Genomic DNA, 72,089 nt, shown 5'->3' with positions numbered 1-72,089 from the left:
CTGCAAGTTTGTGGCAAGTTATTCATCAATTTTCCGTCAAAGGACCAGTTGTTCCACTCACTAAATATTGATGGAAATGGCTGCAGTGATCTTCATCAGGTGGGATCATCATCAATGGATGTACAGTACGATTTACTCTGGCTGTGGGTATCATCACCGTACTGAGCTTGATGTCTTCGATTAATGTCAATCAGTTTTAAGCCTTCATTCACAGGAAATGCAATCATAAGTCCCAGTTTGACTTGAACGCAACTTATCTTTTTATTTATTTAATGATGGCACAAAATACTTCAAAAAAATCCATTTACTGTATAGTGTAGCCCGCTACAGGATAGGGTAGGGTCGGTTATGGTAAAATGGAGAAAATGGGCCAATAGCTAGATTCGCAGGAGGGATAAAGTGAGTTGCATGGAGAAGAATGACTGGAGTCACAGATAAAATTGTCTTGAATTGTATTGATATGTATAACAATGAGTAAACAACTCTTTCTACAGGAATGGAAATATAAAATAAAAACAACAGCAATAGTAATTCCCCAACCCTATCTGAGCTCAGATATGTCAGTCTTGCCAGCGTAATAGTCAGTGTTCAGTCAAGTAAAATCCCAAAAGTCAAAAGTCTGTGATTGGTGCGATTTCGTCCTACCGCACTGTTGTGATTGTTCATGAAAGAAGAGCGACCTGCCCTTCTGGGCCAACTCGGAATGGCTCCGGTTCGATTCAAAAAGAAAGGCTCGCCATCTTCCTCGTCAGGAAGAAATCCAGATCTCACGGTCCCACAAAAACCTAGCCTGTAAACAACAGGGCTATTACAATTCGATTCACACACTCTATAGTGATGTATATGGCCATATGTGTAAATAATGCAAGTGCTTTAACTAAACAAGCACAAAACATTCATTTTAATTTCTAACTAATCTAGACAGTGCATGTTAATCATGAATGCAATCTTTAAATCACAATCATCTTATTTTATCATCATAGTGCACATTTCTATCAGAAATCATTAATAAACCATAAACTATGGTAGGTTATCTTTACAGTACCGCTCCTTTAACTGAACGACCAGGAGCATTGCTTTACATTGCATAGTAATGAAGCAATATGTTGATTACACTTAATGTACAAAATAAATTTAAGAAAAATATACAAAGATCCACAGACTGTAGTTTTACAGTTTGTTAAGGCAGCAGCATCATAAAAAATATGCAGAAACATCAATACAGGGCTGCTCAAGCATCATTGTAACAAGAAAATAAAATAGCTTCATAACCCTTAATATCAAAATTAACTTCTTCCCCATCATCTTATTTTAGTGCGTTTAATATTCAACAAGTAATATTAAACTATCAGCAGCACACTAGATGAGTGCTCAAAGTAGTTAACTTCATAAAGAAACTGTGTGTTCTCCCACAGTGAAAACATGGTCGGCTCCAGCTACAACTAGGAGCATTAGGCTAGTTAGCTTTTCCATTAGCCTGATTCGCCCAGTCCCAATCTAACTCACCAGCGCGCTTCAAATGTTCACTCTTAGAGAAGATCCAGTCCGCTTCATCCACACCCGTGCAGATCTACAACATTGAAATTGGCCATTATGTTTCCCGTTAAATTCTTGCTAGCTTTTTAGCTTCAAGTGTAGCTTAACAGCTTCCGACTCACCGCGTTGATTCCGAAGTTCAAAAAGTTCACCCAAGCTCGTCCCTCCGAAATCCTTGCAGATTTCCGGTATGGATATTTGCTCAATTTATCCCGTTTATAGTTGTTTTTTTTTTTTTTCCAGCAATAACTCACAGTTTAAATCAACAGTGGTCTCATGCACATCCGTCTCTGTGTGTGTGTGTGTGTGTGTAAGCACATGCGACGCTACAGAGCAGGTGAGGGCGGGGCTTGCTCCCTCTTAACCAGTAGGAGTCTTACATTTACTTCTCGGGGTTTTATTCTTATATTTATATCATTCATCTTTTATTTTGAATTTACTTTAGCTCCGTTTAGTGATGAACAGGCTAATTGTGAATCACAATTTGACAATAACAATGTTGTAGTGCATTACTGAGACATGCAAAACTAACTGGGGTTACATCCTCCCCTCTTAAATCTCATGTACGTCCCCGTGCATGGCTCTAGTGGGATAGGCTACATCAGGAACAAGGGAGTCAATAAGAGCTTTGTTCAATCCTTGAAAGAGTGATTTAACCACTGTTACTAGTGGGTTACCTAGCTGAGGATAAGTGAGTCTTTGGGACGGTTGGCGAATTCTTTCAGATCGTCTGACCTGTGTTTCTGTTTGGAAAGTTTCAGTTTCGTCCTCATTTTCAACTTGTCTTTCAGGTGAAGGTTGATTAGTTGAGTCCTCTGACAACGGTGAATCTGACAAACTGGTCAACAAAACATTTTTTCCTTTTTGAGTATCTGTTTCAGTCTCAGATGGTATGTTGTTTTGTAGGCTTGGGTCACTTTCCCTTCGTGGTAAGTTTGCTTCACTTTCACGTTCTGTCTGAGGTAAATTGGTGTCAGTTGAACTTCCAGTTTCATCTTCAGGTAAATATGTTTCAATTTCGTTCCCAGTCTCTTGCTCAGGTAAGTACGTTTCAGTTTCGTTCTCGGGTTCCTTTCCAGGTAAGTCTGTCGTTTCCAGTAATGTATTAGGTCGTTCTTTATCATTTACAGAGTCTTTGTCTGGTTTGAACCCTTGTGTTGATGGCATGACACGTACTTGGTAAAATTGTCTGTCTTCCACTTGGGGGGTTTCAGGGTAATAAAGCTCATCCTCCTCTTCAAGTGCTTGGTCGGTGTCAATTTCCAGAGCTGAACTTTGTCTTGTGCGTGGTCTGTTTGGTTTGATGACTTGCTCGGTTTCATGCTCTATTGGTGAAAGAAATCCGCAGGGAAGTAACAGATCTCTGTGGAGTGTTCTGTTGGGTCCATCCCCCTTTTCCGGTTTTACAGTATATACAGGTAAATTTTCCATTTGTTTGGTAACAATATACACTGTTTGCTCCCATTTGTCTGCCAATTTGTGCTTCTCTCTCAAGCGGAGATTTCGACCCAAGACTCGGTCTCCCACGTCTAGTGTGGATTCACGGATGATTTTGTCAAACTGTTTCTTGTTTTTTTCAGCTACTTTCTGGGAGTTTTTTATGGCTATTACATAGCTCTGTTCGAGGTAGCTTTTCAACTGCTTGACGTACTGAGAGTGAGTCAAGTGTGGCTTGTTTGGTTGTGGCAGGCCAAAGGCAATATCAATGGGCAAACGGGGTTGTCTACCAAACATTAATTCGTAAGGAGAATATCCCGTTACGTCATTTCTCGTACAGTTATAGGCATGAGTAAGTGGTTTTACGAAGTCACGCCAGTGATGCTTCTCGGTGTCTTTCAGGGTACCGAGCATACCGAGTAATGTGCGATTGTATCGCTCAACAGGGTTGCCACGAGGATGATACGGACTTGTTCGGACTTTGCGAATACCGAGCAGGGAACATAGTTCTTTGATTGTACGCGATTCAAAGTCTCTCCCTTGGTCGCTATGAAGTCGCTCTGGAAAGCCGTAATGGACTAGAAAGTTATCCCATAAGTTCTTTGCAACGGTGGTGGCTTTCTGATCTCTGGTTGGAATGGACACAGCGTACTTTGTAAAATGATCCGTGATCACTAGGACATCTTTAGTGTTTTTACTATCGGGCTCTATTGAGAGGAAGTCCATGCAGACTAGCTCCATAGGCCTGGAAGTTGTGATATTTACCAGAGGAGCAGCCTTGTCTGGCAGGGCTTTCCTACGGACACATCTCTCGCACCCTTTCACTTTCTTTTCAACATCAATCGCCATTTTTGGCCAGTAGAACCGAGACCGAATGAGTTCCAGCGTGCGCTCGACCCCTAAATGCCCCATGTTGTCATGAAGATTGCACATAACTGTGGGGCGTAAGGACTCAGGAAGGACTAACTGCGACCAGGTCTCTGGCCCCAACTGCCGTTTTCGGTACAGTAAGTCATTTTGAAACTCAAGACGGTTCCACTCCCTTAAAAACAGGAGAACATCACGGGACTGAGACTTAATATTGGCTGGCGGCCTGGAATCAGCTGCCAGCAACTTGATGACTTCACTAATGGCTGGATCTGTTCTTTGCAGGTTGATAAGATCAGCATGGGTGTATCTAGGTAAGGCTAAGAGGTTGTTATCGTGGCCTTCTTCTTGGAACATGTCTGGAATGGCAACTGCAGACATGGCCAGTGACTGGACTAGAGCACAAGAGGGTTCATTCTGATCCAAAGCCATATGTCTTTGACAGGCTGCCATCACAGTATTGGATTGGAGTTGGAGCTCAACATCCTTGACTGAGGACAAGAGATGGGATCTGAACTTATCAATGCGTTGACATTCCTCAGCAAAGACTGGATCGTCCTCTGGTTCGTCATGTGGTTTCCTAGATAGTCCATCTGCATCAAGATTTTGTCTCCCAGCTCTATACTTAATGTCAAAGTTATAGGTGGACAATGCAGCCAACCAGCGATAACTCGTGGCGTCGAGCTTTGCTGTAGTTAGAAGGTAAGTTAATGGGTTATTGTCGGTAATAACTGTAAATGTGGTCCCATATAAATAGTCATGGAACTTGTCGGTTATGGCCCATTTTAAAGCCAGGAATTCTAGCTTGTGGGCAGGGTATCTAGCCTCACTACGGGATAGACCACGACTTGCATAGGCTATAACCTGTGTGGTTCCATTTTGCACTTGATAAAGAGCTGCCCCAAGTCCAGTTGTGCTGGCATCTGTGTGCACCAAATAAGGGTGCTTTGCATCGGCATACCCAAGGACTGGTGAAGTGGTGAGTTTTTCAATAATAGTTTGAAACGATTTCTGGCATTCTTGTCCCCAACGATCACCAAAAGGTTCTTTAGGGTTCAGATACTTTGGATCATTCGGTGGGTTTTTACAATGCTTTCGTTTTGGAGGATAACCAGCTGTCAGGGAGGTCAAGGGCTTGACAATTTTGGAGTAGTCTTTAACAAATCTCCGGTAGTAACCGGTAAAACCTAGAAACGATTGGAGTTCTTTTAAGGTTTGGGGTCTTGGCCAGGTTTTGAGTGCTTCAACTTTTTCGGGGTCGGTCTTTACGCCATCTCTAGATACAATGTGGCCTAGATAACGGACTGCTGTTTGAAAGAACCGACATTTGTCGGGCGAGAGTTTGAGGCCGTACTCTCGAAGTCGCTCAAGCACATGAATGAGTCGGGTCTCGTGATCTTCAAGGGAACTGGAAAAGACTATTAAATCATCTAAAAAGACTAACACTTCTTTCAGGTTGATGTCTTTCATACACTTTTCCATAAGCCTTTGAAAAGTGCTCGGTGCATTTGTTATTCCCTGAGGCATACGATTAAATTCGTAGAACCCAAAGGGGCACACAAAGGCTGTCTTTGACTTATCCTTTTCACACATCTCGATCTGATAGTACCCTGACTTAAGGTCCATCACTGAGAACCACTGAGATCCCGCAAGCGCAGAAAATGACTCCTCTAAGTTCGGCAGGGCATATGCATCGCGGATGGTCTGCAAGTTAAGCTTCCTAAAATCGATGCATAAACGCACATCACCATTCTTTTTCCTGACCACCACAATAGGTGATGAGAATGGAGATTCAAATTCTCTGATTATACCTGCATCTAAGAGGGCTTGTAAGTGTTTTTTAACTGCCTCGTAATCATTAGGATGAATCGGGCGAGATCTTTGTTTGAAGGGGGTTTCGTCTTTTAAGTTGATGTGATGTCTTATATGTGTGGCGTGTCCAAAATCAAGATCATTTTGTGAAAAAACATCGGAGAAAGTGTTTAACTTCTTAATTATCCTCTCCTTCCACTCTTCAGATAGGGGTGATTCACCAAAATCGAAACTGAGAGGAGGCCTTGAGTTTGAGGCCTGTTGCAGAGAGTTACACGTTGCAGACACCTTTGGGTCACCTTTCTCAGGCTCAGGACATGAAATGACACAATCAGGTGCAACTAACTCAGCAATTACACAGTTAGTGGGCAATGTAATGTCATGGTTGGTCTCATTTCTCAGCACCACAGGAACTTTATAAGAACTGTGCTTTGGCAGAGATATAAAGCAACAATCTACAAACACACCACCAGGTAGGGAGCAGGTGGTGGGCTGTTCAGTAATTGCACACTGTTCAGGCTTAGCGTGGCTAGCATGCACAAAACCTTCCAGTAGTAGCTTTTGATTTGCAAGAAGCACTTTTTGGGTTCTACCTCGAAGTTTTACCAAGCCAATCTTTCCACTGTCAGTTTGTCTTTTTCTGGACGCTAATGTCTTCAGCACTTGCTGGTATCCATAAGGGAGTACCTTAAAGTCAGGTAAGGTGCTCTCACAAAGATGCTCATATAAGGGGTCAAGTGTGTTTGTGCCAATGAGTAGAGGTGTGTCTGAGTTTGAGCGAATGTCAGGGACAACTAAGGCGAGAGTAGTTAGTTCAAGCTCTGACTGATCGAGAGCTTTGGGAAACGCGATACTCGTCTCGATGTATCCCAAGTAGGGGACTGTCTGACCATTCGCACATTCGACCTCTAGGAGATCACTGATGGGTTTTATAGGATGATCAGGTAAGTGTTTTTGATAGAAAGACTGGGCAATAGTGGTTACTTGAGAGCCTGAGTCAAGCAAGCAACTACATTCAACACCACTGATAACAATTCGGGCTGTGCATTTTTCACCCACAAGTTTTTTGGGAAGTTTAGGCACTGAGTGAATATTAACTGTTTTACATTGAGCTTTTGTTGTCCTTGTCTTAGTGGGACTTGGTTCAATTTTAGCACCCATCTGTCCCGCGACAGGGGCTCCTTCTAGTTTAAATTAAAAGACTCACCGACTGGTCTTGATAGTTCCCATTCCCGCTGCTTGTGTCTGAGGGCATTCCTTTTAGCGGCTACTAATGCTGGGTTCGCCTCATTACTACAGTTAGAGGCGATATGACCGTCCTCCCCACACTTGAAACAATATCCAGGTTTGGGTTTGGCTGACACGGCAGCGATTTGTGGTATTCGTTCTAGCTTGTCATGAGTTTTGGTACTCAAGTTCGGTTTTGCTTCCTTCTGGGGTTTCTTTGATCTTTTCTCTGTCTTGTCAGCTCTGAGCTGTGCGATTTGAGTCCTGAGGTCAGCAATTTGCTTCTGGAGATCGGCAGAATTGTGATCCATCTCATGCTCATAATCATTCCTACCTTGAGGGCACGTAGTTTGCATGCTGGAATACACACGAGTCTTTTGTACCCCCAAATGTTGTTTCATGCGGTTTGCTTTACTCGCCTGTTTGTCCTCTTCTGTGCGTAATTGGAGAAGTAGCTCCGCAAAATGAGGTGGATCGTCTTTCTTTTGTTCGAGCTGAAGGTTTGCAATCAATGAGCTGTCCCAACACCCTCTGCAAAATTGTCTCAAGAGCTGCTTATTAACATCACTAGACGCAATTCCGTCTCTCTTTATTACTAGGTTTAACACGGTGTGCAATCTTTGCAGGTAATATGAGGGTTTTTCGCCTCCGTTTTGGTTGGTGTTTAAGAAGCGAGCAAAGAGTTCATCACCGTCCTCTACAGTTGCATAAGCAGAATCAAGATGTTCGAGGTAAGTTTTGGGGTTTGCTTTTGGACCAAGAGCTTTCACCAGGTCTGCTGCAGGGGGTGAAAGACTTTCAACAATTTTTCGCACAACTTGAGTTTCGGTGAATGAGGGATCGGTCAAGCAAAACTCTACGCTGCTGCGCCAAGTGTCATAATCAGTTTCGAAATGAGGATGTGGAACTCTCCCTGAAAAAGGTTTTAGTCTGTATTGCGAGTTTGGTGAGGGAACAACGTCGCTGCTTTTAACAATGTGCTCTACAATAACTCGCTGCACTTCAGGGGTGCTTAAGAGGTTGGTGGGAATCTGAGGGGTTGGTTTCTCAGCCTCTACAGGTGGGTGAGCATCATCCCAGGCGCTTACATGGTCACTATTGGCTGTTAAAGGGGGAGAAGGTAGGGCCTCATCACTGCGGAACACTGGCTCTTGTTCTGTGGAAGGCTCAGCTGTGTGGACCTCCCCTCCCAACGACTCTCCAATTTTAGCTAGCTCATCCATCAAAAGGTCTTTAAATGATCGGTTGCTTCGTGCTGCCACGTCTTTAAGCTGTGACAGGTAAGTTACAGTAGCTGATGCGCTGGTTTCAATGCTATATGCACTGGCTAGGTCTCGTATGCGATAGATGACTTCTGGTTTTACTGTGCAAGGTCTGTCACAAGGCAAATACCTTTTCTCTAGTTCCTTAACAGTAGCCTCATGTTGAAACTCCACAATAATCTGACCCCCCGTTGGTAATTTAATGTGCCTACTGACAGGACCGAAAGCTTCTAAGAACTCAATTATTTCGTTATCAATGTCTGTGTTAGTTAAACCACTGACCAAAACAGCATTTTGAACTTTAACATTCTCTGTTTTCACAACTTCCATTGTTAGGGCATGTGAAAGCACCAGTAGTTGGAAAAAAAAACAAGTAACTGTGAAGCTCCAGGCACTCTTAAAGGTTTTATTAAATCTTGGGTGGGCTAACAACTCTGCAACCCTCCTGGCTGGCTCGCCAATTTCTGTAGCCCGCTACAGGATAGGGTAGGGTCGGTTATGGTAAAATGGAGAAAATGGGCCAATAGCTAGATTCGCAGGAGGGATAAAGTGAGTTGCATGGAGAAGAATGACTGGAGTCACAGATAAAATTGTCTTGAATTGTATTGATATGTATAACAATGAGTAAACAACTCTTTCTACAGGAATGGAAATATAAAATAAAAACAACAGCAATAGTAATTCCCCAACCCTATCTGAGCTCAGATATGTCAGTCTTGCCAGCGTAATAGTCAGTGTTCAGTCAAGTAAAATCCCAAAAGTCAAAAGTCTGTGATTGGTGCGATTTCGTCCTACCGCACTGTTGTGATTGTTCATGAAAGAAGAGCGACCTGCCCTTCTGGGCCAACTCGGAATGGCTCCGGTTCGATTCAAAAAGAAAGGCTCGCCATCTTCCTCGTCAGGAAGAAATCCAGATCTCACGGTCCCACAAAAACCTAGCCTGTAAACAACAGGGCTATTACAATTCGATTCACACACTCTATAGTGATGTATATGGCCATATGTGTAAATAATGCAAGTGCTTTAACTAAACAAGCACAAAACATTCATTTTAATTTCTAACTAATCTAGACAGTGCATGTTAATCATGAATGCAATCTTTAAATCACAATCATCTTATTTTATCATCATAGTGCACATTTCTATCAGAAATCATTAATAAACCATAAACTATGGTAGGTTATCTTTACAGTACCGCTCCTTTAACTGAACGACCAGGAGCATTGCTTTACATTGCATAGTAATGAAGCAATATGTTGATTACACTTAATGTACAAAATAAATTTAAGAAAAATATACAAAGATCCACAGACTGTAGTTTTACAGTTTGTTAAGGCAGCAGCATCATAAAAAATATGCAGAAACATCAATACAGGGCTGCTCAAGCATCATTGTAACAAGAAAATAAAATAGCTTCATAACCCTTAATATCAAAATTAACTTCTTCCCCATCATCTTATTTTAGTGCGTTTAATATTCAACAAGTAATATTAAACTATCAGCAGCACACTAGATGAGTGCTCAAAGTAGTTAACTTCATAAAGAAACTGTGTGTTCTCCCACAGTGAAAACATGGTCGGCTCCAGCTACAACTAGGAGCATTAGGCTAGTTAGCTTTTCCATTAGCCTGATTCGCCCAGTCCCAATCTAACTCACCAGCGCGCTTCAAATGTTCACTCTTAGAGAAGATCCAGTCCGCTTCATCCACACCCGTGCAGATCTACAACATTGAAATTGGCCATTATGTTTCCCGTTAAATTCTTGCTAGCTTTTTAGCTTCAAGTGTAGCTTAACAGCTTCCGACTCACCGCGTTGATTCCGAAGTTCAAAAAGTTCACCCAAGCTCGTCCCTCCGAAATCCTTGCAGATTTCCGGTATGGATATTTGCTCAATTTATCCCGTTTATAGTTGTTTTTTTTTTTTTTCCAGCAATAACTCACAGTTTAAATCAACAGTGGTCTCATGCACATCCGTCTCTGTGTGTGTGTGTGTGTGTGTAAGCACATGCGACGCTACAGAGCAGGTGAGGGCGGGGCTTGCTCCCTCTTAACCAGTAGGAGTCTTACATTTACTTCTCGGGGTTTTATTCTTATATTTATATCATTCATCTTTTATTTTGAATTTACTTTAGCTCCGTTTAGTGATGAACAGGCTAATTGTGAATCACAATTTGACAATAACAATGTTGTAGTGCATTACTGAGACATGCAAAACTAACTGGGGTTACAATAGGTACATTTAACATTGAGGAACATCCATGATTTAGTTAAGAATTAGATGATAATTAATTTTCCATAACAGCAGGTACATGGATATGTTGTCGTTTCTATAGTAATGCCTTACAAATAACATTTAAAAGATGTGTTGTATTAATTGTTGATACAGTGAAGTTTTCTGCAAAAAAGGATTATTTAAGATTCAACATGTTGTAACAATCAAAAATGCAAAAAGCAGTCACTTTAAAGGTCCCTATTACAGATGGAAACAGTTCCCAGTGTCAACCCGAAGTGTTATTTCCAGTTGAAACATCCCTCAGATGATGCATTTTTTCATACCTCAAACTCACTTTGTTTTCCTCCTCCCGAACACGCCAATTCAGTGTTTATGTAAATGAGCTAATGCTAAGCCACGCCCACTGGAGAAACACGCTGGGGGAGGGTGTGTCCTTATATGAGGTCACAATAAGAGGCAAAATCTAATGGCTTGTTTAAGTAAGTGTTTTTGTGTAAAAGTAAAACCCTTTTAATTATAATGAATAAACAGCCACATTAAAGTGTTTTTATATAAAAAAGTCCCTACAGATAAGAAAACATTTAACATTAAAGATAATCATATTCTTTCATGTAGAGGGAAATTTAAATATGTGAGAGAGGTTTGGGTGTTATTTCTGGTTCATGAATATTTTAGTCACCTTGTAAAATAAACCCAAATAATACATAATTATCTCTATAATTTGCAGGAAAATATGTTCATCCACCTTTCACCTGATGTTCCTGGTCCTATTTATTCTCCGACTCCTCGAGTCCCTCACCAGCAGGTAACCAGATTGTTAGCCAGCGCTGCCTCTGTGTTTGCGCATACGACTGTCTAATCTGAGCCCGGACGCGGAGCAGGAACAGCCGCTCCATAAATATTCATCACCTTTAGCCAACATCAGTAAATATTCATAATCAGTTAGCGTGTGGCTGGGGAGAGACCCGAAAGGTTAACACGGTTATAATGCTGAAGTCTTCTCATACGTCTCATTGCTTACTGCTCAAGAGATTTCCAAGAAAGAATCAATGAATTAATTAAATAAATACATAAATAAATAAAGGAACACTAAATGAAAAACTATACCAAACTATATAATACTATACTATGTTGTAACTGTAATGAGTACTACAAGAGTACTGGCAGCCTTTAGGAGAATGAACAAAACTGAACACATTCATACAGTATAAACACTTTGCACATTGAGTCACCTCGAGAAAGTACTTGTTGTTTGTCTAAAATAAAAAAAAAGCCCAAAATGCACACAAATTGTCCTGAATTAAAAAAAACAAAAACATCATTTTCAAATTGCCTTCATCCTCCATTTAATCTATTATTGCCTTTGACCAGATATACAGTACAGCTGAATTCATCTGGGGAGAAATGAAGACTGCATACAAGTCCCCAACCCCTCTAAGTTATAGTGGTGGGTCGTTGATGCATACGGCTGTTTTGTGGCTGGTGGTTCAGGGACACTTGCGAAGATTGATGGCATCACCAGGCTCCCTCTGCCATGAGGCTTGAACATAATTGGATCTTTCAACAGGATAATGACCAAAACATATATCCAAATGTGAGGACACAAAATCAATGTCTGGCCTATATCTCGGTCTCGGGATTTGAAAACTACTCGTCTGGAAAACTCCACATGCACGCATCGCACACAGAGCAAGGAATAAAAAATCTGGATGAAGGTATGATGCAGGAAATTTTTTACACGTCTCCAACCTTAAACATTACAGTTACAAGAAATGGGAAGCTTTACCTAATCTTAATCCAACACATTCTCAGGGATTACTATGTAATGAACATTTTCTTGTTGTGGCGCATACAGTATACAGTACTATCCAGTTAAAGCTAAATAATAACTTCTTGTTCGTTTAATTATTTTGTAAAGCTACATTATATTTGTATTTCAAGATAAAAGAGAAAGATTAAAGGTACAAAATAATCATACAAGTCCAGCGAAAAGAAACAGACAATTTGCTTATCCTCTTGTTCACGACTGCCAGTGAAAGGTGCCAATACTTTTGAAACAGACACCACATATACTGTAATCATATTATTTATTTTTAGGTCCTTATCATGAACGGTGCTAATACACTTTATTTAAAGTCAGTTTTTCTCTCTTGACTCGTAGCTGTGGCACCACTGGGATTCAAACTCGCATCCTCCTGGTGAGAAACCATGCACTAGACAATAGAAAAAGGATTATGTATTGACTATTGTCCAGACACAGACCTTCTTGTACATTTTCATTCGTGCAGTACGGTCGGGAGCACACTCTCTGAGTCAGAACAGGGACAGTCTTGACCTAAATATCAAAACCGCTAAAAGCACAATAACCTTCTGTATGTCCTTCTTCTGTTTTGTCAAAAGAGAGAAAGAGGACAATGATTACAGTGATTAAAGTCTGTGTCATGCTTTGGGAATACCCTGAACTGACGGGACATTTCTCCCACACCGCCCGGCCTCTCCCGCACAAGGTCAGAACAGAGGATGCACTGTGTTCCACAAAGCAGGAGGTTTATCGGAGCCATTTAAAGTCATTTTTATGTCGACACCAGCAATGAGGATCAAACCAAATCTGGAAATCTTGTCCAAAATGACTTAAAAATAAAATTTTTATTCCTTTAAAGGAATATTTAATCCATATAAAGGAATGCATATGTGCTTAAATCTCTATTCACCACTAGCTCAGTACTGTATGTGTGATTACAACAGATAAGAAGTTCACCATGCTCCCTTATGCTGAGAAAACAACAAAATTTTCACTTAGTATATGTTTAATGCCTGTTGTTTGGTATCTGATATTTATTAACACATTATACATATTTAAACTTACAATCATCATACAATAGCAACGATTCATTTCCAAGATTAATTGACATGATGTAATGCACACGCCTACCTTGTTTCATGAGGACCAATCAGGGCTCATACAGGGATCTTATCTTATAGGACCCAGAACAAATCCGCAACTAAAAATATAACAATCTGTAAAATAAATATTAACGTGAAGTTTCTGTTAACAGTTAATAATAATGTTTTTTTTTTCATTCCATTTAACCCACTTCACTACATTATTTAAGCCTTCTTTCTTACCATGTATGGTGGAAATGTACTGTATTTTAGAGCAAATTCCAAACAGTTCTCTGCTTCACCAACAAGGAGGGAAGATGCACTGCCTGACCAGAAAAAATAAATCACACGCTCTTGCAAGCTTTGATTACTGTGCAAAATGTGATGGCCAAGATTGTTCCTCATGCTCCCAGAACCACCCTTTCACAAAATACTCTAAAATATGGCCGTGCATATCAGGGAGGAAAAACTCTATAGATGTGATAATCTGGTCATTCAGTACATTCAGGTCATCAGCTGACTTCATTTTATTGCCCCATAACGTTGCTGAGTCTAGACCTGAGCGACTGAAGCAACACCAGATCATAACACTGTCTTCAGAGGCTTGTACAGTGGACACTATGCATGATGGGTGCATCGCTTCATGTGCTTCCCTTCTTACCCTGACACGCCCATTACTATGGAATAGGGTCAGTCTGGACTCATTAGACCACATGACCTTTTCCTTTGCTCCAAAGTCCAATCTTTATGCTCCTTAGATTGATTTTTGATTTTTAATTAGTCTCACTAATAAGTTGTTTCCAACAACCTTTTCATCACATCTTACTTTCACATAGTGCTGATGTCTACTGTTGATTTTTTATTTTTTTACATTGTAATCTTTCCCAGGTTTTGCAATTGTCTTTTTTGCTTGACGCCAACCAATAATTTCTCCCTTTTAAAATAGTATATATATATATATATAGTTTTTTTGGCCAGACAATGTGGTGTTCAGTTAGAAGTTGAAGCACTGTTTTACAGAACAGTTTCTGGCTCCTCAATTTTCATAAGCAATTTTCAGCTGATTCCCTTTGAATACAAAAATTTCAATCTATCTACTTCAAGAGCTGGATGTTTGCTAATTAATCTCGCCTTCTGCTTTACAGCCACTTTGCTTTTAATAAAAGCTTCTTATTATGCTATGGATCACTTCACAATATATGAACCAGTAATGAAGGGTAGGGGAGTTGAGGGCCAAAGTACTTCAGAGTTCAATCTCATTTAGAACTTCAGCTAATTAGTAAAACCTTCATGGACTGAATATGGCATGCTAAAAAGCCTGTGACCCTGTGGGACTGCGGTCTGACACTCCCAACCTACATTTATAATCCTTAAGCCTGGGATATTAAAAAGAAGAACATGAAAAAGAAGAAGGTCCGGTTACTAAAAATAAAAAATCTGTGCCTACATAAAGGTCAAGATAAGTGACTAACATGCCTGAATACTCATAATACTGACCATTAATGAGAGCTTATAGATATAAATAATTATTAAATTTATTTTATTTTATTTTTTTTACAGTATGTGGCTTAGTGGTTAGCCCTGTCGCCTTGCACCTCCAGGGGCTGGATTCGGTTCCTGTCTGTGTGTATGGAGTTTACTTGTTCTCCCAGTGCTTACATTTACATTTACATTTAGGCATTTGGCAGACGCTCTTATCCAGAGCGACTTACATTTTTATCTCATTATACATCTGAGCAGTTGAGGGTTAAGGGCCTTGCTCAAGAGCCCAACAGTGGCAACTTGGTGGTTGTGGGGTTTGAACCTGCGATCTTCCGAACCATAGTCCAATGCCTTAACCACTAAGCTACCTCCGGCCCCTTGGTGCTTGGTGGGTTTCCTCCATGTACTCCGGTTTCCATTAGTGTTCCCGAATTTCCCATAGTGTGTTAATAAGCATGTGAGCGGCATTGGCACCCCATTCAGGGTGTACACTGTCTCGTGCCACAAGTCTCCTTGGATAGGCTCCAGGCCCACACTATCCTGTACAGAATAAACGTGGTAGAAGATAAATTAATTAATGAATTGAAATGTTTTTTTTGTTTTTACTTTTGCAATTTTGACTAAAACTTTGGACTTTTCGAAACACTTATAAGATGTTTCAAGTGGAGCCATTTTAACAAGATTAGAACATGAAATTATCCAAAGAACCTTCAAGCACAATACCTTGCATATTCATTATTTTTTAAGATGATTGATTGACAAATATGAGGTCTGGATTTGTTTTTCCAACTCTAATCAAGGTTTAAAGATCATAACAAGCTTAGGACGATTCAGCAGATGCTGGAAGAACAGTACAGATGCAGGCAGGAGAATTTCATTACATTTCATAAGCATTCAAAACAGACATGCTAATGAAATCGAAACCCAGCTGTTTCCTGATTGCTGCACATTAGACAGCAGTATTTCCCTATAAACAAGTGTTTTGTCATGTTTGTCGGTGCATGAAAGGGGGGAAAAAACTGCACCTCTAACCTGCTGTCCATTTGAATAAAACCAAACTCGCTGTGGGACTAGGAGGAGGAGCTCGAATAGGATGACGACAGTGGAGGCTTGATATGGGAAAGTGATTTCGCGTGCTTTTTAGTCATATCTTGGTGAATGGAAAGAGCTAAATTTGCTTCCATCTCCTACCACTGTATGATGACAGTCCTTTAAACAAAAAACGCCTCCTTTTCTAATCAACCGAGGGGAAACTTGGCTTAATCCTTCATGGAACAGTCAATAAGAAAGATCTTAAAGGAATACTCACACACACACACACACACACACACACACACACACATTTCAATGAGTCATCGACATACCTTTTTGTCCTTTCCTTCGTGCTGTTGTTTCTATGACGACCACCCAGGAGGCTGCAGTTGGTGGTCTACTGACCGTGAAGAAACTCAATGCTCATCCAGTCACACACGTACACACACACACACACACACACACACACACAGCTGAATACAGGAATAATAAGCTGGGACAAGCATTCAAGCTATTTACAGTTTCTAACCTGTGCTGTTTTCAGTTTATTCTCACACCAGGAGAGAATGTGACTACACAAGTCTGAACTTACACCGACATTACACTGTGCCAGTGGCTCCAGGGATCACAGTTGGGTGGCTTGGATGAATACAAATAACTTTTGCAATTGTAACAAAAAAAAACAACGTAATGTATAGTTTGACTGTTGGCGAGACCACAGAGGCGGAGCCTCAACCGATATAATTATATGTACCAAAAATGGTCGGTTTTAGATGTCGTGCGGAAACCACCACAATTTCTGCAGCACATATTTCGCAGCCCATTTAAGAAAATGATACATTCATGTCTGTCCAAAGGGTAAAAAAAAAAAGGAAAGGCATGCCAAAAACAGGAGTATTTCACCCCACGACTACTCATGTTTACTGTTTGTCAGCAAAAAAGCGATAGATTTCCATGAAACCAGAAATCACCTTATGACTGTCTAAATTTGGAGTTTCTCTCAGGAACTGCCAAGGCATCTTCTGGGCTGTTAGCCAAAAAATGAATGAGAAGCATAAGCCAAGTATGTGTTATTCCCAGGAAACACAAAGTTAATTAACTTTCAAATTCTCGTTGGAAAAAAAAGGCGGCTCTGTTTGTTGTTGCAATTAATGATCATCAGTCACTGGGCTTTTTCAGTAAACCATATTTTTTTGATTACGAAGAACAACATGAAAACATACTTCAAACCATGCGCACCATAATTATAATATGGCTACTTCGGGTTTTGTATCATTTGAAGTATTACATAGCCGTTAACAAAAGAACCACAGTAAAACCACAGTGATGTCATGAGGTCAGAAATAGAAAAACATTTCTTGCCATGTGATACCCCAGGGGAACCCTGTGACCATGTTATACAAGGTATTCGTTCAAGTCAAACCTGGGTTTTGCGAAAATTGATTGACTTTTACAAGTGACCTCAAGCACAGTACAGTGATGAGACTCTTACCTCCAACTAACTTGTCAACAACTTGTGGAAGGGACGGATCTGTCTGTGGGAACTGTACACACAATCATTCACAAACACCACTCACACATTAAAGGAATCCCATACAGTCCTGACCTTGCTCCAAGCCATTTCCACATGTTTGGGCCATAAAAGAATTTTCAAGACATGAAGCAGGAAGTTTGATCTCGGCTCCAGCGTACTGAGAAAACTTTCTACCCTGATGGTATCCAAGCACCAGTTTACATTTCCATTTACGTAGGCATAGGCAGATGCTTTGATCCAGAGCGGCTTACAAAAAGTGCTTTGAAGTTTTTGTCGTTTGGATAGATACTTCCACTGGGTTGCTAGGTTACTAACTGTAAGTGCTGTCAGTCAAACTCATTTTCTTTTAATAGGGGTTGGGGGAGGGAGGCTAGTCCATAAGAACATGGTCCAATAAATCAGAACATGAAATGACTTTGCAGTAATGTTATAGTAAATCGAACTATAGTTCAGTGTTTAAAATCAGTTGTTTTATTTAACACTGATATACTGTAAGTGCATTAGTGTAGCAGGTTTTTACTCTCATAATGGTGTTCTGTTTTTCAGTGCAACGCAATGTCCTAGTTTGACCTGGACACCCCTACTTCTAATTTAATTGGTAAAAATATAAGAAACCTTCTGAGGTGAAATCATCACTCAATGAATGATGCAATGTAACATGACACAAAGCATTGTTCATAGTTTTGCTATAACAGCAAATTTTGAAGGGTCTTATTCTACAAACCAAAAAGTAAACCTAAAAACTCTGTATTTTTTTTTGTTTTTAAGAATAGCATGCATTGACTAATAACTAATGTTATACTGTAGAAGATAGAACTTTAGTTCAGTGTTTGAAATCAGTTGATTTATTTACTTGTCTTTATAATTGAGTGCAGAATGAAACCAGTTATAGGTTATAAGGCACTTCCTCATCATGTTTTGCTACCCTGCTCTGTATAGCCTTCTGTCAAACCAGAATCAAAAATAATCCCATTTTTGGAAGTGGTAAACTAATAATGCTAGCGACCAACAAAAACGAGGAAGTGTAAAAGCTGAAGTGGAGATAAGTGGACTTAGTATGTTGTTCTCCTTTTGAAAGTAAATATAACTGTGGTAATGCTGCTGACTGAAATTGCTATACCCATAGTTACATTACCAGTAGGAATGATAAACAGGCATCTCGGTATGAATACATGTATTCACCAAGTCAATTCATATGCATGCATATTTTTATCTAGGAGATTTGGTTTGAACATAGCTTGTGGCAGTTCTTCCTTTCTTTTTAATGAACACAAGGAACACACCGAGCAGCTCACTCGGGCAGTGATTGTGGTTTTTTTTTTTTTCCATCTCAAATTAATTAACATGAATTTGTAGGCTGATAGAAAACAACAGGACAGTTATGTCCACTGTGTGCTACTTCACATTATCCCACAAGATTTATTTCTGACCTAAATTCTATATTGCTCCACATTGCCTATAGTGCAAACAGAGAAAGTGTGTATGTTTAATTGCAATACCTAAAATACAGATACATTACATAGTTTTTAATGTATGGTTCTTAAAAAGTCTAATCCTATTGTACTAAAAACGCCATTTTGAAGTCCAGGTTTAACACAACTACTGTATGATTACTTATAGAACAGGTGTGATGGAGCACCGTCCCGTTATTACAGGTCCAGGGTTGAGAACCACTAATCTCTTTTATTAAAAAAAAAAAAAACAAACAAAAAAAAAACTTTGGCCAACTACATGCTCAAATCCTTACTGAATATTCTGCCAGAAAAAAACTAAACCCAGTCTAAATCCATGTATGTCTCCCACTTGTGATGATTAATTACAGATTCACTGTATAAACTGATAGGGACAGAGCTCTGCTGAAGTCATGAACTTACATGGGCATAGCTGAACATACTGTAATTTCAACAGCACTTAGACAACAAACGAAAGCTTAGCAATATAAAAAGATTTTAATGCAACAGTAAAATTATGCATATTTAAAAAAAAAATATATATATATATATATATATATTTTAAAAACACCTCTCTTTAACATACACTATGTAATTCCTAGAGAAATACCAACCAAAAGTAAAGGAGTGACGACAACCCAGTATTACCAAAATTTGCAATATACAATGTACATACTTATGCTGCCAACCTTTGTCCACACGTGCGCTACTTTTCCATATGTCCTACCTATAATTAGCAAGAGAGCTGTATACAGTACCACATCAGCTGCATAAACAGTTAAGAAGTGCTGTCCTATACCCTAAAGTTTTTTTTTTCCTTCTGTGCATCATTAAGCCCCCACTGCTGTCCATAAGGCTCAGCATGGGGCCATTACCTTAAAGCAATTTCTCATACACCTGCAGCCTTGAGGGGAATGAAGGTTTAATAACTAAAGCGTCTGGACCACCCAGAGCCACCATAAATCAGTTAAAAGCCAGAACTGTGAAAGATTTCTAAACAAACGTGCTGAAAGGGTTGTTGTGTTAGGCATTATTCAGCATTCTAGAAGAGAGATTACCAACACATGATGCCATTGCCTTAATCCATCGAAGAAACCTTGTAGTCCAGTTAAGGTCTTTGGTGACCATTCCTATTTGTACAACCCTGGTAGGACCTCCGGTCAACGTTCACACACTACAGGCAATTTGGAAGCCTAGAAACCGGTAGAAACCCACCAAGCACAGGGAGAACATGCAAACTCCATGCACACAAACCCCGAGGCGGGGTTTGAACTATAGCTAACCACTAAGCCACCGTGCGGCCATGATGCCTTTAGCATTTACAATATAAATATGGCCGATCCCACGCAAGTTAGATGCTAAGTGTAATAACTTTAAGTGTCACCATGTTTAATACAGTAGTTTAACAACATATCTGAGGTAAATGTTACGAATTTGTAATATGTTGACATTCTGTCTCAAATCTCCATTCTTACAGATTATCTAGTTTAAACGCTAAATTCAAAAAATTTATTTTCTTGTTGCCTAGTAACACTGTTTAGTCCACTTGAGGTAAATTTTGGCCTTATTCAACATTTTGCCTCACTTCTACCGACATTCTTTAAAATAAAAAAATAAAAAAGGCTTGATTGTGGTGTGCTAACTAATAAAAGCCTGAAAGCTTACTTAGTGTTTTCACCTAGTGTTTTGAAAATATTGTTCAGTTTGTAATATACATGTCATTTTTTTGTGAGTGAAGGTCTCTGCTTGTATTTTAACAACATATCTGAGGTAAATAAATTTCATTTTATCTGTAATTTCTTTCATTCATTAAAAAAAAAAAAATTATATTAAATAAAAAAAAGGCTTCAGTTTGGGTTTGATGCCAAGTGTAATAAGTGTTACTGTACATATAGGGAACATATCTGGAGTAAATGTTGGTACTCCTTACAGTTTTGTGTTATATCCGCTCTCATTTTATCTTTATATTGATTCCAGCCTTTGAGATAAGCTAGCTTATATGCAGCTTCCAGTTGCCTAGCAACAATGTTTTCAAAAACAGTTAGTTTTGCGTTCAAGGCTAACTGAAATAAGAATGCGAATTCAATCATACAACGTCTTTTCTTAGTATTTTAACAACATATCTGAGGTAAATGTTGGTATTTATTAGTGTTTTACCCATTTCTGCAGACATTTTATATCTTTATATTTACATTATATACACCTTCCTCCATAAAATATTTTAACATCTGATGTAACTTTTGGCACTCCTGACAGATCGATTGCGATATAAATATATATATAAAAATATATAAATATAGCTGGCTGTGTTCGCACAAGTTGTTCCATCACATAACCACTAGGCTTGCTGCCTCTCTACTATACATATAAATGAAATGTGTGCTAGTTAGCTAAATGTGCAGGCTCATAGATTAGCTAGTTTATGCTCAGGGTAAAAAGGTTTCCAGTTGCTTAGCAACAGTTTTTTTTTTTTTTTTGGTATTCCATTAAAACTTTTAAATTCTTGATTTTCTCCTTTTAATGAATTTTATGTCAAAGCTAAGCATTATCTGTACTTTGCCCCAGGTCAACAGGATTGACCTTTATTTTGAACAAAGGGGAAATCCATTCCACCTCATTTTTTAAATTCTCTTTTCCTCTTGCTGTACAGTATAAATACAGCAGTTTATTTATCATTGAAATTTTAAATAAGGCCCAGTGTCACCCTGTTATTCAGAGATGAGTCGAAAACCAATGAAAGGAAGATAAATGATCTATTAGCGACAGCGGAATAAGAAATGACTGCCTGGTCACCGCACAAAGGCTTCATACTGTATGTGTTTTATAAGTAGAATGCGCACAATGACACAGACAGACAGGAAATTAGAGACAGCATGTAAATGTGCAAGGCAAGCAGGCCTGACAGAAAACAGTATGCATATAAAGGTAAAGTCTAAGAGACTGAATGACCTACGCCATGATGGGGCGACTGAGCCAAACTGCAGCATCTTCAGAAATGACGAGCTTTTGGCATGCTCAGGAAAAACTTTCACACACAGATACAGCAGAAATAATACAGTAAGCAGTTTCCCAAAATGGAGAAAACAGTAGCACATCTATCACTGCAGAATCACACAGCTCTGAAAAAAATAGGAAAACAGACTGCCTCAGACTTGTCATGGTGAGTCATGCTAAGACACTTATTTTTAGCATTGCCCCTGTTTTTCATCACAGAATCAAACAGATGTAGTTCAAAAGCTGTTCAATAAGACAAAATCTAAAGGCCATCTTCTAGTTATCGCAACAGGTTTTTTGTTCCCCTGAAAACCTGTCGTCTGGACTGCGCCCTGTGGAGTTTGGCTGTGTTTTCATTACGCTCAGAGTCATTATAGGCCGAAAGATTTCCGCCCGTGATGGATTACTCATGTGACCTTTAGGATGTAAACAGCTCTTGTCTATATTAATGGTTATGGTAAACTTTTGACTCTTCCATTCATCAAGCTGAGTGGAGCAAATGTGATTTAAGGATCAAGATGTCTTAGTCCTCCCTGCAGAGAAGGATGGATGGAGCTACAGTATGAACATGGTGGAGAGAGAGAGAAAAGAAAATTAAGAATAAAATGGAAATCAGGTGAAAGAAAAGGTAAAGACAGAAAAAAGAAAATGAAGGAAATAAAAAGAAAATAAAGAAATTGTAAAGGATGCGGATAAAAAAGGAACAATTTTATAAAACTAAGGAAGAATTAAAATAAAAGAAATCATTTAAAATGCAAAGGAAAAAGGAAGTAGCAAAAAAAAAAAGAATGGAAAAAAAATTAAGAAATAGAAAAAAAGAGAAAAAAGAATGAACGATAATGGAAATATGGAATTAAAGGAAGATTAAAAAAGAAATAATGTAAACATTTATAAAAGAAAAGCGAATACAAATAAAAAGATTATCAAATAAACATATAAAAAAGTTTTGGACGAAAAAATTTAGGACGAATGAAAAAGAAATAATTTAGATTAGATTAGAAGTAAAAAAAAATTAAGTTAAAGAAATAATAATAAAGAAGGAAAGATTATGCAAACAAAAAAAAACAATATATAGGGGAATAAAAAGGATAAAAGATAGCAAGAAAATAAAGCAAATCAATTTAGGAGTACCTAAAGAAAGACCAGAAAGGAGGAATTGAAAGGAAAAAAATGAAAGGGAAACAAAATGTGAATAATAAAAAAAGAAAAAAAAGAAAAACAGGAAGCAAAGAAGAAACACACACATAATTTGACCTGGAATGGACTGTGTGTGTGTGTGTGTGTTTTTTTTTTTTTACATGTTCATTGGGTCACAGTCGGTGTGAACGCTTCCTTCTTTTTCAGTATCCACCCACCAGCTCTTATCTCTGTCATCCTGTCGTCTTCCTTCACCATCTCTCTTCCTCCTCCTTCTCTTCCTCTGGCTGCTTCACGTCCAGTAAAAATCTGACAACTCTAAACTGAGACACAACCTGAGTTGTCCCAGAGGCGTTGTCCTGCTGATAAACCGTCTTAATTTAGAGCCTGTTCCTGAACATAAACCCAAACTAGAATTCTGCTTTCAACCAATCAGCGAGCCAAACCTGCACACACCTAGAAACAAGGAGCAATAAACCACAATGTTCGACCTACGCACTCTTAATTCCTCAGTGTTTCCACATTTCTCGCTCGTCTGGGGACGCGGTTTTCCGTTTGTCTGCTCAGATCTTTTGCCACAGGGCGGTGTTTATTGGCAAAACATTTGAGGCCAGCGATGTTCCTGAGCTCCTGCTCAATTATGCATACAGTCATTTATTAAGTCGAATAAAAGCGTAATAACACAATAAATCACCATATATTTAAATACATTTCCAAAGAACGACCTCTTTGACATTTAGCATTCCTGATCTGCATATCAACAGAAGAGCACTTGGAGAGCTCAGATGCTATCAGCGTTCACAATAAGAAAGCCCCAAGGAGGAAAAGGAAGAGCAAGTGAGAGGTTGAGTGGGACAATGTTTCTCTTTTTGGATATAATGAACCACCTGCTGAGAGAAAAAGAAGTGGCCCAAAGTGACTCAAAGTCATAAACACACTCTTACTTTCTCTCTTAAATGTACACACACACACATAGAATTATATGGTTACACTGATAAAAGCTTGTCATGACTGTCGTTAAACGTGGATGACGCTGGGAGATATGGATCCTATTAATGGATTTTTGTCTCCTCCGTTGCTTTTCTCGGAACAGACCGTCTAGACGAAGCCGGTAAATCTTTTGCTTAATAGCTCGTTTTATAGTACGTCATTATACAATTGTCCCATAATGTGCCACTAGAAGAGCTTCAGAGGTCTTCCTTTATAACGGTCAATCGCTTGAACTGGTTTTGTACGGGTTTAATTCCTGTGTGTATGGAGTTTGCAAGTTCACCCCATGCTTGGTGGGTTTCCTCCAAGTCCCCCTGACAGTCCAGACTTGCAGAGTAGGCTAACTGGTGTTTCCAATTATTATTTACTATACAGACAGCTGTTCGTGGACACCTGACCAATTATTTATACTGCATATGCTTGTTGAATATCAGATACCAGATTTCACCCTTCTTTGCTGTTTTAATGACCTCCATTCTTCTGGGAAGACCGTCCACTATATTTTAGAGCGTGGCTGTAAGGACTAATGCTCATTCAGCTACAAGAGCGTTGTTGAAGTCAGACACTGTCGACAAGGCGAGGAGGTACAACACAACGCTGCACATATTATTAGTAACAAAGATTGCTTTAACACCTTCATATTATCTTGGAGGTACACATAAGACTAATATTTCTCCCGCACACTGTCCTTCATGTTGATGTTTTTTTTTGAGAATAGCAATTAACGTCACTCTGCGCCTGCCTTGGGGATGGTCCACATATGGTTACATGTTGGATGTCCATTGTCGGTTGAAAAAGAAATAGAAGCCCCGTAGAGACTAAAGCCCATCATCTTTTGTGCTAATCATACTCTAGCGTTTATCACTGCCCACAACACTGCTGCTGATTTTTAGTTGGTGGACATTTCTAAATCCAGCCATGACATTGATGTTTTGGATAAAGTATCCCATCCAATACATTTTTCCTTTCCTGTAATGATTTAGTCATGAGCGTTGGTCTATTTGATCACCAGAAGATCAAAACCTGCCCAAAGTGCTAACTTTCCTTGGCTTTCTACTTCTTACAAAACATCTTCTCCTGTGGGAAATCCACAAATGTGTTTATCTTCGTCTTAACATCCTAAGCACTTTGTGTTTACATCTTATTACCAGAAGATATAAACCTCCCGGAATAGATTTAGTAAGTCCACTTAGAAGAGAGGAAACTCTCTTGACGAATGAGCTTTAACGTTTCATCGACATAAGGAAACCATTTCACTAATCTGTGTGGATTATAACTGCATGAGGACCAATGTTTCCACTAGAGGAAAGATGAAGAGATCTTATCTGTAACTACAGAGATTCAGAAGCAGTCCAGTATAGCTTATATGCATATCCCAAATGTACAGTAATAATCATTCTCATAGCCGGCCCTTTCCCAAGGATGTCGTCTTCTGCTAGAGATTAGCCCAGCGTGCGCACAAGGGACTCGTGAGGAAAGGACTAGATTCCTGGTATGGGGGGGACAGAATGGGTCAAAAAAGAAAAAAGGAGAAAAAAAAAAAAGACCGCTAAGTGACCTAAATGTTGTGATCTGGTATTCCTGTGTAGCAGCAGGATTCTGCTGCTCTGCTCTTAGGAAAGGGCACTGAATTTGCCTTGAAGATGCAGCACACACACACACACACAAAAACAACATATAAATGGATGAAGCAAGGCCTAGATAAGAAAGAGACTAAATGCCAAGGGGGAAAAAAACAAAAGATGAAAAGGGTATTGGGTTAGAATTTCAGACATCTGGCAGTTACGGAAAAATTGCAGGTGGCACACATGGGCACATGTGGAAAACTGGCCTTGATTCAATTTGACTGCTTTATATAATTTTTTTTTTTCTTCACATGGAATTCTAATCCAAAACCAATTGCTTTTTTGAATTCCACCTCTGTTGGGTTTGCATAGCACACTTATACTTCCTGAAAGTTTGTGTGGAAACATGACCCTACAGTACAGCTACAAGGAAACGTGATTGGGTTGAGCAAGTACAGTAGTTAACCTGAATGCTCACTTCCTTTACATCAACTTTACACTGAGGAACTGAAGGCAAGACTAAGGATATAAAAGAGAAAACAAGAAAGACAGAAACCAGACAGCAGAATTAAGGCCTCCATTGGCAACAGGCCAGGTTTAGAAAAATCATCATTTGAGCAAGTAAGGAAAATGTCAGTTATCATTTCAATAGCTATAAAACGGTTATTACCAAACTAGAAAAAAAAAAAAAAACAACAAAGTAAAACATTTTCTGTCCTGAAGCCTTTCCCCATAGGAAAAGTGCTAGAAATAGCTGACACTGGAGACTCCTTTCATAAATATTAAAACATCTTACAAAAATGTCACCATATCAAAGATGAGATTGTACTCGTATTTTAAATTTAATTTCTTTGAACTTTTTTTTATTTTATTTGCCCCTAAAAAACTCCCTGTACATTTTATAGAAACAATAGGTGTTCCAAATGAAATCGCCTTCACCAGATGCTACTGTAGGTGTATCTTTACTGGACCATCACCAAAGAGAGACAATTTGAATTGTCGAAGACCAAATCTAATTGTTTGGCCACATCTGCAAAATGAATATTAATAGGCTACCATGATAAAGATCATGTCAAGAGAGCAGCCACACCATTGGAGGGTCCAACCAGCAGCACCAAAGAAAACTTGGATCAAACAAATCAAAGAAGGTCTGCGGCGCCAAAGACTGACCACTGATAGGGCCAAGTGCAATTCTGCAGACTGACAAGAGTGGAAGAGGATCGTGAATGTTGGTCGGTATCGACAGGCTCGCACAGCAAGGTATTGGCTGAGAGGACGACCCAATCTACCAATCAATAGCGAGGGATCAAAGAAGAGAAAGAAGGATACTACTTCTACAATAATATTTGATAAAGCTGTGATTTGCCTTGCAAGCAGGACTTCTCCACCATACATGAGTACACAAACACCCACAGATGGAGGATAAAAATGTATACAACAAAATGTGACATTCTTGAGAAAGTAAGATGACCCTTTAGTGGCTTCCGTTAAGAGCAACAACTCGCCTAGACATTGTAAGACAGGGCACAAATATGTCCTTCAGAAGGCAGATTCAGACTAGTTTAGGACTCCATTGAGGGTTTTCCCCTTCTCTTTAAATTGAGCTATAATTTTGTTTATACTGTAGTAGAAAGCCAGGTTTCACGATTTCCTAGCTGTCTCTGGGACAGTCCACTGTCAGACTGACCAACAACATGGTGTCTAAGAAAATCAGAAGTTTTGTTGGAAATGGTCACTTCTAGGAATGCTTCAATATGGGTATCTTCCAATCTGAAAAGAAGAAAACAGTGGTAAAAGGCCCACCATCATCTGGAGATGGCGGGTTCAGAAAGTGCATATGGTCCACACTCTCCCATGTTCATAGAAGCACTAGGCAGTCATGGGAGTCCAAGAGCTCATGCAAGTAAAAGGGTTCAGACAGAGATGTTCTCAGAATTTGTCAAGCTGCTCCCTAATGGTGTTTGAGCAACAGTTGACAAAGATGTGTTAGATGGCTTCACAAGTATCGGAGGAATCATGGAGGAAACAGGAATATTAGTAACACTGCTCTTTAAGTTTCAGACCTCTGTTTGCATTTCTTCTTGCAAGCAGGAGCCACTGTTCTCCCATAATTCGATTCCGTAGTCAGTTCATGCATGGATCATGCATGTCCTACTGAATGGAGACCAAGGCAGAGTTTGTTCGGGCTTTATGTTGTGTTTAATAGAGGTCATGTGCTCAGTGTTTATGAGCAGAATCCACATGAACAACCCTCTCTTGGGATATTCACCACGACCCTGAAATTTTCTCTGAAGCACAGAGTTCATGAGTTGTACTGCAAAGCAGTTTCTCAGTACAACATACCGTATCCCTAGGAAGTTCGGTTAGCAGTTAAGTGCAAGCAAAGTGCATATAATGCAACTCTCTATTGGCTTTTCTTTTCTTAGCAAGCTACCAAGACATCTGATATTCCCATGGTTTCGTCTAGGCTCTGATGTATAAAATGCTGCAACGTTGGTCTTAAAACAAAATAATAATAAAAAAATGCTGCCTTTTAGGGCTGAGACTAAAAAGCATTGTCACGTCTAAAACAAAACGCTTCCAAGGAAATGTTGCTTTCTGTTATCCGATTAGTTGTAGAAGACAGCATACATCTTACACTGTCCTAAACATCCTATAATTATGTGCACCTGCCACGAAAGAAATGGTGGGAGAAACCACCATGGAGAAAAGCAGACAAGTTATTTTTATGTAGCAGGGAATGTATTTTTCACTTATTGTTGATTTGGTTTGTTTTTGCATAATCAGGGCGATTTAAGATTTCTAGTCATCCAGGTACATCAATTATTAAAGGTAATCTTCATGTTTGTAATAAAGTTAGTTTGTTCCATTATTTATGACCACCAAAATGGAAGGAGAGGGGGGGGATGCTTAATAACGGCTATAATTCCCAAATGGTCAATGCCACATTTTTGTCAAATTCATTAAATTAAAACTGAAAGGACTTGACTTCGCTCACATCTTCAGTGTGAATGTTGATGTTTTTTAAATTCAATGTGGTGGTGTATAGAGACTAAATGCCCCAAAAAACAAACAAAAACTTAGTTTTGTTCTAAAATCTGTAAAGGACTGGACATTCAATTTTACGAATTTTTGTTATGGGGAAAAAAAAAAAAAAAAAAAAAACCCACAAATGTATAAAATTTTGATAAAAACAAACATTCTAGATTTGCAGGAATGCACCACTCACTCACTGTCTATACCGTTTTATCCTATGTACAGAGTCGCGGGGGGCCTGGATCCTATCCCAGGAGACTTGGGGCATGAGGTGGGGTACACCCTGGACAGGGTGCCAAACCATCGCAGGGCACACACACATACTACAAGCAATTTGGCAACACCTAATCTGCACGTGCTGTGGGAGGAAACCGGAGTATGCGAAACCCACCAAGTACAGAGGGAACATACAACCTCCATGCACACACAGGCAGGAAACAAACCTGGCCGTGAATTGATCATGGATCCTGGTGGTCCACTAAGCTCCCATTATGACTCACTGTGAGACAGCACACTGATCTGAGGACATACCTGTAAGAAAAGAAACTTCTTTTTAAGCTTCCAGTCATCTGCTAAAAATCGCTGAAAAGATTAGATAAGGAAAACTGAAATTACAGGAACAATACCCAGGTCATCCAGGTACGATGCCATACCTTCCTGCCTTTGTTAAAGCTCTGGATAAATAAATCCAACCACGGAAATGTCGAATATTTTAAAATTCAGCAGAATCACTACCTGGTGATTCACACTGGTGAATTTTGTAGAGGTTTTTCCAACAGATCTGGCAATCTTGCTATTCAGTAACACTTAAGAAAGACAAAAATGGTCACTGACAGCACCATCTAGTGGCTCACCAGGTTAAAATATATATATTTTTTAAATCATATCAACACAAGCATGGCAAAAAACATTGAAATAAAATGCATAGTATATCCTTTTATTTACAAACTTTAGGAAATATCATTGCAATTTCTCCTTCAACACAGACTTGCCCAACCCCCCCGCCCCCGAAAAAACACCAAAAATAAAATCAACCATGTGCATTACACGACCAAGAACAAGAAAGTGCTGACAGCATGTGCCGAAATATCTAATGAGGTTGTACACGCAAATGCATGCACGCGTTATATTTCACATCTGTGTGAGGAAAAATAGCTGGTGCTGCTGCAAGCCCTAATGCAGAGAAGTCAGGATACAAGAACGTTTGGAATTTAAAAAGTAAGAGGAAAAACAAAAAAGAAAACTGTAAAAAAAAAAAAAAAAAAAAGTGTCAACTTTGTGTTTCAGCTCTGTAGCCTGCATAAGCAGGACAAGGATGAAGTCTACTTACTCCAGTGTTTGTTTATTCAGTTTAGCAATCTAACTTTATTCAGGAACAAATAAAAAAAAAATCATAATCTACATACTGGACAACTTGCACAAATATGCATATTAACATTAAGTTATTAAATCTGCAACACGAGTGGAAGGGTAAGCGGTACTGTACAGTAGGTAATCTCCATCTGAATTTATGCAGAGTGTGTGGCCTGCGTGTTCGAGCCGTCCTCAGGGAATGTCTTTTCCATGATCAGCTGCCCCGGTGCATTGTGGTCGCTTGGGAATGCCGGGACGGACTGGAAAAAAAACAGATACTTGTTAAAAGAAAAAATCCTTGAAATCCATTTTTCACACACACTGTTCCATGCTTTAGAAATTTTACTATAGTCTACATTTCAACTTCGGGTCATTTTTTAAGCATATGTTTTAATTCCTAGCCTTAGCTAACTAACTATTCCAGGTTGAATCCCACATAGATTTAAATGAAAGGCAAGTAGGGTGCAACATCCCTTGTTCCACACACCAAGTAGTGCCCTTGATCAGGAGTTTACAATAGTTAGAACAACTGTGACGCTAAGTGATGCATAGGGTTATGCTCTTCACCAATGCTGATGGAATGCCGCTTGTCCAATCAGATTAGTCTGAAACACCCTCTATATAATAATAAGTCTAAGGGCAGCTGCTGGATTCCATTAAGATGAGGGGAAAGCATGCGACTGTAAAACATTTTATAAATTCTTCACATACTTAATGAGAAATCATCTCTAAATCTAACTAGTGCTAGCGAGAGATCAAAGGGTACAGCTGTCCCTGGACCAGGTCGGCGGGGGCAGGCGAAGGCCCATGACTAAGCCTTAAACGGGAGAAGCAACAATTTACTTAATAACTTTTATAACTAACACAAGTTATATATGTATTAAAAAAAATTAATTCAGTTAAATTTTTTAATCAGGATTCTTTTCTCAATATTTGAACCCAAAAATAGACTTTAACATGTATAATGGAGATGAACTGGTCGATCACCCAGTGACCAGAATTGGCTGGTGTCCAGTTCGACTGGCCGTGACTGATGATCGGCAGAATCAGTCTTAGATATAAATGATCCGGTAGCGAGCGCAGAAGCTTCTCAGTGGCGCAACAGAAATGCATTTTTATGGCATTGCATTACAATCATTACACGCATTTATGCCAGACTAACAGTCAAAACACCACGAGCACGACACTTTGGAGGCATTTGCAGTGGTAAAACGTCACAGGTTCCTTATAATCCTACAGGGAGCGGTCTCTGAACTTTTTGTACATTTTCATCCTGTGCAGTAGGAGTGAATTATTTGCCAAGTTTGCGGATGACAGATACAGTACGTGCTTGCTCAGTAAAAATATAGATTTTTTTTTGCTTAACTTATTTAAATGTTTGTATTGTTTAAATGCTGCCCTTTATTTTTAAGCGGCAAAAACTCTTAATGCGGGCTTCATTTAATTAGTTGTTAAAACTAAAACTGTAACAAAATAGATTTTTTTTTTATATCGGGTTACCTATAAAATCATGATATTTTATTGAAATCACATGATATTTATAGATTTTAATCGAATCAGCACCTAGGAATCATGACATCTCATCATGGAGTGACTGGTGATTTCCATCACTACTGACCATTAAACATTGACAAAGTCCTCGTGATTGAATTGTTGAATGAGTAAATGTATTTCATTACTTAATGCTTTACAATATTTTTTACTCCTTGGTTTAAGGTTTACTGGAATACTGTTGTCAGACAGATTTGAAAGGAGACCTCTTTTTTTTTTTATTTAAATAACTGATTTTACCTTTCTACTTTTCTAATCTAAATAAAAAACTCATTAAATAAATTTAAAAAATATATATTTATTTTTGCATAAATTTCACAGGAGGGGGGAGACAGAGTTGGCAAAGTACACAAATCCTGTACTTTAGTAAAAGTAAAGACTCCTTTAAATATTACTCAAGTAAAAGTAGAAGTCCTTAATTTACTTGTGTACCCGAGTAAAAGTACAGAAGTGCAGTACCTTTAAATTGACATACGTAGGTATTAGCTCACCCCAAATTGTTTAATTATCTATTAAATTAAAAGATATATAAAAATAATAAACAAACAAGTATATTTTTCTGTACTGCTGGAATCCTTTCATATTCACACTTTAAACATTAATTGTTGAACTTCATTACTCAACCTCAGGCTTTAAATATAACCCAGTCTGTGTGTATTTGCTTTTTGTAAGGGGAAATCGGGTAATGCATTCGTTTCTGTCATAGTCACACAAACAGTACAGATTTACAGTAGTGCACAAGGGTAAGGTTTAAACATGGAGTATTAAATAAATTAAATGATCTTCTTAATCTAACCAAACTCTCCAAGCATGTTGCTATTGTATACACACTACAACATGTTTAATATTTATCTTCTGACTTCATTGCTAAGGGCTTAGGCAGATGTTACACTGCAGATCGTCTCTACTCAAGCAGTCCAGCAGACTTTAGAGAATATCGGGTGTGAAGACGTGCGGCTCACCTCGGAGTCGGTTGTAACAGGTGTCGCAGAAGAGCTGTCCGTGTCTGATTCGCACCTGAGCGCCAGACTCCGCGTCTCTCCTGAGCTCGGTCCTGCAGCTGACACACTGGGAAATAGAGAATATTTATATAAAAATAAAAAAAACACAAGGATCATGGATCAGTGTTTCAGGTGAGCACAAAACAGAATCTCTCATCTTACAAGTGAAAAACCCAGCGTGTTGCCCAGTGCAGTGTGACAGAAGCGACAGTGGTGCTGAGTAGTACTGTAGGAAATGAAACAATGAGGTGTGCTCGGATTCCTGAATAATCAACAATGAGGTAGAGTTAGTCAATGCCAAAAATCGATTATTTATTTATTAAAAGAATGGCACCACAGTGGCTTAGTGGTTAGCACTGTCGCCTTGCACCTCCAGGGTCCGAGTTTGCATGTTCTCCCCATGATCGGTGGGTTTCATCCAGGTAACTCTGGTACCTTCACACAGACCTAAGACATGCAGATCAGGCTACCTGGCCTGGTTCCCAAATTGCCCGTAGTGTGTGAATGTTTCCTGGAGGTTTTACCACAGTCGTGAAAATTGGAATACGTAAATACAAAATGGTCCATTTGCCTCTTAGTTGGACTAGAGGTTCCTACTGTAGACGGATTTAAAAATTTAAGAATGCCACAGCAGGCTTTTTAGTCTACAGTACATCTAGTTACTTTACACATTGTGCAACAGACATGGAAAAGGCAACTGAAATTAAGACAAAGTGCACTTTATCATGGTATCATGCACTATCAAGATGTCCTGAAAGTACAGTTTCCCCATTTTGGAAAAATTTCATTCACTTTGAAATCTCTCTTGTAAATGTAAAATAATTTTCATGCCGTTTATGTTGCAACTTCAGCAGTAAGATTGCGACACTTGTTTACGAGTGATTTCCTGCCCAGGTTACTAACACTTACTGTAATGATCAGATTATACACCGTGTACTGTATAATGGCCAGTAATCACAATTGTATGTAATAATATAATCCTGGGTACGGAGAAGCACATCAGAAGAATTGATGAGGATTTCACTTCACATTCTTGTAAAAGCAATAGCAGGTGGATTTGATGATGTGCTTCAGACGTGGGGCGTTCCGAAAAAGTTCTGTTAACACATCAGCGAGTACCTAATGGAAGTAGTTGTACTCAGTCTGACATGAGTGGCATCGGGACGTCCCGGACGTCTTTACAAGCCGTGTTGATGGTGATGGAGGCGTATATTGGAGCAGCTCTACACTGCATGGTACTCGATTTCGCCTAGTAGTAGGATTTAAAGAAGTACAGATGGTTTTCTAACCAACGTTCGGTTCTCCTTCTCTGGTCCAAAGAATTAACATCTCCAGGGTACATGATTACTGGATCAAACCAAGGCTGAGTTTTAATCAGCCAGAGAGACCACCATGCCTTGAAGCGGTCGTACCGATTCGTAATCAGTAAAGGGACGAAGAGGACATTTGAAATTGGACAAAAACAGATCAGATCCAAGTACTCCTGATGATCTTACGGGGACCTGTCTCCACCGAGAGACATCCACAACAGTGAAGCTGTTAATATAAACAGTATGGTGAAAGACGACGCAGTCAACCCCTAAAACCTTTTTTGTCCAGAACGTCCTGCTCTCCATAGACAGCCTGAAGCTGTTATGACGAGATTCAGTAATGTTTGTGCAGTGTGATGGGTTCCTTGCTGATTTGCTTGGAATCTCAAAAAAAATAAATAATAATAAACGAATAAATAAAGTCTTTACCCGATTAGCAGACTTCCTTCAGAAACTGAAAGCAGAGATGACCCATTACTCTGTGCAAGTCCATACACACACACGCAAACCAGACCACATGCACATCCCGAGACTTAAAAATATTTCCTTTTTTTTTTATATATATATATATATATATATATATACACACTGTGAATCACTGGCTTCAACATGACATCGACAAATTATGTCAGATCAACTGTTTGAGGAAGTAGGGATGAACAATTCAGGGAAATTTCGACATCTAAGAAGTGTTGACGTTCTTGGTGTGAACTTCAGAAGAATTTACGCTACGGTTGTCAAACATAAAATCGCTCTGAAGTTTTATTTATTAACTGAAAATATGAAACGTTCAAATGCATGAGTTTCAATTAGTTTCAATTAGCATTCACTATACTGTACTGAGTGCAAGTCTTTATCTTCTGTAATTTGTGCGATGCAACAATTAAGTAAAGCGAAAAAAAACCGCATCAGATCAGACTGACGTTATCTGAAACATTTGACTGATTTTAGGTTAAAGTTAGCCACGCGAGAACCACATGAGTGTATCACATGCTCAAATCTCACCGAGAATACCAGAAATGTCGAGTCTGAGGCTCAACTGGGGTCTTTAAGTCTTACAATATACTGTACAAGCAGCTTTTGGGGGTCAAACTGGGACTTTTGATTGTACAGAACAATATGCTTATGAAACTTAAATTTCCCTTTATTTCTCTACATAATTTCCTGCAACACTAATGTACTGATTCCAGTTTCACCAAAGCTTGAGTACCATCAAGGTAGAAAGTTCAGTACGCCAGAGCCATGCTAAACCATTAAAATGAAACACTGACCTCCCAGGAACTCCTTTACAGGTGGAAACAGCTTGGAGAGAGGTCAGGACTCTACAGGGGACACGGACAGATGCTTCTCTGCCGCAAGTTTGTGACAAGTTATACACACTAGTTGAATGGTCACGTGAATGTAGTGGGCTCTGAGCTACAGTACGTACAGAATGTAGTGGGCTTTGAGCCTCAGCAAGCTCAGTAAAACCCAACAGCTGTTTTATTTATAGTACTGAGCAAAAGTTTTGGGCAAATACGAAAATATGGCATAAGCAAAAGATGCTTTTGAAAACATTTTTAAACAATAGAGTAAAAGAAACTTCTATAAAAGAGCAATAAAATAAACAGTCAATATTTGGAGTGAAAACTCGTTGCTTAAAATCAGGAGTTTTAGACACAGATTTATGCAGTTTTATAAGTAAAACACTTGTTAGGTTTTACTGAGCTTGCTGGTATCGGAGTTCTTCTAGTAACTTTGTCATACTCGCTCCTTCCTAATTTTATGCAAATCCCAAAAGCGTACATTAGGTTTTTTGTTTCCATCTGAAAACTGGTCTGTCTTTTCTTTACGGCCATGCATATATTCTCCTGTAATGTTATATATTTATTAACTTTTAAGTTATACAGTATATGGAAATACTGAATGATTTTGTATATAATTATGCAGACATGATAAAACATGTATAACAAAACTGGTACAGCATATAATATGGTGCCTAAGACTTTTGCACAGTACTGTACCTCGGCATGAGTCATCATTGATGGACGTGTATACGTCTTTAAACTGTTTGAACCACTGAAATATTTGATTGTGGCTATTCATCACTGTACTATTTGAATTCTTCTTTAAACGTTAATCACTTTTACAGCTTCATTCAAATTTCATTACAAGTCCCAGTTTGACTTGAACAATCATATTGCAACAATAATATGGATCAAGGGAGAATGTTTACACTGAAGTGTAAGTAAAATGTTACTACATTTTAAATTGGTATTGAAGTTTTGTGCTTTGATGTCATGAATGGAACAAGTGATGGTTGTCTGGCTCTATGAATCGAAATCAAGTTGAATTATGATTCGTCTTGACATTTCCCACTCTATCATCATAGCGTCCTAATTCCATAAAAGTCAGCATGTGATCTGATTCCCAACACCAGCACCATTATGATGTTCTGTTAGTGAGGTTTCAGGATAAACAACCAGCCCAGGTGCAGGTCAGCTGATGTCTCAGGCGACCTCTAGGCTCACCTTAAAGCACGCCACATGAAAGCACAGATCCAGAGACTCGACGACCATGGCCGGGCCTTTGACTAGTGGCCGATCACAGCGGGAACACGGTCGCCTGAGGCTCTCCTGCCTACAGGACATGGTAAAGCCTGAGTGATGCTTGTTTTCCCATTTGCCTTGATTTACCTTCACACTTCAGGGTGCACAAGGCTGACATTTCTTTAAAAACCAATTGTGTTCCTTAAGGTTTGCATTTAAACATTAATCTTCATATTGAAACAGCTGGATTATATATTAAGGACTCTCTGATGTGTATATTAACCTCAAGAGGCGTCCTAGTTTCAACCTGCCGTTTACTGTATAAATATACACCTTCCAGCCCATCACTGTACAGTACCTGTCACGCGGCTGTGCGCTGTTACACGCCTCCTCAGCATCAGACACGGGAGAGATGGGGGCGATCTGAGACCAGGAGCTCTGCTTTAAAGCCGTGGCGAAGATGGCAGCGCCGGGTCCCAAGCTGCAGCGGCCCGAGTACCCTCGGTAGGGAACGATGCCGCTCAGGCCGGAGAGAGGCTGCGATGCACTGGAGAACTGCTTGGGTGCGGAGTTGCTGCTGTGGATGTTGTCCAGAGACTCGTGTCTGAAATTGACCAGTGGAAAACAAAATCAGGTGCAGTTCACTGCTTTTACTTTGGAGCTTTTTGAAAACGCACTATGGTGAGAACGCAAACACGGAGTGTTCAAGTCAAACCGAGACTTTTGACTGTGCTAAATAACAGCGTTATGAGTGCAAGTGTGGCACTGTGAGTCCGAGTCTCAACTGGGTTCTAATACTTTTACAACATATAAGAGGCGTTCAAGTCAAACTGGGACTTATAGATAGTGCAAAATAACAACACAGTAATTATAGATACTTTTTTAATTTAATTTCCTTAAATAATCCCCCAATCCAAGCGTGCTTGGACACCATCAAGGTAAAAAAGTTTCTCAGTACATGATTGGACTGCCTGCTTCACTGAAATCCTGGCCTCCCAGGAACTCCTTTAAAAAGACCCAAACATGTGGACATGCTTCTAGTAAGGTCAGGACTGTACGGGGGGTGTGGCGATCACGTCCAGCCAAGTTACAGTAATGTATCAGTAATGATCGTGTATACAGTTTTCCTGAGCCTCCAGGACACCTGACCTGGGATTCCTGAACATAAGGCCTTCTTTATAACGTTTGCACCTTTAAATGTTTCACTGTGGCCAAGTCTGATCACTGTCCTGTGCTTGAAGTCTTTCATAAATATCAAATTTTAAGCCCTCTTTTCAAGAGTCCCGGTTTGATTTGAACGCCCTTGCAGTTACACCGAGGCTAAATACGAGACTCAAACAAAATTCGTTCTGATGAGTCAACTGAATAATTAGTTAATTCGATTTGCATCCCATGAGTGCTGACATCACAATCCTAACCACTCATCATCATAAATATAATATAATACATTTCTAAAAGATAATGTTGATTTTGACATGTGTTTAGACCGTTTAAGCGGCGACATGGTGACGGGCTCTTTGTGGATGGTGCAGGTGCTGCGCTGGCGGATCCAGCTGCTGTCAGTGAGGACCGGAGTCTTCTTCCTCATCTCCGCCAGGATCTGGAGGCGCTCCTGCTCGGCCTGAGACGGACGACTCTTCTTCTTAACGCCCACTTCAGCGTATTCACGCGGACAGGAAGTAAAGAAACCGAACAAAAAATTAATTTAATAAAGTGAGCGAGCAAAAGTAAGTAGTTAATTAGGGTACAAATACAGCAGACAGACCTTTGGAGTCTTGCTTGTGGCTGCCATCAAGCGACGGAGTGGATTTGGATTTCTTCCTATTAATAAAACAAATTGATTAAAGCAAGACGTCTACATTATGTAAAGCCAAGTCACTAGAATTTAACTAATGTGTCATTTAGGAGGACATCGAAGCATTTCCGAATTCTCATATAAACCCTCCTTACAGACGTGGACATCGGTACTAATGTTCCTTGACATTTTATTCGTTCCCTTTTCATTAGATATATACATTTCGTTTCACACATGCATTTAGAGTGCTGCATTAAAGCGTGAAGCAGACTGACCTGTCCGAAGCTGTTAGCTTGGTAAATCCGTAAGACTCGCCCGGCCTGACGCACAACAAAAGCAGCGGAGATGTACGACAGAGCAGTGAAATTTGCAGCAAACACACAGCAAAATATACACAGCCTTATAACAAATTCTAGTCTGCATTAGCAATATTAAGGGAGTGACAAAAGACACGATTTTTTTGTGCGCCCAAAAAAAAAAAAAAAAAAAAAAAAGCTATATTACAAGGTGGCATCAAAAAGTTTCGAGACTAGTTTTGTAACACACCAGCAGGTGGCAGCATAGGGCTGCACACGCAGTCACCGGGAGCTCCGACCTTCATAAGTCGGTCCCAAAAGACATCGTCCTGTGCACATCGCTGTGCAACTGGTGCTATTCTGATCACGTGCATTATCGTGTCTGCCATTTCATTATGTACAGCAAGTTAGAACAAAGAGCAAACGTGAAATTTTGCTTGAAACTTGGCAAAACTGCCACATAAATGTAAGTGTGCTTCGAGAGTGGAAGATCACTGAAAGATTAAGAAGATCTTCAATGCACTCAACCCCCATAAATGTCAAACTATTCGGCAACTTGTGCATGATAATCAATGAAGCTCAGCGTTGTACAGAACAGTACAGGCGATCTGTACATGCGCGGCGTTACTGCACAGTTCATCCCCAGGCTCCTGATACAAGAGCAGAAAGAACATCACGCCGAAGTCTGACCATCTCCTTCATGACGAGGATCATTACCGTGACGGAACTTGGGTGTACGGGTACGACCCTGAGACGAAGCAACAATCTTTACAGTGGAAGAGATCATCTTCACAATGGAAAAAGGCTCAGAGTCTCAGAGTGCATGCTCATCGTCTTTCAACATTTGTGGCACTGTGCATTGGGAATTCGTCCACAGGGGCCAGACCATCAACAGCAAATTCTGCTGCCAGGTTTTAAGGTGTCAGAGGGAGGACGGACAAAGTGACCAGATGAATCTTGAAACTTTTTGATACCACCTCGTACTGTATGTAGGAAATAAATCTGGGCAAATGGCAGAAATAGACATGGCCCTGATTTAGTCATAGTTTATATAAATATATAAATGAAGAGCAAAAACTTTAAAGAATTTCAGTCATGGACTTGCAAAAAAAAAAAAAGAAAGAAAGAATCGATAACTATATTATTACCACTATTAGTAGCAGTAATAGTCGTATTAGTCCTGATGCATTTAGATCCTTTATCATTTTTTTTTTATTATTATTATTATTATGATCTTTAACAGCCCACCAGAAGGAGCTAGATCAGACCAGTTCACTAATGGTTTTCTTACTGATAAACTATCACATGTAATGTCCTTTAATCATCAGCTCGCCCCCCGAACGTGATCATATTTGCTCTATGGTTGGTGTTCGTGTGTGTAGAACAGAAATGTACATCGAACACATTTTATCCTCACATCCCTCACCATTGACTCGCCCTTGAGGATGAATCCAGTTCCTCCTTGTTTGGATGGGCTGCGGCTATCTGGACCTGTTTGTTCTGGATGAGCGGCGGCTCCCGCGCTTGCTGAGTCGGCGCTACGGAAGTTGGGGAATTTGCGCGGTTCAGGAAAGGGGGTGGAGTGTAACACATACTGTTTCCACTGGGCAAAGAGGGCACTTCCTGCTTCTGCAGAATAAAAAGAAAAGAAAATAATATAGAATAATTCTACATATTCTCCAAGTTATTCATTTAAGTTTAGAATAATATCGTGCTACAAGACTCGAGGTGAAGCCCCTAGTGGACTGAAATGAGAAATCATTCATAACAAATAAAGTTTAACTTTTAATTTTGTAATTGAGTTTAAAACTCCCATGAAATATTTCTGATTAAGCGTTTACATTTTAAAATAACCAGGATTAATAAAACAAAGCCAAGCGATTCAAACCGTATGGTGCTCATTTATCTCAGCCAGATGCGTTGTGAGTAAAGGTTTGGGTGGGAGCGAGGCCCACCGATTTCAAGTTGGGCCGCAACAACTGCTTTGACATTTTTCAACCTCATCTTTATGTACTGAACATTTAAGCGTGATTAACACGAGCAAAGAGCTTCAACATGTTCAACAAAAACGTTGAATTACGATCCAAGAGCAGCAGATAACTTCAAGTCATATATATTTAAAATGTACCTTAATTTAACATGAATTAAAAGCAAGTCCAAATCCAAGAGAGATTACAGTAGAGGACAAACTACACCAATAGTGAGGTACTGCTGCCACCTAGAGGCAGCTCACAGAAATAACATTTATGTGCAGAAAAGTCCAGTTATAATAATTTCCTCATTATACTGTGACAAAGACAGGAACTTGGAGAGTCAGGCTAGTGTGTGTGCGAGCGCGCGCGTGTTAAAAAAAAATGACTCAGTCGGCTCAGGGACACACCGGCACCAATTAGCCAACTGCAGAGCACCACTCTGTCAAAGCCTTTTTTTTTTCCTTTCTGATTTTAGTGACCACTTTTGATCAGATTAAGACTTTTGGAAGTGACCGTGTTGCCATGGTGCTGTATTCCTTTCACTCCAGTAAGCGGTAACGTCAGAGCATTCCGAGTTCAAGTGAAAATACATCAGCTAACCCAGAAATTCCTTGGCAGACAAACATGGTCATCAATCTCACTCGATTATTTGTTCCACCCCGGTTTTTCATTCTATTCCACACACACACACACACACACACACACACACGTTTCCAAACCTCAGGGTCACGGTTTTCTTCCAACGCCGCTTCCTGCTGATCTCGTCTCCATGCTTCTTCTAGTCTCTCCTGATCACGCCTGTACTTCTCCTGACACACACACACACACACACGTAAACATTCTGCAGTCTTGTTTTCTCCATGTTACTTTAACATTCATTCACACTTAAGTGTAACAAACATGCTATCCGTCTCTCCTCCTACAGTACCTGCAGATGTTGTTCTTGCTCTAGCTGCCATTTCTCCTGTCTCCTCCTTTCCTCCTCGACGTTCCAGGACCCGCGTGTGGACGACGCACCGATAGAGGGAACCTGCAGCTAAAAAAAATAAATAATCCCAAAATAATTAGGACGAGATCACCTCTTGTACCTCTTGATAAATAAAATCAACCTGCAATAAACCAGTGAGGACTCACATCCGGTATCGGCGACGCTGAGCCTCCTGAGGTGAAGTTAAGGAAGAAAACACACAGGAAAACAATTAATATAAGATTTAACAAATACGATGCATTTTTGTTTGCACACTGCACAGCAGGTTCACACACACACGTACAGCCATGCAGAGACCGATTAAAGGAATACTCCAATATTTTTTCCCACCAAATCCACATTTCTGTACTGTATTTGTGTCAAAGACAAGGGTTAACAGATTGCGTTTACACTGTTGTAGTGGTGGCAAAGGCCAAACAAAGAGCTTATGAGGACTTGTATGCTAGGCTGGACAGTAAGGAGAGAGAGGTGGATCTGTACAGTTTGGCGAGGCAGAAAGAGCCGCGAGGGATGTGCAGCAGGTTAGAGTGATTAAAGATGGAGATAGAAATGTACTGACAGATGCCAGGAGGGTGATGGGAAGAGGTACTTTAAAGAGTTGAAGAATAAGGAAAATGAAAGAACAAAAAAGGCAATTACAGAGGCATAAAGCTGATGAGCCATACAATGAAGCCGTGGGAAAGAGTAGTGGAAGCTAGGTTAAGGGCAGAGGTGAGCATTTGCGAGCAGCAGTATGGTTTCATGCCTAGAAAGAGTACATCAGATGCAGTATTTGCTTTGAGGATGTTGGCGGAGAAGTACAGAGAAGGAGTTGCATTGTGTCTTTGTAGATTTAGAGAAGGCGTACAACGGGTGCCGAGAGAGGAGCTGTGGTGTTGTATGAGGAAGAAGTATGTTAGAGTGGTGCAGGATATGTATGAGAGCTGTAAGACCATGGTAAGATGTGCTGTAAATGTGGCAGAAGAGTTAAAGGTGGAGGTGGGTCTGCATCAAGGATCGGCTCTGAGCCCCTTTTTGTTTGCTCTGGTAATGGACAAGATAGAGGACAGATGAGGTTATACAGGAGTCTCCATGGACTATGGTGTTTGCAGATGACATTGTGCTTTGTAGCGAGAGCAGGGAACAGGTGAAGGAAAATTTGAAGAGGTGGAGGTATGCTCTGGAAAGCAGAGGAATGAAGGTTAGCCGCAGTAAGATGGAATACATGTGTGTGAATGAGAGGAACTGTGAGGATACAGGGAGCAGAGATAAAGAAGGTGCAGGACTTTAAGTACTTAGGGTCAACAGTCCAGAGCAACAGAGTGTGGAAAAGAGGTAAAGAGGAGGGTACAGACAGGTTGGAATGGGTAGAGAAAAGTGTCAGGTGTGTTGTGCGATAAAAGTATCAGCAAGAATGAAAGGAAAGGTGTACAGGACAGTGCAGGATGTTGAGGTTCTCCTTGGGAGTGACAAGGATGGATAGAATCAAGAATGAGTTCATCAGAGGGACAACCCATGTTAGATGTTTTGGAGATAAAGTCAGAGAGGCCAGATTGAGGCGGTTTGGACATGTAGAGAGGAGAGATTGTGAATATGTCGGTAGAAGGATGCTGAGGTTGGAACTGCCAGAGGAGGAGGTCTAGAGGACGACCAAAGAGGAGATTTATGGATGCAGTGAGAGAGGACATGAAGTTAGTTGGTGTGAGGGAAGAGGATGCAGAGGATAGGGTTAGATGGAGGCAGATGATTCGCTGTGGCGACCCCTGAAAGGGAACAGCCGAAAGACAAAGAAGATTGTGCTTTGTAGCCAGAGCAGGGAACATGTGGAGGAAAATTTGGAGAGGTGGAGGTATGCTCTGGAAAGTAGAGGAATGAAAATTAGTGGCAGCAAGACGGAATATATGTGTGTGAATGAGAGGAACACAAGAGGAACGGTGAGGCTACAGGGAGCAGAGTTAAAGAAGGTGCAAGATTTTAAGTACTTATGGTCAACGGTCCAGAGCAACGGAGAGTGTGGAAAGGAGGTGAACAGGTGGGTACAGGCAGGTTGGAATGGGTGAAAAATGTCAGGTGTATGACAAGAATGAATGGGAAGGTGTACAGGATAGTGGTGAGACCAGCGATGCTCTACAGCTTAGAGGCAGTGGCACTGAAGAAAAGACAGGAGGAAGAGCTAGAGGTAGTAGAGCTGAAGATGTTGAGGTTCTCTTTGGGAGTGACAAGGATGGATAGGATCGAGAATGAGTTGAACAACCCATATTAGATGGTCTGGAAATAAATCAGATGCCAGATTGAGGAGGTTTGGACATGTTCAGAGGTGAGATTGTGAATATATCAGTAGAAATAGGCCGAGTTTACACTGTTGTAATAGTAGTCTAAGGGCAGCTGTTATATTCAACAAAATTTTAAATATATGAAATTCAGAAATGTAAAATATAGTCTCATCTATGACAGGACCAAGTTCAATTTACACTTCCTATTTGTTCAGCCCTCGAGTTGCGCGGCGGTAATGATCTCGCCCTATCATCCGGAGTTCGAATCCTGGATGATGGAGACTCCCGCAGCCTGGGGCCTAAAGAGAGATGATTGGACGAGCTCTCTCATCACGAGAGGGACTTATGAATCGCGCCTCTACGGCCAGTCACGGGTGTCCGTGAGCTCACGCAAGCCCGGGGAGCAGGTAGCGCTGTCTTCTGAGTGCGTTACGCCGCTCCCAAAGGTAGGTGAGCTCACAGTTTAAAAAGATGCGGCTTCACGTGGCTCAAAGGAAACACGTGCTGGCCTTCGCCCTCCCTGGTTGATGTCGCCTTGATGTGGGAGTGTGGTTGGGAATTGGTTTTACATATAAATGTTTAATGAGTACAACGACTGCCCATGAACATCTAGAACAAGTCATCCTTCTAAGCTAATGATTTCTGTTCATGTCTCAATAGAGCTAAACTGATCATGTCTAGCAGTTCATCATACACTACATAGAAACAAATATCGAAAACCAAAAAAATAGGAGCATTTCTTTAAAAGGCCACATCCCGAGTACCCTCTGTACTGTACATTTTGGGTTCCAGAAAGAGCACACGGAGGCAAAGACACAGCAGACATTTACCACAAAGGTAGACAGACGAGTCGACGGTGGAACCAGAGGAACCTGAGGAACCTAAGGGGGCGTACGTCACATATAAATAACAACCCTGTCGGTAGGACGTTCCTCTGTTTCATTAGGCTTCGTTATAAAGCAGAGTTATTTTAAAAAGAGGACATGAGCGAAGCCTGGGAAGCAGCTGAAAGCCTGTGTTTACCTTTCTGCTTAAAAAACTCTAATCTCCTGTTTTGGTTTTGCGTTAGTACGTGTTCATTTTCTACAAGTGGAAAGAGAAGAGTTGGACGAAAGTTATTTTAAAAAAAAAGAAGACGTATTGTAAACCATTTACACTGAAAACCAAATTAACCACAAATTCATCGCTTACCTTTGTGTTTTGTCAAAACTGGATTGTGACTGAAGCTTCTGTTCGTCGTTTTTGCTGGCAAACCCTACAGTCAGGATCAAGATGAGAAAAAAACAAATCATCTGTTATTAGTATGCCTTTACAAACTATCCTGATGGCTAAACAGCAATACCGTGCTGATTTAAAGCAGGACATACTGCAACAAGGCTCTCCTGCGCTTCACAATGTACTCACGTTAACATGGTGGCCGTTGAGCTGCTCTTTAGTCTCTTCCTCCACGGGCATCCCGGAAGTGTCGTCATCTGGATGACCTACACAAACACACACACACACGTTAAAGACCTTTAAACACTGGTCAGACTGTTCTTAGCATTTATACAGAAGTCCAAATGCAAAATGGCATCAACATAATTGGAAAACACAGAAAACTGACTTATTGTACTACGTCACTAGACTGAACATGGACAAAAGTGGCTGTTGGCAAGAAAGCAACATGGACAAATCCATTTGACCTTCCCACTTTATGAACAACATTTATAAAAACATTTAACTTGCCTTCATGCTTAATATTAAAAAAAAAAATCATAAATAAAAATTCAGCTATAACTTTTAAACCATTAGTATTAATGGAATGGGTCTACAGGGACATGGGTCTACCAGGATGCTGGCAGCGGATCAGACTTGTTTGTCCACTTCATCCGATGGATGCACAATCGTTCTGGGATCTGGAGAGTTTGGAAAGCTGTTGGTCTCGTGTGCCGTTCTGGTGCGTTTTCCTCCATGACCAGAACACCCAGTCCACCACAGCTCACCACAAATGGGCCCTGACCCAAGGGATGTGGGAGTTCTGGTGCATTTCCATCGTGACCAGCATTGACGTTTTCCACCAATTTGTGCTGCATTGACTTTTAAGGGATCTGATCAGACAATCTGGTGTTTAGTCCTCAAGGGGCATGAGTGGTGGGCCTTGGATACCCATGATCCATCACCAGTATACTGGTGTGTACAGTAGTTGATTGTTGTTTAGGTCATAATGCTTTGGCTGATCAATGTATGTAATTGAAATTTTCAATATTTTCCCGGAAGACATACTTGGTCATGGGACTATAGCTCATTATAATATCTAAGGCAGAGTTAAAAAAAAAAATTAAGGAAACGGTAACAAATTCCACACAACATGCTTTTTAATCAGAATAAAAGTTCATACCGTATAGCAGTTAAAAAGATAAAAGTATAAAAGCCTTACAGTTTGTGCATTTCATTTCCCTGGTGTGATTTTTGCTCTGCTACAAAATTCATTTATTTCGGATTCTGGACACAAAATGAATAATCATTACCGTTTAGGCTGAGGCGCCGGATGTCCATCAGCAGTTTGCCCTCCCGGAGCGCGGCGTCCATATTGGCCTTCCACTGTTCGTAGCTCATTTCGGCCACTCGCCTTCCACCCAAAGCCACAATCTCATCACCCGCCTGCAGGTGGCACAGCTGAGCCGGGCTGCCTGTGAAGCGGAGCCAATCACAGCTAAATCACACAAACTGGGGCTCATACCTGTCGCAACATTTTTCTACTGGCCTGGTCCGAAATTACAAGAAAGAGTTAAATAACCGAGATCATACACAACACATTGACTACGTCTTGTTCGAATGTTTGGACGTGTTGCAAGAAATCACCCGTTGTCGGATTTTCCTAGCAACATATAATAAAAAAAATAATAATAATGATGGGAGGCTCTAGACATTTAAAGAGCACTGTATACACGTAAACAAGAAACATATTCCAACAACGAAATGTGCTTACTCAGGCACAAGGAGCAGTTCTACCACTAGGAGGTTAATGAACACGGCGGGATGAGAACGGAGGGGGATCGTCCCGAGTGCAACAGCGTGTCTAACTAATCAGACTGATGCACAGTAAGCAACACCTTCACTGTTCGCCATCAATCATTCATGCGCGAAAACACACTCGCGCGCACACACGGAGCGATATTCAAGGTCGTTTTGTAGAGCGATCCTGCAGAAGGATACACACTATGCAGTAAATACACCAGTTCAGCGATTAACATGCTGCATTTACTCTACCCTGACGCCGCGTTAAAAAGCTCGCCTATTACATTCCAACACACTTACACACAAAAAAAAATAAAATTGCCAAACTGAGCAATTCAATTTTAGTTAAAAATAAATTAGAATAATCTTTGCTTTTCGATCATTGATCACATGGACATTGTAGCTAAATCAGCGGAAATCAGACATTAGCATAATATAAGCATAATTTATAATGTTGGATTTTATTTTAATTGTACAAGTTTTTTTTTTTTTTTTTTTTTTAGTCTTTGTATTTTTCCTTTCACCTCCTATTAATTAGTTCTTAACTTAAAGTTCATCGTTTTCTGCTTTCGATTTGTTGCTGTTTAAATGCGCAATATTTTCATTTTTTTAATATAAATTTAGAAAACAAAAATAATTTCCATGTAAACCAATTCCCCACCGTCCCTGGGAAAGAAACGCTGCAGTGGTACGACATGTAATGAAATAAAATAAGTTTTAATGCACCAGACTCATAGCCCGTCTCAAAATATACAACCTTCTGCGTACTGTTGCGCCTGGTTTCTTGTACTTTAGAGTCTAATTGACGTTAAAACAGCGCCCCAGCTATACAGGAGTGTGCGACGTTAACCGACAAATTAAAATTGTTTCAGTATTTGACGATGACGATTCACTCCAGACGTAACCTGGCTTACCTGGCTGGACGGATTTGACGCGAGCGCCGGTCGAGTCCCACCGAGCCTGGAAGCCGAAGTCGGCGCCGCCGTTGGGCGTCTGATTCAGACTGACTCGCATGTCACGGTGATCCGCCTGATGGGGAGACAGAGGGACGAGGGGAAACGTTACCTGTGGCATGTGATCGCATCCTGTAGGGAAACCTGAGAAACTGTGCCTTTTTTTCACTCGAATCCCGGCCTGCTGTATTACATTACACACACCTCATGGTAAACATGCATGCCTGGACAGTACGTGTGTGTTAAACAGATGCTCACAACAACAGAGCGACAGATTCATTCTCTGGTGAATTATTAATAAAATTATAGTAATTTTGGGAGTGAAAGAAAAAGACACCTTGTCCTCCTGGCTCGTGCACACGGCTTTGTCCGGCATCAGGACACTAGCGGAGATGAAGGAGTGAATGCTGGGAGCCGAGTCTACCCGGTGTCCCCTCTCTTCGTCCTCCTTCTTCCGCCCCTGGACGGCTGCATGTGTACTAGTGCGGGCGTCGTCTTTGTAATCGGGAAGTGGATCGACACCTTGGTGGGGGAAGGACGCAGGACGCTGGTGCTGCTCTTGTTGGCTGCTATCCGAATCGTCCATCTGTGAAGGATGGACAAAGATTTAATCTTTTTTTTGTTTTGTTTTTTACTTTTTTGGAGAAAATGTTAATGAAGCACACACAAAAAAGGGAGAGGAAGAAAAAAAACTTACCTGGTTGAAATAGGGCACTTTCTTTTATCCTAGTGCCCTATTTCAACCAGGCAGTTATTTCTAAAGCTTAGGTTTCGCTATCTATCAGGAGCATTAAGTGGCATGGCAGCCTTGTGTTTCATTATTTATAGGGGCTGCAAAAAGATCGTAGCGAGACGGGTAACACTAAACTTCCCACACATACAGTACACAGATGGACAAACAAAGGCACACGCCCACCCTGAAAACGTGCACCAAACAAGATGCGTGTTTTAAACAATAAAAAAAAAAAAAAAACATTACAGCCTTAACAGAACGATCACAAAAGGCCGAAATGCGCTCACCGAGTAGAATCTAGCATGAGTGGACTTCCTGGAGATCTTGGAGCGGAAAGGTCTTGGTGTGACGCCTGTGGAGAGCCGCGAGGTCCCCTCAGACCTGCGAAAACCTCTGGGCAGCGCGGCGGACATCTGTGGCGTACCTGAAAACACACCCTCTACAGACTTGGCACGCTGGACGGGCACGGCAGACGGGTCCGTGTCCGGGCTGTGCACGTGATCAGTGGGGGTGCGATGACTCGCTTCGGTTGTACTGTTAGCGCGGGGATAGTCCCTGTGGTCAGGAGCGGGGTCGCTCGAGCTCACGGGGGCAGGCATGCTGCTGGAGCTGGGGGTCAGGGGAGAAGGAACAGGAGTCTCATCTGTAGCCGAATCAGACTCCTCCCTCTGTAGGCTCCTCCTAGAAGAACTGCAAAAAGGCACATTAATTATGCAACTTTTGAAAAAAAAAAAAAAAAAAAAAAAAGTTGTGTGTAATGTTTCAAAACAAACTCAAACCTCTCGAAAATGTATTACTGCTAATAATTTCATACAAGGGACCTGGGTTTTGATCTACCTTCCTTGCTCCTCCTCCCCAGTTTGAACAGTTCCACTGGGATCGAGCTCAAGTTGGTCTCGCTCCTCTTTCTTCTTGTAAAGGTCAGAGGTCAGACTCTGCCTGCGAGTCTTCCACTTGTTCAGGTCCTAAAGGAGTCACACAAAATGAACATTCCCGACTTCATCCAGGTTTACACAGTCACAGGTGCAGTGATGCAACACAACAAAGCAGCTGGAGGGAATTAAATATAAATGCGAGGCAGTGATGCAGAGCGACGGCCCAAAAGTAGGATTCTCTACAGCGAATAACAGCAGGAATATGATGAGGCTTGGTGGTATGGTAGTGCTCAGTAAGGTGGAGTTTGATAAAAAGGTAAAACTGCTCATTTATAGATTGGCTTTAGATTTGCATAAGAGTTGAGAAATTGATTCTCAAACAAACAGCTTGTAAGAGTCCCTAAAGAAAGAAAATAACCTGAGAAATGTCAGAGCCGTTCAAAGCTCGTTTGCGTAAGTGGAAAGCCAAGCGAAGCAGAGTTTTTACGTATTTTTTGTGCTTTTTTTTTTTTTTTTGCAAGATTTAGTAAAGATGTAGCACCATGGGTCCCAAGAATGTTATCAAGGACGAGAGCAAAAAGAAGGGAAGAAAGCAAAAAAAAAAAAAAAAAAAAAGGAGCCACTTTCAGTTTGGTTTTTAAAGCAGCTGGTGCTAAAAGGAATCATAAATTAAGGGTTAAGTGAGATTTAATGTCCATTTATTTCACATTTTACTTCGTTTACATGTCTTTTCTAAAGGTTTTGGATTGCTTGTTTATACAAAAATATGATTATAGTGTTGAAAATTAGTAATATTTGTAATATTTTTGGGCGGCTGGAACAGATTACCTGCATTTACATTATTTCCTATGGGAAAATGCGTTTTACAAAATGAAATCTCGCCTGAGGAACTCGCCTCCGGAACGGATGATTATTTTTTCAGCACTGAGAGTCACCTGCATTACTTTAACGAAATTTATCACACAGCTCGGATTCTTTGCCTTCCTTCTTGGCTTAAAAAAATAAACAAACAAACTGCCTTCAGCCTAGGTGCTTTATAACGCCCATGAGCACAGAACTCACCTCCTGCCACTTGCTCTCGCTCTCCCTCACCCGGGCCTGATATTGTCGGATTCGCTCCTGCCGCAGAGAAACAGACGCAGCATTACTGCCGTGACTCTTCAAAGGATGAATAGAAGTGCTTTCAGGCGTCCGCACTACACGCTCCAGGGTGATATCGCTCATGGACTTGCTCCTGCCGGGTTAAGAAAGGGTGAGCAAAATTCTATTACCAGCATTTGCATGTTAAGTGTTTAATATTCAACAATTTTTTTTTCCTTTTAGCTAAACTATATAAAAAGATTTAGATTAAGGGCATCTAAAAATTAAGCAGTGCCTGCCAAAAGTTTGGACACGCCTAACTCTATGATCTTTCCTGATTTTTCTTTCTACGCTGTAAAACGATTGGGGTTTGGGGTTCCCTGCTGGAACTGCTACCCCCGCGACCCGACTTTGGATAAGAGGTTGAAGATGAATGGGTGAATTAAAATAACTGACTCTTGGTGGTGTAATGAGCGTTGGAGTGTGTGTGTGCCCTGCAATGAATTGGCACCCTGTCCAGGGTGTACCCCGCCTCGTGCCCCAAGCCTCCTGGGATAGGCTCCAGATCCCTACGACCCTGAATACAGGATAAAGCGGTACAGGAGACAAGCGAGTGAGCGTGCTGCTTAATTACCTAATGCCATGCGTGTTATTTCATAGTTTTGAAACCTTCAGTATTGTTCAAGAATGTAGAAAATAAAATACTAAACAAAATATTCTGAAACCACTGATTTCGTAGGCGTGTTCAAACTGCTGGTAGATCTACTCCAACATACAGATGCTAGACTACAAGCAGACACTGAAGCAGAACAGGTTTGAGATGTACTAATATTTCAATATGCAGTTGAGTGTGAATGCAACAGCAGAACACAAAGACGTAGCGGCAACACAGTTTTCAAGCCAACCTCAAACCTGTAGACGAGGACATCAGACATGACAAACCCAACTATAGAGTAGCTCTCATCAGCACGTACAAAGCCAAAGCATAGAAAGCCGAAACAGATGGCACTCACCCGACCCTAGGGGAATGTCCCATGGGCACTCTAGGAAATGAAGATAATGACAAACCGACAATTTTTATAGTTGAGAAGTAGTTTTAGAGCGAGTGATTTTAGAGCCATGACTTTCAAATGCAGCAAATATACAACATAAACCAATTATGTGCATTCTTTAATGACCATACATATATTTAAGTTAGTGGGATTTAAAGACCCCACCTCCCCCTTGACCATCACTTTTGTTCCACTTAGCAACATTTTTTTTTCAGTCTTACAATAAACATGTAACAGTAAGTGTGTAATTTACTTTGCAATTGAACATTTTCTAACTGGAACATCAACTCCCAATGCACAACGCATGTTAGAGTTTAATGCAAAGAGACGCAACGCTGCGTGTAAAATTATTCAAGCAAAGATAACTTGACTTCAACGTAAACCCTTTATTTATTAAATACTACAGCCATAAACACACAGTAAACATTGCATCTATAGCTACATTCATATGGACAATATTTCTTCAATCCGAGTTAAATTATTCTGATCAGAGATTCCAGCTTAAACCTTTACACGTATGCCGATCTGATGAGATGCGCGTTTACACGCTCAAAGCAAAAAATTTTATCAGGATTTTAAAAACTGACATGTGCAAAGTGGCTATGATCGCTGTGCAGTGTTTACTCTCCCGCCACAAAGGGGAGAAAAGTCCAGACAGATTTCCACTGATGCGCTCTACTTGTCCATTGCAAATTAAGGAAGCAGGAAATAGTTAAGGAGTCCAATTTTTACCAAGCATATTCCTCCCACTTTGATGCCTCATTCATGGCACCACATTGGTGCATCTTCACTGTAAAAGTAAATACAGCTACTGGTGATACTGCAACATAATGCACGTAAAAAGTTTTTTTTTTTTTTAAGTTAAATTGGTACAACTAACTGAAAACTTATGTATTCAACATATATGCTCATATTAAACCATACAAGGGGACCAATAGGACTTGTGGCTTTAAGGAGTGAAATAAAAGTTTCATTCTTTTAAATACAACCGAGTGATCCCTAAAGATATGAAAAGATCTTTGAAAGGGACCACACCCATCAAAACAAATGTATAAATCAGGTGTCTGGACCCAAAAAAAGAAGAAAAATGAATCCAAAAAAATAAATAAACAAACTCCAAAACATAAGAAGGTCTTTACGTTCAACAATAAAGTTCTGGTATTGGCTCTAAACAAGCTTTAGCTCTAGTGTACATGGTTTAAATATGGTATTGGTTCCCAAATCAGGTGCCGTCAAGTCCAACGATATGCCTGAGCCTGGCTCATGTTGAAGCAGAAGAAATCCAAGCCTTTGGCATGATAAAAAAAAGAGGACAATAGTGATGGAAGGTAATTCTTGGTGTTCTTAAAACATTTCTTGGGATCTGGATGTGGGTGCAGAGGTGCAAGCAGCTCCCAACCAGGGCGTGACATCAAAGTCGGAGTCCTCCTCGGATGAGCCAGATGGCTTTTGACTGAAAGTGAGGACGCCGGAAGAGAGAGAGAGAAAGAAAGAAATCAAAGGAGGAGAGTAAATCATTTACTGACTCCTAAGCGAAAGAGTAGATTTAAGTAAAGGAAAGAAAACTTAAAAACTAAACTCATTCCATCACTCTGCCCGTCAGACCAACCTGAAGCCCTGCATCTTCTTGTACCAGGGTCGGCGCTGTGACCCCTGTCTGATCCTCTCCACATGGGCGTCCTCCTGCGGAGTCCAGTACCTGGGCAGGAACCTGTCCGAATCAGTGTTGACGGAGGTCTGATGGGTGGCCTGAAGCACCCTGCGAGCGTAGAGGTCATCTTGAACAGGGTCGGCGCTGCCTCGGCCCTCGTCCGATTCGCTCGAGTCTTCGTTCCAAGCCTGCAGAAGGAGCTCGTCCGGCAGAGAGGACTTTTTCAGGTCGGACGTGCTGCGGTTCGGTTAAGACGTGAATATTGCATTTAAGAATGCAGCAAGACTAGAATATGCTTCCACATGCATGTGAAAAAATGCTTGCAGATGGGTGTGCTATCTCGCACGAAACTGGTTAAAGACGGAAACGTTAGTAAGTTAAAAAAAAAAAAAAAAAAAGCAGAATTAACACTGATTAACAAGATTAACTCTGCCAGCTCACGTCAACGACGAGATGCAGATTAGTAAAAAAAAAAAAAAAAAAATCCACCACATTTAGAGTCAACCAAAACAACTCCTCACGATAGGGAGTTAATCAAGCAGCCAGTAAATAAAACCACACAAACAACGCACGAGTGTTAGCAGGCCACGGCAATGTTAAGACGCCATGCAACTTCAAACTCTAACCTCTGGCTCGAGCATTCACGAGGAACAGAAGGCAACCGAGAGGCATCAGACATTGTGACCCATGACCTTCTTGCACTCGGGGTCACGGCGGGAAACGGCCTCATGACTTCGGGGTTCAGAGGAACGGCGAAGTTCGCAGGTGCAGTCTGGTTTGCCGGGCGGAATCGACGGCTCGCAAGGTCGTCCTGAACGAGGTCCGGTTCGGGCCGGTCAGAGTCAGACTCCGAGTCGCTCTGGTAATCGTGTGCCCATTGGTGGAAAGCGGAAACGGGGGGGAGGTCAAGGCGGGGACTGACTAAGCCCCTCTCATTTCCACTACAACCAACAGATGGTGAGGAAATCAGACTTAGGACTTGTGTCGAATGTTAGAAAGACTACTTGGATCGTACAAATAAATAATGCAAATGCGTCCCAGGCTGGATGAGACTCCAGGCCACAATACCTCGTGACATTTTTAGAAAACCTGAACCTAAGCACGAACAAAATATAGGATGTACCTGTGAAGAGGACTGACGTGACCCCTGGCACCTTCATGCTGCTCGGATCTTTTCCTCCTTAGCACGGCTGGGAGGGTTTGTCTCTCTCTCCCGGGTGCAGACGGAGTTTCAGTCATCCTAAAGCAGTGTTCTGCCTCTGCGTCACTCCCAAACGCTGAAAGAAGAACCAGAAAAGGTCAAACTACTACAGTCGATTGCACCGTGTGGGATGACCAAGCTCTACACACACACACACACACACACACACACACACACACACACACTCCAATGCCTGTATTACACCTCAGTGGTGAGGAATGGTCCAGTATGTCACACTTACTTGAACGCTGAGAAAGTACGAATGTAACGCAACCAACTTTCATTACCATGCACTTGACAATCCCGGCATAATGGAAGGAACGTAAACATGGGCTTAAAGTTTTTGCTTTCTCTGGTGTTATCATACTGATGATGCATCTCCATGATATCATGATGTATAACATTGGCATGTCACGATACACTGTTCAATCTGCTGTCATTGTTGGCAGGTATTACTTTCAACTCAACTGATTTCCCTCGATTTGCAATGGACAATCGTTGTGTAGATTCTCAGAATGTTCAGGCTCCCAGGTTTGTGGACACCATCTGTCTTCGAATAAACCCCAAAGCCACACTCAATTTCCTTTTGATTGAAACTCTGGCAGCAGTAAAGCAAACATCAGACCCGATCGAGAACGTGCCAAGAACACGTCAAATTCACTAAACCTTTAAACATTTTCTACATTGAAACAGCATGTGATCAAATGGTGCAAGTCTGACAAGCATCTTAAAAAAAATTATAAAAAAAAAAACATTAGGACTCGTACCTTCACTTCCTGCTATTAATGTACAATCCGACGCTGCACTCAGAGTGTGTGACTCCACTGAGTCCAGGCTCTCCACTGAATCCTCCCTCCTGTAGCTCGGCACCTCCCTGTCAGGGTACCAGGTCTCGGAGAAGCCGCTGTCCCTTACGCTGGACCTGGAGCATGACGCCTCCTCTAGAGCCTACAAGCAAGGTAAAAAAAGAAAGAAAGAAAGAAAAAAAAAAAAAAGATACAACTCATTGCAACATGCGGTGAGCCGTGCAGACGAGATCAGGAAGCAAACGATCCTTAGGTGTAATGCGACTTCCTTGATACACAAGCGATTTGTCAAACTTCTACCGATACAGGACATCCCCTACATACTAAAACGTTTTTCTTTTTACGAATCTTCGAAGATAAAAAAAAAAAAATGTGTTTGCACATGTTCAGTCGCGGATGTTAGATCATGCGGCAGACATTCAGTTCTTTTTTAATTAAATCGATTAAATATCGGCACGAATCTAAAAAACACTGTACTGTAATATACTGTACAGCCAGTTGGGTTGGTATCCAAGTACATAAACAATGTTTTTAGACTTATTAACAAATTGGACTTACAAACAAGCTCCTGGAGCAGAACTCGTTCATATGTAGGGGAATTACAGTAATTAAGCCTTTTTTTTTTTTTTTTTTTTTTTTTATTCCAAAGACATTACAAGTTAAAAAAAAAAAAAACTGAAATTTCTGATGGCTTAGTTATTTTTCTTTTCAACAGCTACTGGTGATATCAGTTTCTGGCTCTGACTCACTTTAGACAAGGCGACACCCAGCAATCCTTCGAAAGCTTTAAAGTTGAGTTGTGGTCCGGTGTAGGATGGGTCGGCCTGAGCCTTCCTTCCCAACCAGTATATCGTGATCAGAACCTGACAACGAACAGAGAGAGAGAGAGAGAGAGAGAGCACATTAAATCATTTCTGGTTACAACACTACATTGTTCTCTCATGTAAAAAGAAACTCCTCCCACACTTTCTAGTTTTTAAATACACTGACAGGTAAAATTAACGTAGTTTTCTCCAAAAATAAATAAATAAAATTAAAAAGTTGATCAGCCAAGATGTGCCATGTAACACGTGTGTGTGTGTGTACTGGTATTCCTAAGCAAGCTGCTAAAACAAATTACATCACACTTTCACTTTTATTAATCATATTTTAAAATTTTGTGGAAATAGATTCATGTTTAATCAGGATTTGAAGTCACCGAGTTAAATAAAAAAAAAAAAAAATCATTACAGTGTACCCAAAATGAGCAACACAAGCACTTACCCACTAGTACCTATCGATTTCTCTCTTCCATATTCTCCTAAATCATCCCTCCTTCTTTCCACCACACGATTCTGTGCCGTCTCTACCTCTCCAACCCCATGTAATGAATTCTCTCTCTCTCTCTCTCTCTCTCTCTCTCTCTGTCTGTCTGTGTGTGTTTGTTTCGCAGCCGTGTATGAATGGCTCTTGTGTTCCTGTGAAGCTTTTGTCTCTGCTCAATGACTAGAAGATCTTTCTGGATGATAAACACTAAAAATGTTCGTACAAGTCGGCCTTCCACAGAGAGAAACGTTAAAATAAACTAATAAGATCTTAAACAAGAAACTAAATAAGTTAAACACCTCATCTGAACACGTGTTAGACGTTATCCAACACACAAACTCAACCTAAATATCAAGTCCAAGCCAAATAAGACGAGTCTGGGATTTATACAGCCGGCACCATAATTATCGGCACCCTATGTAAAGATTAGAGCTGTGCAGTACGAGTTTCTCTCCCACTCCAGTCCAGTAGGTGGCAGTACTGCACCAAACATCATTTCCTCCGAAAGATGTGGCATATTTTTAATAATTTCATTAATTTTAGACTAACGAATACTTACCTAAATAATTTCAAGAGTTCCTGAAGCGCAAAAAAAAAAAAAAAGAAATTAAACTGCATAATTAATTAAACTACCTATGAGATAAGCGTCTATGGGAGAGGATCTAGGACCAGGGAGGATCTGGAGGGATTAAGCACTCATGAAGCATTATAGGCCACGACATTACGGTTGGACCTCAGCATACGAACACATTTTCGCCTTAGAAACTAAATTTTTGCAAGAAATTTGCTGCGACACGCAAAGCATTTTTTGCCAGACAAGCGTCTGAACGGGTCGGCCTGATTTCAATTGCCGATCAAAACTTGTTCGCGTACGTGAAAAAGCCAGGCGAAGAGGTTTTGACATTTTGTGCCAGATTTAGTGAAGACGAAGCAACACGGGTCCCAAAAATGTCATCAAGGATCACAGCAAAGAGAAAACGAAGCCACTTTGTTTTTAAAGCATCCGGTGCCAAGAGGAAGCATAAATTAAGGTTAAGTGAGGTTTAATGCCTATTTTTTTTTATATTTTACTTAATTCACATGTCTTTTCTAAATGTTATTGTATTTCTATCCAGAAATATGATTATAGTGTTGAAAATTGGTAGTATTTATGGGTTATCTGCATGTACGTGGGAATTTCGACTTAAAAAAAAAAAATTCTTAAACATATCCATGAAAACCCCATTAAATGATGTGATGTTTTCCATTACTCATCTTTTTATTACCACCAACTAATTTTCTTGCAGATATCTTTAAAATGTACGGACACGCCAACTTTCCAATTTTTCATACAATTGCTAATAATTCTTGAGCTGAGTCAAGAAAACCCTGCATCGCGATTCGTCCATTCAGAAGTAAAAACAATCAAATCAATTGGACTTACATTTTTCAGCCTCCTGGAGGTCTCTTGATGCCTGTAAGGACAGAAGTGAAACCAGTCAGCTGGAGGATCAGAGCAGCTGCTTTACTAAAATTCCTTCAAAATAACTGACTCGACACGCGTTTACACAGGAGCACACGTTATGTGAACCCGAACACGTGATCTACTGCGCAGTGGGACACTTTCTAACATTAACAACACTCTGGAGCGGTCACACGGTCGCGTGGGGATCAGTACCGACAGACTTGGAGTTAAACAGCAATAAGGGCAGGTGGGTGAAAGTCGGACGGAAATAGACACTCAACATATAGAGATCTTCTATAGTTTCAGCACGGCATGGGGTCGCGAGGCTAAATTTGGAAGCTTCCACCCAACAAGTGTGCGCTGAACTCGCCCACGTCATGGCGTTGGAGACAGAGCAGTGGAGAAGGGCTGCACAGTTACCCGCATTTCCCTAATCGTTATATAGTGGCGAGTCAATAATAGCAACTGATTCATTTGTACTTTTTTAAATCTTACTCGACTGCACGGGAAAGAAAGGAAGTGAGTCAAGTTCAGCGATTCATTTGTGTGGCGATTCATCTATTACTATACTGATTATAATTTTTTTTTTTTTCATTTCGTCTTTGCATATGAAGTCACTGTTTCTCCATAAACCTACACTGGTTTGCTCTAAACTTGCTAAACTGGTACAGCAGATGCAATACGTAAAAGATGAAAAAAGTTTGTTTACAATTCCAACAGTCAGGAAAAAAAAAAAAAACTAAATATTTAACCAGGAAAATTTGTAAAAAAATAAATAAAATTTTTAAATAAGAAAAAAAAATGTGATATTTCGAAAAATCGCAATACAAATGGAAGCAGCACTTGGGTATCGTGATATCGTATCGGCTGGTCACGATGATTCCCATCCCTACTATTCACCAAGATGCATTTGATTCTCAACTCTGACATACAGCTCATTTCCTTTGCACTGGAGAATAGAACTGAACTTACAATTGGAAACTCACAATGAATGTGTACGCAAAACGTCCCATGAATTCTATTTAAAAACTGTGGACTTTAGAAACCTTTCAGGAACGTCTTTATTCTTGGGACAAGACGTTTTGTTGGTCATGCACAATCGACATTGTTCCACGGCACATTTGTACCAGGAAACTTACAAGCCAGTAACGAACTGGAGATGCTTATTGCTTTTAACCCCCTTTAAAACTGTTGGTTAAAATCAGCAAATAAATTCATTAATAAATAATTCATCTGGGTATTATTTTGCCTGATATTATTATGTATTTTATTTTAGTCTTAAGTAAACATGCATTTCTGCGGTCACACCAGTGGTCCACTGTCGCGCATCAGTTATCCTGAGCGGTTTAACGACGGGTCGCGGGTCAGGGGTTAAAGCAATAACATTCCCTCACACCCCTCACGTAGGCAGATTCCAAACACACTCACCATGGACACGGCGTTTAAAGACTCAGACTTAAGTGTGTGAGCAGGGCTTCAACCCTTATTGAGTCAAACAGCCACTGTAACTCAAGTTGACATTGTGAGAAATGACCGAAGAAATATATCCATGTGTCATCATGCTTGCTTTACTCTAAAACATCCAAAGTAATTTAATAACTTATCAAAAGTTCAGTTTTTAAATTGAACCTTTTCTTGCTTTTTTTCTTGTCAATAAGTACTGTGTGTGGTGATTTAGTGACCATTAGTTAAAGTTACCTTATAAAGAAATCCATGCCATGAATAAAACTCTATAATGAAACTTATCAAGTACAAAGAGAAAAGAAGAGCCAAGGCCAGGAGACTAGAATAAGGAGAAAAGGCCAGCTCGTCCCGTCCCATCCAATAGAAAAGCCAAAGCAGCACTAACTGCTGAAAAGCGTTAATTCCCAGCTAGACACACAGAGTTCAAGGGTGTTGATCCGACCTCCAAATTCCTCAGATCTCGATCCAATCAATTATCTATGGAATGTGCTGGACCAACGCGTCTGACCCATGGAGGCTCCACCCTGCAAACCACAGCATCCAGTGGGTCCACCACAAACATCCCAGTGCCATGCATGAGAGGTCTTGTGGCGTCACGCTCCGAGGTGACAGAGCTGCCCCAGTGAAACCCATTAAATACTGGGTTCAATGCGTTGGGTTTTAATGTTATGGCTGATCGGTGTGCACTAACCAATAAAGTTGCACTAACCAGCCTTCACGAAAATTCCAGTTTGTGCAGTCGTCTCGAACCTGAACCTTGTGGTGCGTGTTGTCTGCGATTACCTGACGGTCACGCGAGTGGACACGTCCTGCAAGTCTCCTGGGTGGAAGAGCTGCGCGTCGTTCAGCCCGAGTTTCCCACAGGCCTTCAGGAACACGTTCACGTTGTCCTGCAGGGAGGAAAGTGGGAAGTGTGTAAAAGCCGTCATTTAGAGAGTAGAGTGTAATGTGTGCATGAGTTCAGAATACAATACCATCAGCACAATATAACTGTTCGAAAGCTAGCATTGTGTTTCATGTCATATTTCTGTTCTTGAATCAAACCAAGATTAAAGTTGTGGAAGCTGGCTCATCTCACCACTACACCACCAACCCAGTGAACATCCAGATTAGTCAATGGTTTAAAATGCAAGGTCAGCATTTTCCATTCGGGATGCATACTGTATCACGACAATCATAACAACTGCATAAAGTTTTATCAAAGCTGGTCAGTTTGCCTTGGAAGACAGATGGATGGTGATGCCGCGACTCCAACACGCCATCCATATCAATCAGGGCATGTTGCTTTTAATCCTCTAGATGTACATAAAGTCTACGAGTGTGTGAGCAATGCTGTTCTTGTTGAAGATGCTCCTGTACACACACACCTCGCATAAAGGATAGCTGTTAACTTCTTTAAAAAGGTACACGAGATAAAATGCCACTCACTAATCCAGCGATGGGGGTCGAGAGTCTGTTCACCCTCTTGATGATCCCAGGGTTGAGTTTGTTGATCAGGCTGAAAGAAGGAGAGAAAAACAGATTGGATTGATCCAACAGTTCCCAGTTCATCATCACTCAGTCTATTCCGAACAGGATGATCTCCGCAACATTTTTTTTTTTTTCAAACCAAGTACTTGACAAGTGCTTTTCTCTTCACTTACTCGCACAACAGGACTCCGTTCTCCAGGGCAGACCTAAAGTTATTGCTCCCAAATCTCTTCTTGGTCACTTCCTGCAAAGAGAAGGATTCAACCAGAATAAATTAAAAGACCCCCGAACAAAAACCTAAAAATAAATCTAAAAATCATTTTAAACATTGCATTACAATCTGAGTTTCTGCCTTGGCCCATTAGTGTTAATAACCAAACGTAATCAGGATTAATTACAACTACTAAATTCAGATGCACAAAGTAGAGTCACAAATTCTTAAGTACTGTAGCTCTCTCGTAAAATTAACCAGGATTTAAGACCACAATGGAAAACCACCACATCACATCAACATGTGCAGTAGTGAGGACTTCAGGAACTTTTTCAATAAGATTGGGCAAAAAATAATAATAATTCATGCTTTGAAAGCAGAAAATGTTATTGATTCAGATGACGAACTAACCATCAGATCAGAACATAGAATTTTACTCCCACTGAAGAAAACGAACTAATTTCACTCATCACTTCTGCAAAATCATCACTTCTGTGTATTAGATCCTATAACTGAAACATCGGTTTTTAACAAGTGGAGAGAAATGACCATATAGGGGGCATGGTTTGGCTCAGCAACCATGAAATGAAAAAAATAAATAAAAAATAGGAGGGCCATAAATAAGATTAAGGTGCCATTAATTACGCACATGGGTATTTTCCTGCCAATAACAAGAACTAAGTTGGAAAACTGCTTTGATAAGAATTCCCACCTAAATACCAATGATGTGCGTAATCAGAATTAGGAGTGTGAGAAAAAATAATAAAGCATTTAAATAAAAAATAAAATTCATTTATTACAAATTACATGTGACTAATAGTAATGGCAATTACGTGTCCCAATTTACAGAAAATTATATTACACATTAACATATAAATAAAGCAATCAGTCTTCATTTGATCAGTCTGGAGTGTGTGAGAGAGCAAGCACCAGACCTCCTGCCTCATGGGCTTTAATGAACAAAAAGGAATTAGGAGTCCTACTGAGGGCTTTTGTGCTTGGCCAGCATGTGCTCGCTCATCAGCTAGTTTGCGAGGATGGAATGTCGCTCTGACAATAGCCGACATAATCATACGCAGCCAGGGGTCCGGCTCAGACAGTGGAGTGTGAAAAGGCCGGAGCAAGAATTTCTAGGAAACAGATGGAAGTGAGTGAGGAACCCCTTTACAAAATCCAAGTGATCTAAAGAGAAATGCACAAACAAATCCAAACTAGAGCAGGTCAGTCAGCAGGGGGATGACCGAAGCACATACGGTATCTGTAATGTGTGTTATAGACTGGCATTGAGAAATGGTAGAATGGCATGCAAGCGAGTGCATGCTTAAAAGAAGAGCTGCATGCACTGAAAAGGAAACGGTTGTGTGTTCAAACAGGAAGTGATTTGTTTCACCATGGCAACACTGAACCACAGCCTGAACCGCTTTTGTCCATTTTTAAATTTACCTAAAAACCACATAAGGGCCTTTAACAAGCTTAGGAGGCACAAGCATTGAAAAACAGGACATGCATCATCTTTTTTTTCTTTTTTTAATCCCTCATCATAATGAAACTTTACACACAGTGCTGATTCGCAGATTCTGCAACATGCCTATATTTAATTAGTAGTGGGTACCGACTCCAAAACCAGCCTGCATTCACTTCCATTATCCATGTTGGATTCAATTACTGTAACTCTTATTTTTACACTACATGCATAAAAACTGAATCTGTGAGACCATAGACTAGCCCAAGGTTCCTGCAATAAAAAGTTGGTGTAAAAATGGCAAACCCTGGCAACCCTGTCTGAACCGGAAAAGCATGACTCAAACACTAAGCTGCACAAATTTCATTTCAGGCATCAGAGAAAACAAAACAAAAGAGCATGAAGGCACTGCAAATCCATTATTAGCGCACGGCTATTAAATCATAAAGCACATCAACACTGAGAATGTGTGTGTGCGCGCATGTGTGTGTGTGGGTGTCCGCAGGCTTCTGATCAGACATCAGGGGATGAGAAAGGGAAAAAAAAGAACCTAAACTGAAGCACATTTCAGCTCTACAGTACCGTATGTGAATACTAGCACGTTATAGTAGTTAAGTATTTGATAATCCTGCAAACACCACAAATATATATGGCCGTGTATTGTAATGAAGTGGAGGTTTAACATTTGTGGAATGAGTCTCCAGTGTCAGAGAGTCTTTGTAACAGACAGCAGGTTTACAACCATGAGGAACTCTTCAGGATGGAGGAGTTCACACTCGGCGGTTTCTCAGTTACATAACTCACTTCATTTTTTTTTTTTTTTTTTTTTTAACGTTTAGGCTGGTGAGAGAACGAGCAGTTACATCTGCAAGACCACAACTGAAATCGCAAAACTAACTTGTTTGTTCACAGTATGGAACTACTGTATTCTGAATAGTCTTGGGTTCAGTCATGAGTTTGAAACTTCTGTATGTTTGAAGTTTCTTTTTTTTTGTGTCCAGATGGGTTATTTAGTTTCCCCTCAGTATCCCAAAGTCATGCAAAATGTAATTACCCCCCATGTGTGAGGCTACATTCACATTACAAGCCACGATTTTTGGTCAGATCAAATTTGTGCATCATGAAGGTTCACATTCATAATTACAAGTGACTTAACTGACTAATATGGACACGTCCATCCTCGGACACAGCATGTGCATATTAAGACGCATTTCCTTGCACCATCTGGGTTAAAATATATCATGCTTGTGGATGCAATTTTAGCAAAAAAATATGCCTGGGGTTGTTAGTGAAGCTGATCAGATGCATTTGTTAAGTTCCAAAAGAAAACAAGAAAAAAGAAAGCCAAACACCACACATTAGGTGCTATGCTACTGCACCAGTACTGCCATGAAAGCCCTGTGTGCGTTACTGATGTTAGAGCAATACATACACAGGGGAAAAAAGTTGCCTAAATTCCGATCTATATACATGCGATATCTGAATATACGTGTGATCCATGACCATACCTATTAAAATGGGCAGTGGAAGTTCAGAGGGTTAAGGAACTGTATTACTAATCGGTGGTTCAAGTACCCGTAGTGCAGTACTGTATATGTGACAAAGGCTTAGCTTAAGAACTTGAAAATGAAAAACATCAGATTTGTTGGTTCAAACAGTCACGTTATAGTTAAAAAAAATGTAAAAGAAAATCTCCACCTAAATCCATTGAAGACACTTCAGGCCAAACACACACAGGTAAAAATTTGCATGAATTTTGGTTTGAGTTCTAGGTCCACCAGATTGCCATTGTTGGACCCTTGAGCAAGGCCCTTAACCTTATCTGCTCCAGGGGCATCATATCATAGGCTCTCTGACCCAACTAAAGAATTTCAATGTGCAGTAATGTATATGTGACAAATAAAGGCTTTTACTTAAGAACTTAAAAAATGAGAATCAGACTTGTGGGTTCAGACAGTGATCTCTATCACGTTAAGTTACAGTTAACATGAATACTGCCCAGTTCACATTCAGGGTTTACTCCAGGCTCAGTCTCAGAGATCCAAGATCCACTGTGTCCCAGGATACTGGACGCAAATAAGCGAATAAGCTAGAAGAACTTCATATTTCTGTTTCTTGATAAAGGGGTACAGCGGTCAAGAGAAGAACAGATTGGTAGCTTAGCTTTATTTCTGAGTGTCTCCCAATCTGCCGCAAAATCTAAAGCAAAAATCTCAGCATGATGTTAGACGTGCCCTCCTGTACCTCCATCCATCGCTGTGCCTCGCTGAACGCCTCCTCGCACCCGGGTGCAGTCTGCTCTCTCCACTCCATCACCAAACCGCTCCAAACCAACCTGCAAAGAGCTGCACAGTACACCGGTTGTTCATCATCATCATCATCATCATGTCCTTGTATGAATATCTAAAAAAAAAATTAATTTGGTTCTAAGGGTCTTATAAAATAAACCAACCCAAAAATACAAACAATATATTGCTTAAGGCCACAGCACTACTACTATGATTGGTTCACATCACGTGACCTTCAATTTGCACCTATGGAGGGATGTTAAACATTGTATCCAGTTCTACAATTTGTTTGGAGTTTAATTTTAAACAATGTTTCTTTTATCCAACACTAAACTCTTTGAAGTTTCTTTAGAACCTCTTTCACCTGTAATCGACAGTGTTTGATGCATAAACAAATATTGTTAGTTTTGACTACAAAGGCTTTTTAAATGATGTTCAAAAGCTGCCTTTTAAGAACTGGAAGTTACTTTTATGTCTCATTTCTACGCATCTGCAGTGAAGCAAACCGCTTCCCGTCTATGTAACTACGCTGTATTTCATGTGTGTTTGTTGGTGTGTTTTTTTTTTTTCAGCCTCACCTTAATAAAACTGAACACACACACAGGAAAAAACAAATCTCTGATTCCGCACCAGCGTGTACAGGTGTACTCTGTCTCTTTTCCCCCCTCTCCTCTTGTGTTAATCCTCAGTAATCTCTTCCTTCACCTGTCCCGTCACGTGACCCTGAAAACACGACTCACGTCCCGTTAAAGTGCTCAAATACACACGCGCGCGCGAACCAGCTGCACGAGAGGACGGCAGGTTCCGCTTTAAAAAACTTCAGACGGAGTGATGAGGGGCTGAGAGAGAAGCCACGCCCCTGCTGCTAAAGTCAGCTGAAAAACACGCCCCTTATTTAGGCGCTCGGAAAACCACGCCCCCAATCATAAACTCAGCGCCTTTTCTCTTGAACTTCCCTGATTTGTTAATCAATAGCGTTGTGCTGCTTCAGTTCACCGCAAGATGGCGCCAAAGGCACGATTTCAACTAATACGCAGGACAAAACACTTTTTTTTACACTAGCTAACAAGAGCTTGAAGAAAGAGTTGAAAGGTTACATTAAAAAAAAAAAAATAGCCTGATCAGCTTTAATGTAATCAGTGATGTCATTATTTTAGGTACATGTCCGCCTCTCTTTCGGACAAACTTATTAATAGAAAGAAATGAAATGTTGTAATTTAAGTATCTTACTCCTTGTTCACGCTAAGTTGTACTTCTTTCATCGATGATCTAATTCATTCCCTGTTCAGTAATCGAAGAATGAATTAAAGATGTGAAATTGGAAAAAGTAGATCAGATGAAAATAACATTTTGTCTTAAAATGACCCCAGCGCATTAAAATTCACTTATACCACTTCAACGCTGTTATTACAGCAAAAGTGAAAATATGAATGAATCCCAGTAAAAATATTCAGTTTAGCTTTTCTAAATATTATCTATTGGTGCAGGTGTTTGTTAACATTGCACGAGTAGTTTCTCAGTATGTTTCATTAAATTCTGTTTAGACAGTTTTACATGATGCTGTGACAAAATCTGTCTGGAAAGACATTCAGACAATTTTTTCTGAGACTGGATCCTGGTCCTCCAATGTATGAAACGTAAAGATATAATTGCAAGAGTGAGTTCTGACCAATGTACAGACAAAACCTTTCTTTTATTTATATAGGTTATATATACTACTACGCCTTATCTTTCCATCCATCCATCTAGGAGCCTGTGTAGTTCAACTGTGGACCAAGTTGGAGGTTAAGTTCAGCCTTGATTTTTCACATATACATCACTGCACAGTGAAATTCTTTATTCTTCCCATAACCCAGCTTTTTGCTAGTATGGTCAGCCATTATACAGCACCCTGGGGCAGACACGGTTAAGGACCTTGCTTAGCGGCAACCTGGTGGAGCATGGGCTTGAACCGTCAAAATGCTCTCTGATTAGGAACTCTGAGTCTTAACACACTGAGCCACTGCCACATACTGGATGTATTTATTTCCATTTTGCACAACTGTGGTAGGACCTCCAGTCAACATTGACACACTATGGGCAATTTTGGGAACCACAGTTAGCCTAATCTGCAAATCTTTGGACTGTGGGAGGAAACCGGAGTACCTTAAGGAAACCCACCAAGCACAGGGAGAAGATGCAAACAGAATCGAATTCGGACCCTGGAGGTGCAAAACGACCTACTAACCTTCAAGCCATGCCGCCTACTAAACGTAATCTTTATTCAGAATTAAACCTGAATGAGAATCAATTTATCCAGGTGCATTGAACTTTAAATCTCCATTCAACACAATCAGATTCGTATATTCATTTTCAGCAAGCACTTTATTCCTGAACAGCGTAATCACAGATTTGGAGCATATTATACGAATATTGGGTGTGAAACGGGAAGACATCCTGTACAGGATGCCAGTCTACTCAGGGGTCTCTCCATACATGTACACACTCATGTACGCACACACACAGACACACCGTATATTGTTCACACCAAGGGGCAATTTGGTGTACATAATTTAACCACTGTCATGTTTTTGGGAGGAAGCCTACAGAGAAAATTTGAAATCTACATCTACAAAACAAACAGAAACCCGAGCTTGGGATCCCAAATACGACCCTGGACTTGTGATGCAGCATCACTAGAGTGTATTTAAAATTTCTCTCCAAAAAGATTATCTGATTATACAGTATCAGTTTATCTTTAATCAAGATTATATCTCAGTTAGGGATTCATTTGAATTTTGCATCTGATATGACATGCTTTAGATGAATTGTTGAGATTTTTATTATTATTATTATTATTATTATTATTATTATTATTATTTTAGTTTCCTTAAAAAATCAAGGCAAAAGTATTAGTAATGACTGTTTTGGATAATTTTTTTTCTTTATTATGGTGGACTGCCAAAAAAGATCTACAGTAGGGTTAATCAGAGGCTAAGCTTTAAACTTTAAACCTTCCTACTCTAGCAAAGATCTGCTTCTGTAATTATAAAGTCTGTCCCATGAGCTTTTCAGTACTTTCAGTCACAATCAGCATAACACACTTAGTACTGTCTGACATCATAGCATACAATTTTATAAAAGTAGAGAATTACAGCACACTTTCCTGTTTGAAGCAATAGAACAGGGATTCTGAAATTTTATATTCAAAGGTCCAAAGCAGATTTCTATAGTGCTGGAACGATATGTGATAAGCAGATGACTTTTCTATTTAAACTTGCTTATAAGTTACAAGTAATGTACATTCACATTTGAGGCAGTCTGAGACTAAATGCATTCAAGCCGGAGAAATGCCGCTATCTGGCTACAATCAGATTCTTAAACCAAAGCAACATGCATTCAAGTGTTTCAAAATATGTTCCAAGTTAGTGCAAAAGAATTGGCATTGTTTGCCTGCAAATTGTTATTTATGAACCACACAGCTCCAACTTTCAACATTAAAAAAAAGGACAAATGTTCATTTATTCATCTTCTATACGGCTTATACTGTGTACAGCAGCACATGGGTCCTAGCAGACTTCAGGCACAAGGGTTAGGGTTAGGGTTACCATAGAAAATCCACATTAAGTTAAAAAATTACTACGAAAGACAAATCTACATGCCTAAATGATCTAAATAAGCAAGGTGCTTTTATTTCAATACCTGAATAAACCGATTAAACAAACGCAACCCAATAGTAAAGGACAACACCATACACTCTAATATTAAAATGTTCCGGTGCACCCCATCCTTCATTATGAAGAAAACCAGCTGATGATTTTTCATCTTCATTTGAAAACAATATTGTGCGTGCAAAAGATGTGACATGTGAACAGCTCCAGTCTAGAGTCTAGTCTTTATTCAATCACTTTGGCACGAAAATGATGTGGTCACTAGATGGAGTCACTGATCTTTTCTTTGCACATTTGGATCATGGCACCCTCACTACGCAGGGGACCTGATATGTAGAACATGAATGCATGTTTGTTGTTAGCTAAATCGCTAATTTTGTGCTAATACCGTGCTTCCTGTTAGCCAGCAGTTGAACTCTGTGACGTTAAACAGCAAACGTTTGCCAACTGCCAAAAAGAGAAACTATTCAGTTTAGCCTTAATCTCAGGCAGGGACAGCTTCAAACAAACTAGAAAAAAGTTTATTGATAAGTATATCATGTTTTATTTCAAAGTAGAAAACCTAAACTTTATTACATTCAATTATTGCATTCCCAATTTGAGCCTGTGTCCAGATCTGGGTTTTAAACCCAGGACTTTGAGAAGCCCTGAGGATGGTTTCGCTTTTGAGTCCTTGAGTCCTCTCAAGGTTTCTCAGGGAATAGTTCGGCTTTGTGGAAATGACATCACGCAGCCACCACAGTTTTTAACAATCTATAAGATCCATGATGTAGAAAATGCTAGCCCTTTTCACTTTGTACAGTGAAGTACTGTATATTCAAATAAATCTTATGTACTACTCTAAATCTTTAGTCTGCATCCTGGTGCTTTCAAAATGTTCTTAATCATTAACCATAGATATCAATGTGGTACTGTAAATCATCTTGTCTTCGCTCTATTTATATCTTTGGTACATTCCTGAATGGTCACAAACTGACACCACATGAGAAATTTGGCCATACGAAAGGTACTATGGTAGGCCAATGGTACCCGTCCCAAGGTATACAAGCAAATGGTAATATTTCTTGATATACCGTGGTACATGTATCATACTACATACTTTGATATATTAATACCTGTACTGTAGTATGAAACACATACTGTATGAGGATACTGTCGAAAATATTATACGGTACATGTTAATGTACTATAATGGAATATGTACTGTATATAGTAACCTCCGCAGTGCCATTTCACCTGTTATTGTACCCTCCAAAAAATTTTCAACACACAACAATTATTCCATACCAAAGTGGCTACCAAAGTTCAGCAGGTTCTAATATTGTATAACAGATCTACTAAATCCAATGCCCGCTGAACTTTAGTAGGCACTGTGGTACCCAGTAAGTACCAGCATGAGGTGTTACACACCATAGTACTACTGTACCATGGTACCCGATAAAGTACCTAAGTACCTACCGTGGTACTCGTCCTATAAAGCCTACTATAGTAATGTTTAAAGTACCACAGTACCACCATGGTACAATATGGTATGAACTATAGTTTAACATAATGAACTATATTACGGTACATACCATGGTAAAATTGCTCATGGGGCCAGAGAAAACACAACGAATGAATCATTGCCTCTTCTTCTTCTGCTTATCTATGATTTATAGGTCAGCCACTGGCTAAGATTATTCATAAGCATGTTCATGTTTAGGAATGTGCTTCAAGTAGCATGTATCTCTGATCTTAATCCCTTAATATCATAATATCTAGGATTTTATAAATTATAATAAAGGTATACATAAAACTTCTTGTGTTAGGATATTTGATGTCCTTTTTTAATCACTTATTTGAGGCTGATGTAAGTGTGCTAGCAGAGCTCATTCTTTCAATTGTTTATGCATAAAACATATCGAAACATGACTGTAGAAAAACTCCATTAATAGTCTAATTTGAACTTGTGTCAAACAGCACTACCAACTGCAGTAGAAAAAACAGGCAGGACGGTATACAGACTTAAGAAGCGAGGCAGTTGCTGCATGCTTTCTAACCCAGGGTGTACTGTAGGTTCATGCAGATTATCAGTGTCAGATGATTGCCCAGAGTGACACGCCCTGATCTGTGTTTGGGCTGAGATTTTTTTTAGACACATATTTGTCACATCATCAGTAGTTTGAGAAAGTGCATGTGGATTATTATCTTGTGTTTAATGAATGTAAATGTGGGAAGTTGTTTATCATCCTATTTGCTCATAAAATAATTTTGGTGGAAACTAAAAGAAGATTAAGCACCAGTTGCAACTTGTACACAAGTACTTTATGCAAATATAGCAGTAGTAGTAGTAGTAACAGTAATAACCATCACTACTAGTCATGATTTCAAACTCCAGCACCATCAGCCTGTTGGGCCCCTGAGTGAGGCCCTTAACCCACACAGATGTACTGTACTACTACTGTGTAAAAGTCTTGATCATTCACTCATTTCATCATATTTTGCTTCCAAAGAGCCATACTTTATATTAATTCAGTTTTTGTTTGTAGTCTTGATGTATATTTGTCCAGGCTTCCTAAAGTCTCATTTTAAGCCCAGCCCTATACCTGAGCAGTTTCAGAGAAATGTTTTTGTTTTGTTAAGCCACATAGTGACCTGAAAAACATCTAAATTAAGGCATGAACCAGTGATAAACCGGTGCAAATGATGACAGATGATCTGGCCGGTGATTAGTATACTGCTGATGCTGAAATGCTGAGTGGTTGGAACAGACGAAAGGGGAAATGAGGTAGGTTTACATTTTATCTTTGGGCACTTTGATGCCTGTTGCAGTAAAACACTTGCTTTAATTTAATATTAATCATTTAATTTCATTTAATATGAAGGATTGATGGGGTTGATGGGGAGCTCGAGACGTTTGCGCAGTACTGTATACCCATCCTCCGTAGACGCCAGGCAGACACAGTGCCAGCTCCAAGCCTGGAGAGACGGCGGGTGGGTCGCTGCAGGAAGGGCATCCGATGTGGCAACCCCAAGAAAGCAAAAGAAAAATAATTAAAGAGTCCATTTTGCTTTTTTTTTTTTTTATCATTTACATTTTTAAGTTTCCCCCCAAATATTTGAATTGTTCAGCTACCAATAGAGTAAACATCCAATACCACCATCAGTCATCAATAAACACTACTCAATAATATTCTTTCCATAATACAGCACACTGCACTATAAGTGTTATCTCACTACTCTACAGCTTTTCCATTCCGACGCCTGAATCCATATCTCCTTATCAATACACGTTTAAGTTTTCAGTAAACTCGTACACGTAAAGATGAAACACAATCCGTTAACAAGCCTCTAATTCGGCCTGAGATCCGTTTTCGTCAGGTGGAGCGCGAACAGGAAGCGCTTCACCCAGCGACAGGAAGTTCTGTAACCAGAGCTGGAGCAGCATGCAAGACTGTCTGCCCACTGGTTTCCTGTGTGACTAGCCTGCTGTCTGATAATCGCGCTCTCTCTCTCTTTCTCTCTTGCTCTGCCTCATACACACACTCACACACTCACACAGACACGCAATGTAGCTTTGCCCCATATTCACCTCACGATGTGTGAGACAATTATTCACCTCAGCTGCAAGTGACTTATCTTTAAGCATCAGTCATTCATGGTTTAAAATAAAAACAGGGATCGGTGCGTTGTACATAAATAGGCCGTCAGTTTCGATCATGGAATAATTCCTACCTGATAACGGAGTGTGAAACACAGCCCACAGGGCCAAAATGATTTCATGTGAAACTGGCTATTTTACAATATGTTATACTATTCTGAAACATGCACATTCACATGGGGGAAAGAAAAAAACCCTCAGTGGCTACTATATAAAGTTCTTTAAAATAGGGTCAGGTGGGATTTAATGCATTTATTTTACTTTTTTTGTTCTGCACCACAGC

The 72,089-nt window shown here is 40.2% G+C and overlaps 1 protein-coding gene across 4 annotated transcripts; it reads right to left on the bottom strand.

Moving 5' to 3' along the window:
• Positions 1 to 29,450: 29,450 nt before the first annotated feature.
• lmo7b (LIM domain 7b) lies at positions 29,451 to 65,310 on the bottom strand. 4 transcript variants are annotated; one of them, XM_053477355.1, is made up of 30 exons: positions 65,095 to 65,310; positions 64,473 to 64,573; positions 60,729 to 60,799; positions 60,514 to 60,583; positions 59,869 to 59,975; positions 57,601 to 57,631; positions 55,622 to 55,735; positions 54,834 to 55,014; positions 53,989 to 54,142; positions 53,492 to 53,806; positions 50,145 to 50,316; positions 49,045 to 49,172; positions 48,495 to 48,897; positions 47,812 to 48,060; positions 47,436 to 47,550; positions 46,032 to 46,193; positions 44,929 to 45,005; positions 44,716 to 44,779; positions 44,548 to 44,607; positions 41,419 to 41,444; positions 41,213 to 41,320; positions 41,004 to 41,093; positions 39,738 to 39,940; positions 38,291 to 38,335; positions 37,986 to 38,041; positions 37,708 to 37,873; positions 36,579 to 36,824; positions 36,203 to 36,311; positions 32,344 to 32,449; positions 29,451 to 30,090 (listed from the first exon to the last, which is right to left on the bottom strand). In XM_053477355.1, exons 2-30 carry the CDS (start codon positions 64,539 to 64,541, stop codon positions 30,023 to 30,025), a joined length of 3,765 nt encoding a protein of 1,254 aa, XP_053333330.1. In that variant the 5' UTR covers positions 64,542 to 64,573; positions 65,095 to 65,310; the 3' UTR covers positions 29,451 to 30,022. The 4 variants fall into 4 exon arrangements, with proteins under 4 accessions (XP_053333330.1, XP_053333331.1, XP_053333333.1 ...); XM_053477356.1 differs by lacking the exon at positions 53,492 to 53,806 and adding an exon at positions 51,176 to 51,205 and having other exon boundaries at positions 29,452 to 30,090; XM_053477358.1 differs by lacking the exons at positions 44,548 to 44,607; positions 53,492 to 53,806 and adding an exon at positions 51,176 to 51,205 and having other exon boundaries at positions 29,452 to 30,090.
• Between the last annotated feature and the right edge of the window lie 6,779 nt (positions 65,311 to 72,089).

Source organism: Clarias gariepinus, chromosome 18 (assembly GCF_024256425.1).
Source record: "Clarias gariepinus isolate MV-2021 ecotype Netherlands chromosome 18, CGAR_prim_01v2, whole genome shotgun sequence".
Taxonomy (NCBI): Eukaryota; Metazoa; Chordata; class Actinopteri; order Siluriformes; family Clariidae; genus Clarias; species Clarias gariepinus.
The sequence above is the reverse complement of the archived record's forward strand: the minus strand, read 5'-3'. Positions and strand labels throughout refer to the sequence as shown.

What these genes read in the sequence shown, in the direction of transcription:
- lmo7b (XM_053477355.1), bottom strand. Translation starts at nt 64,541, where the DNA reads ATGGAGTGGAGAGAGCAGACTGCACCCGGGTGCGAGGAGGCGTTCAGC. An exon ending in CGACCCCCATCGCTGGATTA is followed by an intron (nt 59,976 to 60,513) that starts GTGAGTGGCATT and finishes TCCTCCCTGCAG; the next exon opens with GACAACGTGAACGTGTTCCT. An exon ending in GCGAGAGCAAGTGGCAGGAG is followed by an intron (nt 49,173 to 50,144) that starts GTGAGTTCTGTG and finishes TGACTCCTTTAG; the next exon opens with GACCTGAACAAGTGGAAGAC.